Source organism: Zosterops lateralis (assembly GCF_965231275.1).
Source record: "Zosterops lateralis genome assembly, chromosome: 7".
Taxonomy (NCBI): Eukaryota; Metazoa; Chordata; class Aves; order Passeriformes; family Zosteropidae; genus Zosterops; species Zosterops lateralis.
In genome coordinates, this window is record NC_139767.1 from 21931818 (window position 1) to 22003906 (window position 72089).

A 72089-nucleotide genomic window follows, 5' to 3' on the forward strand; every position below is an offset into this window, starting at 1 on the left:
TTGCAGTTGCTGGAATAGCCACAGATTAGCCAGGGTTAGTAAGGTTTTGCAAATATTATTTAGAAATGTTGGTTCTGTCACACCTTAATTACTTTCCTATATAGTTCTTTCTTTCTTTCTTTCTTTCTTTCTTTCTTTCTTTCTTTCTTTCTTTCTTTCTTTCTTTCTTTCTTTCTTTCTTTCTTTCTCTCTCTCTCTCTCTCTTTCTCTCTCTTTCTTTCTCTCTCTCTCTCTTTCTTTCTTTCTTGCTCACTTTCTCTCTTTCTCAAGAAAAATCCAGTTCTGAAGTTTCCTGAAGAGCAACTCTGCCTTTCAAGAAGACAATATTCTAGAGAATGCCTCGTGGCTCTTCTTTTACAGAATTCTTTTTTTGTTTTGGTTTGGTTTGTTTTGGTTTGTTTTTTTTATTTTTTTTTTTAACTTTAATTAGCAATTTGATCTACACTGTTCAAATCACATCCTTCAAGTACAACAATATAGCATCACCTTTTAACATTAGAAGACTATGTTACTAAAATGCTTAAATATTGTAAGAAAAACAATAGGAAGATAACAAAGGCTTTTTCATTGGTCTCTCAAATTGAATGGAAATAGCCAACATAGGAGCCTGCTGGCTTTGTGACTCTTCTTTTACCATCACATTTAATGGACTTATTTTCTTCTTCAATCTTTGCTGTTCACAGCTTCTCTTTAGTAATGTCTGGAGAATGTACTTGTAAAAGTGCATCCAATTTTCTTCTGCCCCAATGAACTGCTGTAAAAGTTGAAGGATTGCTTTCTGCAGCACAAAAATTGATACTGATTTGATGGACAAAGTTCTGAAATTCACTGCAAATTTCTTTCTTATTTGTTGTCTCAGGACCATGAAAAACTGTCCAATAATGAAATATTAGAATACTTAAAGTGAAAAGCTGTTGAATTAACATTAAAACTGATTTGTTATGGTTCTGTTTCCTGTATTGCCCTACCCACTCCCATCTCTTCAGTATCTCAAGTTATCTTTGGGTTAGTTCTATATCTTAAGACCTCCAAGACATGCTCTGTTCCTTTCATGGAACATCCCCAGAATGTTTCTGGCTCTCCCCTTAACCTCTAGTTTTGAATTCTGGCCTGCTAGCTAGGTAAGAGACATCACATGATGACACAGGTCCAGGAGCTTATGTAGGTTTTTTGATCAACCTAATAAGGGTTGGTTTCTTTATACCTTTCACACAGTAGTAACAAAGCTTGCTCTCATTTATAAAAATTAAAAAAAAAATCAGTACATTAATGTGTATTTATAGTCACATTGGTTGAACTTTGCTCACAAACTTAAAAATTATTAGGCAATAGGCCATGAACCCACTTTTTCCTTGTTTATCTGGAGACAAGAATTTAAAAAAACACCACAACATTGTCTCCTAAAGTGAGACAATTAACATTAATGTGTTTTAATGAACACATTAAAAGTGTATGAGCAGAGTACTCAGAATTTTTTTAATTGCTGTTTGCACAGTTGTGTGTGTGTATATATATATCTGTGTCTGTGTATATCTGATGTAAATATTCCCAGATACCAATTGTGTGAAAACCATATCCAAAGTTGAGAGAGAGGTTGTGTTCTGCAAGTCCAGATGTCACCAAACTCTCAAAGCGGTGAATGCAGTTGTACAGCACCACATGTTTTCCAGTGTACAGTTTTAATTAAGTGAACTCAGGATGAAGGTCCAAATCCTCTTCCCCTTAATAATGAAAATAACTGCATTCTTTTTGTTCCGAATTTCCTGGGTACAGTAGATTGACATGACACTGTAAACAGAACTTTTTTGATTAGGTTATGCCTTACATAGTTTAAAAATATATGTTCAATATTATCTATGCCTAGTTCTTTAAGTTTAGCTGATTAATGAGATTTATGTCATCGTTGAAACAGAAGAAGCAAAGTATTTGTGTGAAGGCAAAATATTTTCTTTATATATACACAAACATACATTCATGCAAAAAGTTGAAGGCCATTCTTTGTTCAAACTAAAACTTGAAAAGCAAATTATTTCATGAGAGAAACCATTAAGTCCTATTGTATTCTATATAAACTTTGGGATATTGGTGAGAGTTAATAGTAGGAAGCTTTCAAACAAACTGAAACACTTTTGAAGGATGGCTGTGTTCTATGTGTTTGTGAGACACCGGAGAAAATAAAGGAGTGAATTGGCAAAGGTGTTGCAATCTGGAAAAAGGCATTATAATTATAATCCCAACAAGCAGGGAGATGGTAACCCATCTGAATGCAAATAGTGCTTGATGAATATCCTACAAACATATTTTCCTGTCTGTGTCCGACTGAATTGATATTTTAGTCAAGCTAGTCTTCCTTTTGCTGTAGTCGACTTCAGGTGAGGATTTGCATTTTCTGCCTTGGGAACCCTAGTGTTTCAGGGCAAATTGTCCTTCTCAAAGATCTGACTTTTTAAGGATCTGTGAATATAAATGGGTATATTTTCCAGTTCCTGCTGAAAACCAGAACGTAGAGATCTTTTTATATCCCCGCTTTCCTCTAAGTTGTGTGCGATGTTGATTTGATAATGGAACAAACAGAACGGTGAAGAATTAGCGTCTAATCTAAAAGAACATTCTTTGTCGGAATGCCTGGGCGCTGCTTGGGAAGCCGCGGAGGAGCTGGCGGGGGAAAAAGAGGGATGGAGGGATGGAGGGATGGCGGGATGGATGGATGGAGGGATGGCGGGATGGAGGGCTGGAGGGACGGAGGGAGGAGGCGCGGCCGGGCGCGGGGCTGTGGCGCGCTCTTGTGCCGGGCTCCACGCGCGGCTCGAGCGGCGCCGGTGGCGGGTCCGTCGGCAGCGCCCGCCGAGGCAGCGCCGGGAGCCGGCGGAGCCGAGCGGCGAGTTCCCGCTGCCACGGGAATTACTGAGCCAGGGGATTGAGAGGGATCGGGACGGGAGCGCTCGTGGCCGCGGGAAAAGACGGCAGAAGTGGCGGTGGTCGGAGGCAGGCTGCCGCCGTACGGCCGGCGCCGCACAGACCGCGCCACGCGAATCCCTTTCTGAGGCTCCTGCCTCTAGAGAGGAGCAAACTTTCTGGCCTGCCTTCGTGGAGAATCCTAATCCTAAGGACGCCGAGATATTTAATCGTGAAAATAAGACTATTAAGAATTCGCAGATTATCGAAAACATCAGTTAATCACCCCACGCCTGTCCTAGAAGAGACAGACAGACGTTGGGGAAAGCGCTGGGGACGGGCTGGTGTGAAATGCAGCAGCCTTGCAAAGTCTCCAGCTCCAGCCTGCTAGAACAAGAAAAGGATCATGTGAGGATCCTTTGAGAGGCAATGTTCTGACTTAAGCAAGCAACTGCATTAATTGGGAGTCTTGTATTCATACATGCTGGGCTAAATAAAGCAAGCTGGTTTGCTGCGGCAGCCTGGGGAAAAAATATAAAACTAATCCTTCAATTACTCTGTCGCTGATTAGAGTATCCATAACAAATGCAAGAGTCCCATGTAGCACGGAACATCTTTTCAGGGAACAGGACAAGCGTCCTAAACAAAAAACAAAACGACTTAACTTATTGGGAGGGTTTTTTTGGACATTTGGTGGGGGGCGGAGGGAACCGTGAATCGCCACGATTCCCTGCTTTCGAGAGTTGCAGCTACAAGGTATCCCCCTTTTCTTTTTAAATCCCCTGAAGTTAACTTTCATGATGGAGAAAAACTCGGCAGGACAACAAAGCTTTGATCCCTGTGTGAAAAAAGAAAGTAATAGAGTGAAAGTCTCTCCAGAGGGTAATTATTCTTTAGCCTCTCAGGCAAGAAGTTCCCTGTCACTCTTAAGGTTAATATTAAGGTAGCTCTGCTATACTTTCCCATATTAGAAAAAAAAAAAAAAAAAAAAAAAAAAAAAAAAAAAAAAAAAGAAAACCAAATCAACCCTCCCCAGAATGTTATACTATTAATTGCCAATTTGCATATGTGTGCAGCTGCTGTTTTGGCTCCGATCTTCCATCCGATAAGCTTGCTGGAGGTATCACAGAGCACTTGGCAGCTTTCCTATTTGAAAAGAAAGCCTTCCTAACTACAGAACAGCTGATAGTCTATCAGTGATAGACCCTGATGGCGTGAATTACAATTACACTACTTTTCACACTAAATCTGGGTGATAGCTACTTGGAAAGAAGTTTCATCATTTTTTACCACAAACTGGAAAAAGAATTACATGGTCATGCTGTGCTTTTAAAGGCAGTTTGGTTCACTTTTGTCTATTTAACACCTAATTCCGAGGAGTCCATAGGCATCTGGAGATCTGAACGTCGCGTAATGAATTCACTGTTTAGATGGGAGATTTTATAAATCTACCTCAAATTACATTTATTAACAAGGAGAGCAGGAAGTGTTAGAGTTGTTAGACGCTTCATTTATTAAATAATTTGTGGATATTTTCAGTTGTCATATCCAGAGTCATGGGGGTTTACTTATTTTTTAATTAGCAATTCCAAAACAATGCTACCACAATTTAACAATTCATCACGTAATCTGGGGCTGTTCAGTTCAGCCACTAATGCTAGATAATTCAGATTGTTATTTTGATCTGTTGATAACTCATTTTGTTGTGATAAGAGAACTGCTGCCTTGAAATTAAATGGCATGTTTTCCTATGGACCTTGTTGCGACCTAGAAACTAACTATATAATCTTTGTCTACCTATTTCTTAACATTATGACTGGTATAGCAAAGCAATAGTAATTTTAAAATGTCACTTATTTGTTTTCTCACTTCATGATTGGTCTTTATTTCACATTAATGTGTTTTCATATACAACTGCGGAGGAGGAGGCGGGGAGAAATGCAAGCATCGAAGTAAATTTAATTGTATAAGTAAGTAACTCACATTGATGCCAAGGTCATGATATCTAAACTTTTTCCTTTATATGTCAGAAAGTTAATTTAGTGAGGTGCTACCCTGATAGTTAAATATAGCTGCTTAAATATCTTATAAAGGCATGGTGGAAAGCCTGACTCCTGACGTAGCTAACCTAACAGAAAATAGACTTTGTTTTCCTTTTTTAGTTGCTTGCTTTATTAGATTTCTCACTCTCACAGATTATCCAAAAACTACCCATTGATTGATCGCCCGTAGAGCTGCATTTGGTGTAAAGAAAAACTTCACAGCTTTATTGGCTCCCAGGAGACAAAACAAACATAACAAGATATTCGTATTAATACAAACAATGCAACAAATGAGAAAACCATCACATTTAAATAAGATGGTAAAATCAGTCCAGTGTACATCCCAGCCTCTGATACAGCAGACATGGCAGTTCAACTATTCACCAGTGCTCTCAGGCACGGGTCCCTCTGGGAGTTGTGTTATTGCTCACAGCATCTCATCACTGGGAACAGTTAACCTCAGAAAATGCCACCAAGTAAAACTCAGAACCCAGCTGAATGGAACTTCACTGCAGCTTTGTAACTGTAAATATAAAGGTTGAAATTAGTCTGTTTCTTCAAAAATATTTTGAATGATGGTTGTGTTTGGTTTTATTTTTTTTTTTTTTTTTTTTGTTGTTGTTGTTGTTGGTTTTTTTTGTTTTTGTTTTTTTGATTTTTTTTTTTTTTTTGCTTGGACCTCAAAGTTGTTGTTTATTTTTTTTAGGGCATCACATATCTGATCTTAGTAAGACATTTACTTGGGGAAGAGAAAGCGTAAAGATTCGAACTTTCTGCCATTTCTTCTAAAGACAAAGAAAGGGATGTGTCCCTTTAGCCTAGGTGAAAAAAAAAAAATGAACAGTTTTATTTTTAAAGAAAGAAACTTTCCCTCCCAGCGCAAATACACCCACACATGCCACAAATACTTTTTTAAAATAAAGCTAATGCCCTCTTAGCTTCATCTCGGAAGGAAAAGGTACCAGTTTTGAGGAAAGCAAGCTGGCAAGTCTACTCTGTGTTTTTTCCTCCAAAATCTTCATCAAAAGATGCAACCAGCCTGTTACATTTTCTTCTCCATAATTTCTTATAATAACCATTTTAATAGAAAAGTCACTTAGACCCAGTGGAAAATACAGATATTCTGAAATGCTGTGGGAGTCTTATAATCCTTTTCATCTTGCTTCCCTCACGCAAAGGCTAGGAAATTGCTGTTCTGCCATCTTGGTGATAACCTTTTCTGTTGATCTCTGTGATGGGCCACTAAATCAAAGTGAAGCTGGACTTGGTGGCCATGTGGTTACTTTGAGGCCCACAAGAGATCTGACAGGTCTGAGAATCACATCACTTTCCAGATCTTGCATCCACTTTCCATCAGATGATGAGGTCAAAAAAGGCTGCCTTTTCTTTGTGTTTGTAGCGTTCAATAGGCATTTCTTGGCATTCTTGCTATTCTACTGAAAGAAAAAACAAGACTAACTTAAAATTATTGCTGCAGTTACACCTGTTACATTTCAATGGGCTTGTGAGCTGCATGCATGACTGCAGGCTCTCTGCCAATGACATCTTTGTTGGTCTTCTGCACACTTGCCCATCCATCGCCCCACACGCTCACCACACAGAGCTTTGTGAGGAACATCGTGTGCTCGAGGTACACAGGATCCAGTTGTCTGTGTATCGCTTAGATCGCCTCTTCCATGGGTAGATCAGTGAGACACGTAACGGAGCAACATGCACATGCTTAAATAGTAAAATTTAAAAAGTAGAACTAAACTAAATTTAATAGGATTTGTGAAGCATACAGCATTTTCTTCTCATAGAAGAGGCATTCACAGGTTACTACAAGTCTTCAAAGAGTTGCACTTGCAGTCATGGCATATAATGCCAAGTTATCACTACACAGAGTAAATTTTAAAATGATGACTCTTAATTTCTTGCTAAGGTGTAGGAAGATATTTCATAACCAACTGATGTGACATTTCATATTACTTTCCAGCTGCGTATTCTTCTCAATATTACTTGCCTGAAATGCCTGTGTGTGTACACAGAATTATATGGAATAAAAACTTTGGAAAAATGCAAGCGTGCTGAAAGAGATATCAGAAATGATACATAGGAATGAGAGGAAGTATGTTAGAAATAATGCTAGAAGTACAGAAAAAGTAAATTAAAGGTAGGTGCAAACCTGCTGTTCCTCTTCCCAGGGCAGAAGGAGGTCTAAACCTAGCAGCTTTATTCTGGATGATTTTTATTGTTCTTTGCATACTTAGGAACACTAAACTCCCTGAATAAAGAAATCAGATGAATCCATTCTAATTAGGGATATTCCTGTTGCTGCTGTCTTGTATCACTTGAGACAACTGGGAATCTATAAGTAACAAGCTTATTTGATCTGTATTAACTGCAGTTAAATGGACACATGGATAAGAACTCTATTAAAAAATCAGTGTATGCAATTTTGGCTGCTGAGTCTCTGTGGGCTTTCACATCTCGGATGGCATGGAGCCCGAGGTTTCTCTCCCGTGATCCTATTGAGCTTGGACGTGGCTTTTTCTACGCCCCCACCCTTATGTCCAGAATTATGTACATGTTTCCACATATTAAAAATGCAGTCTATACTGCTTAAATTTATATTGCTAAGCCTCTCCAGACGTATCCATCACCAGGTCTATGTACACTCCGAACAGTACCATTCCAGCCAGCTAATTCCTCTGGGCTGGTTCTGTACTGGCAGAGAACTTGCATAAAGCTACAGTGTTGGTTTTTTATTTCCTGCTCACTTTATGTTCTGTACCTCTTCCTACAATTACTGTAATCTCTTTAACCCCATCGAAACCTCCAACACTCGACCGTTGATAAATTGGTAGGTCAGATGGCCTTTCACCTGGTTGTCACCGCTGGAAAAGTGCTAATGGACATTTGTAGATAGGATTGTCACCTGACCAGAGGCTCAGTTTCTGCTGTGCAGGCATGGGCTTGTCTCACACACCCTGTGTGTCCATATACCCTTCTGCACGCACACTGACCCCAGAAATAATTCCTGTGTTTTTTCAGGGCCACTGTTATAAGCAGATATTCTTATCAGAACATCTTATAGTCCATGAACTCAAGGACTTGTTTCATTCTGTTATCCTGTTTCATATCTGTTATCCACTGTATATGTGGAGTAACCCATGTACAGGAGGCTTGAGAAGGGCAGCTGATCAATTAAAACAAACAAACAAACAAACAAAACCCTCCAACAAACTACACTCCTCCCCAAAAAGAAAAAAAGCCCAAACCAAAAAACAAACTCCAACAGTTATTTGTCACTCCTTTGCTGGCAGTCAATTATAAAGAAGAAACTTTGAAAGACTGCATGTCAGCAAGGATAGGAGGGGCAGCAGTGCAGATGCACTGCCTGGGTTCATCCATCATTACCTAGCAAATGAGCCGACTGGCTTGTGGGCAGGTACAGAAGCCCTGGCAGGCAGGCAAGAGAAGAGATTATTTTTGCATATCTTTTATGAATCTCCAGGGAATTCAGTGGCGTTCCTTATCTCAAAAGCTTGTAATTAAGAGGATGGCATCTTTGGACTGGAGAATTCCGGAGAAAATCATTTTCACAGCACCTAGAGGGCTCGATGTTGTGCTTGATGACAGATGGGAAACCTTTATGAAGGCTCCATAACCTCTTGCCCTCAGAGACTGTACTTTTGACACTGCAGAAATTGGGAGGATATAGATGTTTTTACTTGGGTGATAGTGTGGTGATTTTTTAAAACAACGAGTCATTTATTAAAGTATTTTAATGAACTATACAAACAGCGAAAACCTGACGAAGGTTGTGTCATTGCTGAAAGCGAAAACATAACTATTAACTATAGAGTGTTTTGCTTATGGATACTTTTCTATTGCACGCAAATAAGATATAGGAAAAGACTAACAGATAGAATTTCATGTTTCATCTTTTCAGATCATGACCTCAGGAGTGTCATGCCACTTCCATTAATCCTTTTCTCAACTTAAAGACCCCTGTGAATATGAATAAAGTTGTATTTTAAAAACGAAAGAAAGAGAGAAAGAGAAAACAAGACTCATTCACATTCTGAGTCTGCTTTCTGTCTCACACGTATTACATTTCACAAAACAGATAGAAACAATAGAGCTTATTAAGAAAAACTTGTTTTGAATGGCAAATTAAGCATAATGAAAATACACACGTTTTTACAAGTAGTTATTTTTTACACCAATTGAATTTTTTAAACCTTTTTAAACTATGTACTTGTCTCTGCAAAATGTTTTTCTTTTAGCTCATTTGCACCATATCACCCCGCTATATATTTTTATTTAAAATTTTAATTCAGTCAGTTCAGAAACCTGGATAAGCACAGCACCTCGTCCGCGGCCAGGCCGCAGTGACAGTAACCAATAGGGATGCCCTACCCTGGATATTTATGAGCAATATCAGTGTTGGTTTCTGAGCTGAACAAGCTGATGCATGGATTGCTCCACACTATGGCTTCTTAGGCAGGAAAAAAACTTATTATATTAGAGAAGATATCTTAGCATTTGTCTTTGATCCAAATACCTTTTTAGTGTAAATCATCAAAATAGATATAATAGTCTGTTTCCAGCTTGAAAAAATATATGAAATCAAGAAACAATCCAGGAATCTTTTAATGAATAGTAAATTTGACCTAATGAAAACTTATTTCTGCATTTTATCCTTGTGTACAATTGTATTGGTTTGGCACAGCCTGGTTTTTGATAGCAGGGGGCCACAACCAAACCACAAAAACAGTTAAAAAAAATACACACAATAGCAAAGGCAAGTTTTTATCTTCATCCCCTATATCTCTAAATTCAGAAGCACATAAAAAAGGGTGCAGAGTTTATCTTGAATTTTGCTTTATACTGTAATTTTCTTCCTAATATGCACACACTTGTGTATCTAGTATATAAAATCTCTTAAAACATAAAGGATGCAAATGTAGAGCATTAAGGTGGACTGCATTTTTCTATTTCTTAGGTATTACAGTGATCTGGGAATTTATTTTTGCAGCCTGAGATGTCAGTATGCCACAGAAGCATGAAAATCTCACCATCTGTATGCTCATGGACAATCTCATCAAGTACACTCAACGACAGACTTAGAATAACAAAATTTAAACGCTATTACTACCGCCTAGCTGTACATGCACTCAAATCTATTTTAAATAGCATTCAACCTGAGTTATCATGCTGCTTACCTCAGGCCTAAAACAGTTTATTCCCTTTCAGTGTTTTCTTATCCCCATGAATCCTGCTGCAAACCAGGCACATGCTCTTTGAAATAACATTTGTTTAATTAAATGTGAGGTTACACACAGACTTACATCATTTAATTTGGCCAAGTGCTGATCCATAACCCAGCGAAGGTTCAGGAGTGGAGCAATGGCTTCACCTGGCAGTTTACCTCATGTGCTGGGCAATGTCCTTCTGGATATGTGTTTCTTGTCAGTGCCAGCAAGCAAGGATATGTTTTAGTTGGAACTCTGTTATAACAGACACTACATAGTTTAGATTAACTCCTTTCAGTAGTACAGCATCAATGTGTTATTGCCTTAACATAAAACATACAGATTATGTAAATCTGTAATAAATACTATTTTGAAGTGTATAGTAATCAAAAATCTTTCAGGGCAGGATGGAATGGAAACTGAGAAATATTGGAGAGTAAACATTCCAACGCTCATTCCTCTGCTTCTCCCTGGCAGAGCGGAGCACTGACTGTAGCTGGGCTGCCAATGCTCCAGCCCCGGGGTTTGCCCTGGGAGTCCTGCGGAGCACGGCCTCCCTGGGAAAGCTGGGGCCAAAGAGATCCCTCAGAAAGCACTTCTGCTGTCTCTGCAGACCCTGTTGCACTGTTTGTGAAAGGGAATGGTTGTTCCTGGCCTGAGAGACGGCCAGACCTTTTAGTGCCTCCTCACAAGGCACACACTGTGGACATGCAGAGTCATTCGGGCTCGCAAGGCCAAGCAATCCAGGAGGCAAAAGGCCGTGGTGAGGAGAGGCCGCGCCACTTGCTCACTGCATGTTTTAGCATTCCGGTCTCTAGCTCCTGTGCAGAGCTGAGAGGGCAGCGGAGCCCCTGGAATCCATCAGTAATTGGCACAGCTCTGCATTTCCCTCACCTCGGCGGCCTGGTCTGGGCTGCGGCAGCGATTGTCTCTCGAGGGGCAAACTCGCTGCGCCGCGGGCCGCGGCCTGGGGGGCGCCGGGGGGTCAGCCCGGACAGCCCGCGGGACCCGCACGGAGAGCCCCTCGCCCCTGCCCCGTGCGGGGAGCGCACTGACGGGCTCCTGCCAGCTCGGGGCCAAGGGCGAGCTCTGCAATCTACCACTGACAGCCAGCAGCCTGCCAGGTCCCCCGGGTGCCGCCAGCCCCGCTGCGCGGTCCCGCTGGAGCTCTCTCTGGATTACCACCCATGCCGGGCGCGGTGCCGCCTGCTGCGGAGCGCCGGGTAGCGCCGGGCTTGCCATGCGGCCAGCGAGAAGGAGGGATCGCGGCAGGCAGGCAGGCGGAGGGAAGGAAGGAAGGAGGCCGGGCTGATTAGCATGCAGCAGCGCTCGCAAGCCCGGCTCCATTGTTTTAACACCTCCCCTCTCCTCCGCGCCAATCTGTCACCGTTCAGCAGGCGAACGCTGCTGCCTCGAATGCTGCTCTTCTCAAATGAGACGGATAATTAGCTGCCCCGCACGAATGGCGCACTCTTCTCACCCCTGATTGCTATCACCTTCTTGCTCCTGGCAGTTTTGACACCTCGTAATCAGCCTGCTGCTTTTTCTCTTTTCTTTCCCTATTTCTGATTTTTTTCTCCCCCTTCCTTTTTTTTTTTTTTTTTTTTTTTTTTTTTTTTTTTTTTTTTTTTTTTTTTTTTTTTTTTTTTAATGCAATCCCAGTTGCCATTTGGATTGAGACTCCTCTGTTGAGTTAACCTTGTATGATTGCGGGGGAAAGGGGAATGTACGGTAGGGAGGGGAAGAAATCGCCTTCTCTGAGTCTCATCTGCTGAGTGAACCATGGGTGGGGGTAGAAGCATCTCGGTTTGATCCTCCAGTGCTTTTGTTTGGAAGGGGGAGCAGCCTCTCCTCAGCATCCTCTGAATTAATATTATCTCGGATGGGGAAGGATCGTGTGTTGAGCGACTCCTCCGCTCAGTTCATGGAGAAAAGACTGCATTTCTATTATCTAGTTAGATACGGCCATACGGGGAAGGGGTTTTAAAAGCAAGTTCACAAGGCCAGGAAGCTCCCTCTTCCTCTCGGGTAGGCAGGGGAAGGAAGGTAACTTCCTCAGCCTTAGAGCGAATTCACAGTTTCATGGGAGTCGGAAGAGAGATCTGATTGGAGTGCGAGATGGGAGAGGGAACTTCTTTCCTTCTGATCCTAGAGAAATAAGAAATCTCAGTTAATGCTCTGGTGATTTCTGCGAGATTTTAAAAAACAAGAGGACTCGTGGAATCTGTCATAGGAGCGTTTTCCTCTCCTCTAACAAGCAGTGACAGTCTAATTACTGGAGCTACGAGCAGCTGTCGAGTTAGCCGGAGAGACAGAGGAGCTACATGTGTTCTGCCCGGCCGCCGGCGCTGAGCCCTCGCAGCAGGCTGAGGCAGCCGTACCGCCGCAGTGTCCCTCAGAGAGCTCCCGATAGGAAACGGGAGCAGTTTGTTTCCTTGCGAGCGCTGTCTGTGAGCGCGGGGGGTTCACCGTCAGCGCGGGGCGGGGTGACACTGAAACTGCTCCAGCCCCGGGGCTGCCCCGGCCAGCGCTCCGCTGGCCCTGGCGAAGCTGGGATTCGGTACAACACCTTGGCACGAGTTTGCTGCTCTTCCCGTCCTCTCAAGTTCCTTCCACCGTATTTATTATTTTTAATAACACTCTACTTCCCATTTGGATTCAACCTCCTCTGCCGGGTTGAGCTTGTGTGGAAGAGGGAGGGAAGAGGAGGAATACTGAGCCTCCTCTGGTGAGTGTAATAAAGCAGATGTCCCTGCTGGCAGCAGCAGCCGCCTCCAGGAAAGCTCTATAAGGGGGGCCCATTCAGGGACCGCACTCGCCTCCCACTCCGAGTCGCTCACAACTGCTTAGCGTGAGGTTTGTTTATTTATTTATTTATTATTTAAAAATTAAGCACTGCGAATGCTCCTCGCAGTGGTCTGATCGGCGAGCCTATCTGGATGCCCTCAGGCAGCAACAGTTTTACGCAGGCAGGATTAAACAGCTTCCTCAAACGCCGCACTAGGCAGGAGCCCTCACGGCGGGAGATGGATGGGTTCTGCTGGTCGGCGAGACTTTGGTCAATCGTGTTCCCCCCACCTCCTGCCGTCCTCCCCGCTGTGCCCTGGCTGCGGGGGACCCCGGGCTGCGTCCCCCAGCAAAGAGCCCCGTCCCCGCGGGGACTCGGGCTCGGCGCAGGGCCCCCGGCTCTGCCAGCCCAAGGGCTCCTGGGGAAAACGCATCCACGCGTGGGGGCGGGGGGGAGAAACAGGTGACTTTATTTTCTTCAAAGGTGATTCGCAGTTTGCGCATCTCTTAATAACGCGAGCTTCTGAGCTCGGATTTCACGGTTGAGAGGACGAGCCGGTGCTGCGTGTCGGGCTGGCTGGAGATGTGCGAATCCCCGTCTCCTCCTCCCAAGGCAGGAACTTGTGCCTCTCCCGGGCACCACCCCCAGCCGCGCTCTCCGGGGAAGAGCTTCACACCCCGCACGGCGCGGCCTCGGCAGCGCTGCGGACCGCCAGGGCTTACAGCTCCCAGAGCGACAAACTCTTCCTCCAGGTCATGTAGCAGACGTGCACTGTGCACTGCTCTTTATTACAGTACACTCTGTTGACAGGCCGTCACAAGCGTGACATGTTTAAAATAGAGAAAATAATTGCAGAAAAATCCATTTCTAAAAATTTCGCAGGTGTTAATTCTTCCAGAAATTTGTCACCTGCAAGGAAATCTTTAAAAAGAAAAAGCGTTGTGTTTTGCTGCTATGAAAATATTAATGCTAATTATCCACATCAGGGCCAAACTCTATATTCACTTCAAATGCAAAAAGCAAGCACCCTTTATCATTAATTTAAAATACTTGGCAACACCCCTATTTTTAAATTTGATATCAGTAAATCCAGAAAATGTGCAAACTTTCAGACTTCAATGTTTCAACTAAACACAAATTTTAATTGCATTGAGAAAGCCACTAAGCATATTAAGGTTAAAAATAAGTCACTGACATTTGGGTGATTAGGTTTTCCCCTTTCCTTTCCAGTCTGTACCAGACTTGGGCAATCCATCACAGCAGACCAGAAGGGAAGGCAAATAATCTTTGGTATTATTAGTTTTGGGAAAAGTTTAACCTTTTCTATCCTTCATATTATTATAACATGTTCCCTGAAAGCATTTTTAGTAATTATTAATGCTATAAAGGTACATGAAGAAGACATATATTTTTTTTTTATAACATGTAACAGATATTCATAAAATCATTACTGTTCTATTTTGGCAAAAGGGTCATTTCTGTGTTACTTTTGATTACTCACTTTAGTAAAAAACTCATCTGGGAAAGTCAACCATTCATTTATGTTACTAGTGAACAAGCCTATCCTAATCCCAGCACACCTGGATTCAATGATTATGATAATTATACAACAATCTGAATTAAGAGGTTTGCTATTGTAAGATAAATTTGGAAATTATATAATATAAATGAAAAATGAGGGCCTACTTCTCTTCCTGTTTACTTCAGAGAAAAGATAATCACATCAGTGGATATTGTAAAAAAAAATCCTAGCATTACACCAATTTTTGCCAGCCAGAATAAGGCATTAATCCTGTAAGTCTACATTCATAAATATAGTCACAACTTCAGCCCTATTCAGGCAAAGATTAATTGGAAAAAAAAAAAAAGTGTTTGACATCACTCTCAAAGTTAATAGTGAAGCATAACAAGCAATAATGCGAAATACACTACTGAGTGACTTAGTTTCATTTTGCCTTGTCAAAAGACAACTAAAAATGTGCTTATCTGACAAACAATTTCAGTCATGAGTTCTTGTTACAAGAAGTCTTAATTCTTAAACTCTTATATCTATTGAATAAAAAAAAATGTATAAATGTATGCAAAAACAGTGAACCATTGAATTCTCATACATTAAGACTGTACTTTAAAGTGGGAATTGAGATGCCGAAGAAAATCTTCCTTAGATGTTAGAGATGGTGGGAAAACTTCTCGACAGAATTCACATATTCCACACTGATTCAGTTCAGAGTCTGCATAAGCTTGTGCCAGCAAATCATTGTCTTGAGGCTGCCAAATGGGCTAAAAGAAACAGAAAATTATTATTGCTGAGGTTTACATTATGCTGTAGTTTATATTTATATTAAAAAAAAAACCCTGACTCTTTAAATTAGGGTTTCTTTACACCTGCCTGGCCAGAGACATTAACTAAGAGTTCTCATTTAAGAAAAACAAGATAGAACTTAGTTTTTTTTAAGGTTTTAAAAACACACAATCCTTGCAAATATTAAAAAAACCCTTGCTATCTATTAACAATAAATATTGCTATAAGCAGAAACCTGTAATATCATCTGGTACATAATAAAGCTTTTCCTTAACTTTGCATTTCAGTATTTTACTGTAGAAGTCATAGTACACAATAGCCATTTAGCAGAAGTAAGAAAATACGTTTTTACCTTAGAATAAAATGTTTCTTTTACACAGTTAATATGACTCACATTTTAATTCCATTCTTATTGACATACAACAAGTTTTCAGTTTACTTCCAAAATTACTACATCCCTGTCATGGCTTAAGGTACATATATGCTCTGGATGCCTTTTAGTCTAAATGTGTCATAAATAATCTTGTTTGGGATTCCTCCTGCCATGACAGCATGAAACTCACTGGTACCATCTGAATATCTATCCATGCATTCAGGCAATTCTATAAACTACATTGTATTTGGTTCAGCAGCTGCACTGCTCTTGGTCCCTGAGCTAGTTAGTTTCAAGCCAGCAAGACTCTATTCAACGCTGGAATTGAAGGCACTTAAGCTCAGAGTCTAAGTGTACCAAATTGTACCAAATAGGAATCAAAAAGTCTTCTATCAGTTTTCAAAGTAATGTTAAAACTTAAGTTTCATAACTTCAGTATTAGCAACACAATATCAAATAGTTACGTTACATATAATGTAATACATACATTATGCCAGGACCAATCAGGTTTTGAATAAATTGAAAACCAAATGCATCCTGTTGTGTCTACGAAGTAGAAAGAATTGCAGCAAGCTCTATGTGGTATGGTATGAGCTCTGTGTGGGGATGGAACTTAGAAGAGTGTGCCCTAGAGGGTTTTTTTGGCTCAGTTTTTTCCTCTTGCTTCACTCATGCATGGGAAGGCAAGGAAGAATACAAAGTTGTTTCTTTAGAAGTTGTAAATTTCTTGCTACTGATACCCATGATTCTTAATTTTCAGCTCTTCTTTAAATTTCATCATGCGAAATACTTACAATCTATTATTTGTTTCTCCCACAGCAACCCAGTGTACAACTAAGCTGGCTTTCACAGCAGTTAAACCTTTTTAAACCACCCTGAACTTCTTGGGAGTCAATTTCCTGCCCATTCTGTATTTAAACAGTGTTTAGCTTATCACATAGCAATAGCAGATTTACTGTCTTTCATTATGGTCAGCAATCCATATAATTAAATTGACTAATTAGTAATTAAGTGCAATCACACCACTTTTTTCAGCTCAAAGGGTCTACTTATTGTATGTTGCTGGTGTAAATTGCATACTAAATCTATCTAGACACTGACACACTTAAACAAGTTAACACACTTAAACAAACTACATAAATGTGTTTAGAATTATTTGTTTCTGATATGATGTAAAGCACCATTTGAAAAATAAGATAAAATAGTATTGTAAAAACTATTTGTCATCTTGGAAACATAACAAGGGGAGGTACCCATCCAGCAACCCACACACACAGGCACTTAACTTCCATTTCTTGAGCGCTAAGCTTGTGCTTAATATCCTTGTCAGAACAGGGATCTATTTAAGCAGACATTCAATTTCAAAAACATTAATATTGAGATTAATTGACTACTGATTTGCTTTTAAAATCATGAACATACTTGGAAGCATTTTGGTGGAAACAACTCCCTCAAACTGCAAATACCAATAAACATGTGCATCTATATGAAAATCTCAGCTAAATGTAATCTGTAAAATCCTGGGTTCACTAATATCCATGTTTATTTTAATCTACTGCTCTTTTCAGTCACGTTTTTTTTTTTTTTTAAGTTACATTCTAAGAAAACAGTACTGAGTTTTTAGATTTAGTATCCACATAGAAGGAAAGAGCTAAATTTATTACACCAACTGAGAGTAGTTCCAAGAACTTGCTGTTGCCAAATCTATTGCATTTATGGAGTTTTCCATTTTATAAGTTAACATATGTAGTAAATACTTGAAAGTTTTATCTACACTAGGGAAAAAAAAGAGGCATATAATTCTCTCCTTTTTGGCTTTTCCTTCATTTTTGGAGGGGATGATAGAAGCTGTAAGCAGCATAACCACCCCCTAGAAAGGTGGTAAAAATGCTAAGAATAAGTTTATGCATAAATTTTGCTAAGGTTAACACAGTGAAAAGGGCATGTATACAAGTAACTTCAAAAAATTACTATTTTAATCTACATATATATTAGCTGTGACCAAATCTTTAGCACAATTTACAGTCAGAAAAAAACTCTAGAACTGAGTTCAATTAATTGGGAAAAATACTTAAAAACCTATTTTGAAAGCAGTTAAATAAAGGTGATGGATATTTAAATATACTGATATACACAGATGTACGTTTAATGGATTCTAAAGTAATACTGGCTTGTTTCAAACAAACTTCTGGATAAGAAATAATATTTTAATCAATGCAGTGCTATTGTAGATATGACTTTCAAATACTAACCAGTTCACTCTTAGCTTTCTTTTTCTTTGAGTGCTAGCATTAGTAAATTTCTCTCCACAAAACAGATTATTCACATTTTAAAAGCTGGCTCCAAATTAATTTCCTTATTTTGCAGAAATACCAATGGTCCAAGCCTTACTGCTATTCAACCACTGTTCTGTACTTTTTAAGCTGAATACTCCCCTATCAATTTATGATCACATACCAGCTGTTTCACTTGCTGTAATGTACAATGCAGGGTGCCATCTATTGAAAAATGAGTACACAGACTAACTAGTAAAAGAACAGGCTGGAGAGGGAATACAGAAAAGGAGGATAGTAACAAGCAATGGAGTGAATTCTTTGCAGTTCCATAAGAATTCTACTAGTGTTAATTTGTTTAATTTAGTACAACTTTAACTGAGAACCCCATGAAAAATACAATAAAAACTGTAATTAATAAGTTGGTAAAGAATTGAGATCTCCAACATTACAAATAGATATTTAAAATAGCATTTGAAAAAAAACAAGCTTATAGTAGCAATCTTTCAATGCTTTCACTCAAAAGTGGTTTGCAATAGAAAATTAAACTAGACTGGGTAAATTTTAGGAGAAGAAAATATGAAAGCTATCATATCCTACAACACTTTCCAAATGCTGGTTTTGCAGGTCATGCAGTGACCAAATGGAGAGGTAAAGCTCTTCTGCTGCATGTGCCTTGCCATTGGGAAAGAACATAAAACTTCATCCATGTAAATAGTAAAAATAGGTGAATTCCACCCTCAGAGATTTCCCAATTATCACTATTTGCTTATTCTTGAAAAATCTGTCCTTTCACAAGGTATCAGAAAAGCCACAGAAATAAAAAACAAACACAAAATCAGTCTATAAAGCTCCATAATTTTCCAGCTTTCAGTTGAGACAGGATGTTACACAAAAGAAGCAAAGTACTCAGAGACGTGAGTGTCAGAATATGCCAAAATGTTTTTCTGCATTATAGCTACTGGGCCTTGTTTTCAGAAGCTCCCATGTACTTCAGGCTATAACTGAATTTTAAGCCCAAATTACATACATAAACCTAAAATAAAGTATTTTAGCGAACTTTCCTTCATTCAAAAACATAATTATGTTTTTTCCTACAATGACAAAAATTTAAGTTTCTTAAAGCAGAGGAAAAGGGTGTTGTTGATACCTCAGATTGAGACAAAAAGTAGCTATTTTTTTCATAGTGGAAATATTTATCTGTTTAGCTCTTTAATTGGTTCATTTTTCCTATTCTCTGCTGTACATGAAAAACAATTAAAACAAATGTGTTCCCTATACAACTGAGATCAAGGGTAGAAAGAAAGCAATCTAGGGGGCAATTTAGGATTAATGACAGCTTTGAAATATATATAGAAGCAATTAATATCTAGATGAACTGAAATTTGTAAAAACATCCAGTGCTTATGTCTGCTTATTTTCCTGACATTTCACTGGAAGAGCATCTTGAACATTCTGCAGTATTAGGAAGAAGAAATGACAGGAGATATTGTCTTAAAAAAAGACTGATGAAGTTTCTTAGAGAATATATTAATCCAGTCTCAAAGATCTATGCAAAACGTGTGTCTGAATCATTACAATTTTTTGAAATGTAGAATATTTATAGAAAGATACCTGATGAGGACCTCTGACGGTTGTTCCAGCAGCTTCTAAATCAAAAATTACTTCAGGTACACCCTGGTTTGTGTGCTTAGGTGCAAATGTGAAACCACTGTCTGTTGTTTTTAAACATGGTTTGTCACAGATATTTTCTATGGGCATCTTTGCATGATCTGAGGGGCTTGTTTTGTCAACAGTAGTTAAGCTTTGTAAAGCTGAGGTCATGAGATCAATGCCATGAGCTTCAAATGAGTTGGGTTCCAGTTTACTGAGGTTAACAGCATGGTCTCTGCGCTCCAGGTTAAAATGATGATCTTGAAGCGTGTTTTCAGATATACCAGTACAAGGAACTGTTGGTTTTTCCTGAGTGCTCTGCAAGAAAGCAGAGTCATTGTCTGTAGGTGGAAACTTGACATTAAATTTAGAAAGTGATTCTACAGAGTTGTTGTCCTCATCTTGGCCCACTCCTCTTGGTGTGATAGATGTGATGCATGATGCACCTCTATTTATATCCTTTATAACCCGAGGCTTAAAAAGCTCTTCTGCTTGTTCATCAGTTTTATCAGTGCACTGTATCGGCATGGAAAACTGTATTTCTGTGAAAAAAAATGAAGAAAATATTAAATAGTCCATTGAAATATAGTTATTAAAAATGTGGTGTTGAGGTATTTTTTTTTGTCTTCCTTCCCTGCTTTTTTAACTGTTTATTTTCTCTTTAAAATCAGATTGAGGTGTAGTTTTCTTTCACAATAGTTCTGACACAAAAACGATCAGGACAGAAATAAAAGGAAATACTCTCTTCTAGTAATTATATTTCTCTTTGATTTATGGCTATAAACATTTTCATTTTATTGAAAATTATGTTGTCCCATACTCTAAACACATACTTGCATATTTACTGAAGTGTTCTGGCAGAAATAGAAGCTGGAACTCAAACCATTTCACACAGTGCCAAGAACATGCTAGGCACCATGAGCACGATTTTAGAAGGTATTCAGGTACTCATCTCCCACTGGTTTCCAAATTAGTTAAATATTTAAACTGAATAACTCTTCAGAAATGGGACCATGTTTTTTCCCTTTGATTCGAGAATTCACCCTTCATTTTTGGCACTATATTAATAAAAATGGTAATGGTTACACCTAACCAGGTGAGAGAATAACTTCGGTAAAAACTGATTGTACAGCAGCCTTCTGACAGTGGAACACAGAAGTAACAAATCAAACATTAAATCTATATTGCTTTTGTCATGTATACCTTTACACACAGTTGACTTAAGCACTTCTTTTATCATCTGTATGGCTTACATCATGTGTGGCTTTTCACAGAGTTGAGTTAGGCACTTTGTTGGGAAAACAAAACCTTTCTTGTAAAGTAAGTTGCCAAATACACTTCCTCCAAAATTCCCACCCCCAAATAATGAAGTTATTAGCATACAATCAGACTATCATAATACAGTTCAGACAGAGCAATTTGAAGCAACAAGATACATGTCAGCACTTCATGTAACAAAAGTTCAGAAATGGATGACCTAAATTAAAATCAAGTGCTGAAATCAACTGTGTGCGTTTGGCAGGTGTTTATTGAAATCACTTGAGAGTCTGATCCTACTATTAAGAAAAGTAAGTAAAGAATACCCATAGTGGCTTACATTGTATTAAAGGTAAGTATTAGCAGAACTGGACATTCAGGAACTCTCACAGTTTCAACAAAAATCAAGCCTTCCCTTTGTTTTCAGGAAGTGTTGGATTAAGCTCTTGTCCCATATAAGAAACTGGTATTTAAAAGTCTGCACAAGGAAGTCTAGAAAATAAGTTCTGAGTCTCCTCAGTCCTGCAGTTTTCCTCTAACAGATATGGGGCTAGAGGCATTCATAGCAGACATCTTTTGAACTGACAGCTAAATTAAAAGCAAGCAAGTGCTGTCATTCACACAGTATGATGGGATATCACATGTAGTAAGTGCCTGCCTCTCACTCCAAGGGACAAAACAATTACAAGAGCCATTGATGTGATGACTGTCTTTTATAGCATGTGATTTGGAGCATTCGTCATAGAATGCCAAAACTGGCGGTGCGTTTTCTTGGTGAAATACTGAGCACCATGTGAACAGACTTGAAAAAGGCAGATGGTAAACAGTGGAAGTACTTCTATGTATGTGTAATTTGCAGTATTTTCAAATATAAAGCAAAGCTTTCAAACAGTTGAATCACAATAAGAGCTTAAGTATGATATTACCAGTTTCAGGTTCTGGCTTTATCTTAAATATACTCAGTTGGTCTGTTTGTTCCCTGGCTAGCATACATATTCGATGACACTCTTCTTTCATGTCCTGGAAAATGGTCTCCAGATTCTCTCTGGAAGATCAAAATTGCAAATTAAAGAGTCAACCAAATCAGCTTGTTGTGACCTTTAATCTAGTCACACCCCCAAACCAGAGAAAAACAATACTATAAGCTACTTTTCTTGGATATCTTGTTCCTCAACATATGTATACATATTTCTGCTCTCCTCAGTAAAAGCAAGCAGAAGAAGGAAAAAGAAATGTTGTCAAAGATTTTGTTTAGTTATAACATACACATATATTTGAACATAGGAACTGACCCGGCAAAGACTATCCCGAAAAATACAGACTTTCAGTTCTTTCAGTCTTTCAGGTATTTTGTGGAAGAGTTTATCTTTTCCAAGGGTACTGTTTCCACCTCAATTCTAGGGAAAATAGGATGCTGCCACTATTAGCATTAATTGCTTTCTGTTGTTGCCAGTGCACTTCAGACTGCAGAAGAAGGAACACACAAGCATTTGTTACAGCTCTTTCCTTCTCTCTCTACCTTGCATTTTGGGGAGGAGTTTGTGAATTCATTCCCTCTGGTTTCGTACAATATCATATGACTTCTTTTTATTCTGAGGATTGTATTGTATTATATATTTTTCCAGAGCAAAATATTTTTAATATTTTTAAGCACAATATAATGGATTTTATAAAATGAACTTCAAAGATAAAAAGTGAAGTTTTGCATCTTTACATCAAAAGATGTCAAAAGGGATTTTTCTTTAATCCAGTGAAGTTTTTTTTCTTTTTTTTATTAGTTATTCATATAGCAATCAGATTGTGTTCCTACTTCTGTTGTGTTTTTCTTCTTGAGGACACAAATGTCTATTTGTATCTCATTTGAAAAAAAAATCTACAGAAGTACTTAAAATTGCTATTGTTAACACATTCCGATGATTTTCCAGATGTTTTGATAAATAAGAAATAAAAAATAATAAAGTTTCTAATCAGAACTTTAAAATATAGCTATGATTAAATGAAGCAGTCTTAATTTGCTAGACATTTGTGATACTATAATCTTACTAGTGTAAGATTACCAGAGTGTAAGATTACCAGTAATCTTACCAGTCACATACCTCTTTCCAAGAAAACAGTAAAGTAAGGGAGCTATTTGAAAGCAGGGAGACAGAAGACAGGTAAAGGTTTTTCATTTTTTAGATATAAATCAAAAAGACAAACAAGTCTTTCTCCCATTACAGTCTTATTTCCTCTCTTTCTTATCATAAAAGAGTAGTGAGCCAGACTAAAGATCAATGTGGTTCACCTAGCCTATGTATGGGAGTGGTCAAAAGCAGATGCCTAGGCAAGAGAATAAGAAGACAGCAAGAATTTGATAGTTTCCCTTAATACTCCCCTAATCTCATCTTAGAGAATCTTCTATTTGACCCCAGCAAAGTTGTTAAAAGTGGCATTACTGCCTATCCTATGAAAAATGCAAACCTAAGATTTCGGTCAACATTTTTCCAAAATCACTGGCAGAAGAAGAAATCTACTGCTTTTGACCCCTTGGTCATAGCAGGGGCTTGCTGGCTTCAGCTTACAGATAAACTTGGTTTCAAATTATTTCTTTTAGAATGGATCAGGCCAAGAATTATTTCTTCAGACTGCCTATCAGACCTCTTCCTGGCAGCACAGCAGGCCCCTGTGCTGTGCTGCCATCAGTTAATCCATAATGGCTGTACATTCCTGTCCAGAAGAGTCAATGTAAGGCAGTTAATGCTTATCCAAACCCCAGCACTAACATCCAATGCTGTTTCCCAGAGTTTAACCTCCTGCTGAACCAAGGAGCTATCTGTCTCCCTCCCAGCTAAGCCCTCCATACTTGTAAAGCCCCAGTTATGATTCCACATAGTTGTTGGCTCTATTATGTTCCTGCATTAGCTCTTTGACCTTTGATGCTCCCCCTGGCCCCGACTTCCTGCCCAGCCAGTTTTTAAGGTACTGTGTTGAAAAGAGGGCAATAATTTGCCTTACTTAATTGCAGAAAAGCCAAAAGCAAATTTGAAAAATACTGCAGAAGTTATTACCTTTCAGGTGAAATACCAGAGATCCCTAGAGATAATTCAGGCTTATCTGGAACAACTTTCTTACTTTTCCCCTGGAAGTAAAATATGAAAATATTGAGCATGTTAGCATATTAATTTTGCGCTTCACCTTGATATGAATAAAAATGTCATGGGGTCCTTCACCTAGTTCTGTTGAAAGCTTTGTCAAAAGCTTTGTCAAAGCATTGTCAAAATGAAAAAAGCAGTTTGTATGAAATTCCTAGTTCCTTTTAGATGAACTTATTAACTCAGTGTGGCATTTCTCTGCTCATACTCCCTTGAAAGGGAACTAGTTCTAAGAATATTGCTTGATTGTAATTCATTTTCAGTCATGTATAAGATAAGATTCTGTCTTTTGTATAAGCTTGTTACCCAGCTATTTTACCTCTTAAAAATCAGTTTATTCACCGAAAATTTCAATGAACATATTGGAAGCTAATATGTCAGGAGTTCTAGCAGTTTTTAAAACAAGTTATTAACTTTGACTACCACCGTGTGGTTCACTCCAGTATTACATGGTTTTACATCTGCCAGGCATTACGGGAAGTTTTCATAATAACCAGTCACCAAGCTGCAGTTCTACTGCAGCTACATTACCAGATGGCCTGGGTAGTTCATATGTGCTCCAAGTCAGACACGAACTTGAGCACGCCTGCCAAATCAGCTGATTTCAAAGATGTGTAAGCTAAGAAATCTGCATAAGCTGATGCACTGCCTATAACCACAGCTGTGTCTTACCTGTAAGGCTGAAGTGCAGCTGCAGCTCCTGTAGATGCATTTGAGCTGCCTTACACAGAATACTCCTTGTCACAGTAAGCCAAGCAGTGCTTAGGAGGTCTAATAGCAACAAGTTCCATGTTGCTGTGCTCCTCTCTATACCTCTGTTCACTTTAAATTCAGTAGCTAATAAGTGTATACATGGTTAGAGTCACATCAATGACTGCACTCTAGCTATCTCACAAGGACAGAATAGCACCCTGGATGCTATTCTGTAACAAAAATGGGGTGGCATAAAAATTAACTCAGTTTTGGTGAAAACTTCCAACTGAAAATTATAAACCAGAAATGCTAATCTAGAGTTTCACAAACATGAAAATTTTCAAGATATACCCTAAAATACATACCATACCAAGTAACCAGTAAATATTTAATGGTGTTCCCTATGTGCTTTGTACAATTTGACAATTTCCTAGTATTTATAGAATGATGAAATTTAAAATAAGTTTATTAGAATAATTAGTATAAATTCAAAATATTTCATGTTTGAAAGAAGTAACAATTTACAAATGTTTGTCTTTTTTATTTTATCTTTACTTGGTTTCTTATCTTACCTCCCTTTTATATGTTGACATCTGTATACCCTTTTGTGCTTCATTTAATTCTTGCAATCTGCTTTCCAGATTCCTTATTTTATCATCTTGATTGGAAATAATAGATAAAAGTTTCCTTTCCTTTTGATTGCTTTTGTCCTCAAGTTGCTTCAATTTCATGCTCTCATTGTCTAACTGTTCCTAAAAAATAATTTTATAAACACCAGTACAATTAATAAATTTGAGGCTTGTGGAATATCACTATTCAGCAGTCTATAATAAGCTTAATGTAGGTTTTGCATCATAAGTAAGGGTCAGTCTTGTTTATTACATTAATAATTTTCAATTGATAAGAAAGACCTTCTACCACTACACATAGCTGTAACTCATCATAGGTGATTACTCAAAGCAACTCTATCTTCTGAATTTCTGTAAGTTATATTAGTGTTTATATAAAATAAAGACACTTTCTCAGTTCACTTACTGTATCATTTACATTAATATTTTATGTAATATTTTGCATATATGATACATAAAATAGCATTTAATTAATTTCAATCTTATACCATTTTGAATATGGTGATAATTCTGCAAATTGAGCAAACCCAAGAATACAATCACAGACTCCTAGAATATCTCCCTGGTCTTCACAGAACTACTTAAACCTAAACCACAGAACTAAGAGCATTGTACAGAACTCTTCAAATTCCAAGAGGCTCAGTGCCATGACGGCTTCCCTGGAGAGCCCGTTCCAGTGACCACAACTGTCCCAGTGAGGGACCCTTTCCTAATGTCCAACCTGAACTCCCCCTGATGTGACTTCATTCCATTGCTCGTGTCCTGTCACTGCTCAGCAGAGAGAGGAGAGCAGCTCCTCCCATCCCCTGAGCCCTTGAGGGAGCTGTCAACTGCAGTGATGTCACCCTGAGCCTTCTCTTTTCCACGCTCAATGAACAAGTGACCTCAGCTACTCCTCCTAATTCTCACCCTCAAAACTTTTCACCATCTTGGTCACCCTCCCCTGGACATGCTGTAATGGTGTGATGTCCTTTTTATGTCACCCAAAACTGCACACAGTGCTCGAGGTGGGGCTACAGCACTGCAGAGCAGATCAGGACAATCCCACCCCTTGCCCAGCTGGTGATGCTGTGCCTGATGCCCCCCAGGACACAGCTGGCCCTTTTGGCTGCCAAGGCACACTGTTAACTCCTATCAACTTGCCATCAACCCAAACTGCAAGTCTCCTTCTGCAGGGCTGCTCCCAGCCTCTCATCCTCCAATCTTTATGTATAACCAGGATTGTACTGCAAAGATTTCAGTCCTATAAAGATTTGTGGAACAAAAAAGCCCTGGCTGCTTTCACTTTGATGATTCATCTAGTAATTCATGGAACTTTTAACTATTTGGGATTTTTGTGGAATAAAGAAAATAAACAATTTAAAAAATGTGCTCAGAGATAATAGTTGCAAAAATTTTCAAGAAACAGTTAAAAACTGCTGCTATGAAAACATTATAGTTGTTAGTTTATGAAATCTAGGGAACTGCATCAAGTGTCACAAAAAATGTCCCCAAGCCCCATGATTGTCCCTGCAAGAGAAGTAAGCCCAAAGGGTTAACTCTTAAAGAAGAATGTAAGTGAAATGCAGTTAAATAGTCTGTAGACAGGTCGGGTAAGATGAAGAGGAAAGAAGCAACTAAGTGCTTTTCCAAGACCTTTTGTTTTATTTTCAAATAGAACTTACATAGGGTGAGGTTGTGCGTTTGGAGATTAGGTAGGTAGGGGCTACCCTACAAGACGAAAACAGCCATGCAGGGATAGGTCCAGAGCTGGTTTACCAAGACACCAGCTGGCTAAGCATGCATGTGTGTACATGCAGCTGACACAACTGTTTAGCCTCATAAAGTTATACTAGCTGGATAAAAAAGAAAAACCTGCAGAAAAATAGCTTTGAATGCATTGGTTTATAGACAATTGCAACTTTGAATAGCAAATCTACAGTAAGAGCTTCAATGTAACTCCAGACTTGGGTGGTATTTTAAGGATCCAGATTAAGCCTTATTCTGATTCTGCTCAGCGACTTCAAAACATTGTCTAAAAATGGCATGTTTCAATCTCAGCAAAACTCCTTAATCCTAACTCTTCTATGCTTTGTATTTCTGACAAGTCAAATTCAATTTCCCATTTAAATAAGGTAAGGGGATACAGCTTCTCCTGTGTTTTCCTTCATCATTATTTGCTGGAAATCCAAACACATATATTTGCTGGAAATCCAAACACATAGGAAAAAGTTTTCATCAAAGATAACACTTGCCCTTGAGAAACTATTGTATCTTAAGGACAGTAAAATAACTCACTGAGCCTGTGATACAGTATAATTTATCTTTTTGACACTATTACATCTTCAATTCACATGTGAGCTTTCAAAGGCCTTCAGATAACTGGAGACACCGCAGTAATGGTCAGTAGCTCTCCTCCATTTCTCTACATCTGCAGGAAGTGAGGACAAGATTTAAGCAAGCAGGGAAAAAAGCCACATGAGAAGAGCCATGCAACATGTTACAGTGAAGACATATCAGTTCATACTGATGGAAATCATCATTGCTGTGCACCATCAGGATACCAGGAGAAACACTGGAGAAACAATTATACCTTTTAGGATCTTTCAGTAAAACAATCCTTCATAGCTTGATGATCTTAATACTGCGCCTGGTGGTTTGCAATGATGTGCTAAGATTACAAAGCTAATGCTTGACAAACTTCATAAGCTCTATAAACTTTATAAATATGCCACACAATTCATACCTGCTCAGTTAAGTACTTGGCAACACAATGGATCTTTTAAGCATGCTGGTATTAGCTGCCAGCAAAGTGGTTACATATGTATTATGAACAGATCAGTATCTTTTCTTTTGCAGAGGCTTTATTGCATCAGAGAATAAGTGAAATTGGAAGGGACTTCCAGGTTTCTTTAGCTTCCAATCAAATCAGGGTCAGTTACAATGTCTGAGCAGGTTAGTCAGTTTGGTCTGGAATTTCCCAAGCATGGAAACTGCATAACCTCTCTGGGCAACCTTTTCCTGTGCTTGGCTGTCCTCATGGTGAAATGTTTTCCCCTATATTCAATCTGAACCTTTCCTGTTTCATCTGCCCATTGTCTCATCCTTCTGCCATGCAGCACCATTAAGAGCCTGGCTCCATCTGCCTGATAACCTGCATGTAGGTATTGGTGGCTTTCCCCAAAGCCACCTCTTCTCTGGACAAGAGCAGTTTCTGCATCTTCTCATGAGATATGTACTCCAGCCCCCAGTTACCTCAGTGGGGCTTCTGCTGAGCTCAGTGTAGTTTGTCAATGTTTTTCCTGTACTGGAGGTCCCCAAACCCGATGCAATATTCTAGATGCAGTCCAGTGAACACTGAATAGTGGGAGATACTCACTTCCCTGGGTGTGCTAGCTGTGCTCCTGTTAATACAACACAGGGAGCTGTTGCCCTTCTTTTCTGTCAGGACACGCTGCTGGCTCATTCTCAAGATCTAACAAAATCCTAGCTCTTTTCCAGCAGAGCTACTCCACAGCCAGTCAGCCCCCAGACTGTACTGCAGCAAAGGCAAGTCCTGTTATTTTTCCCTAAAGTGTGCTCTAATGGCCAGGTTCAGTGGCTTCCTGAAACAAATAAATAGTCAGGTAGTTTCAAGGAAGAACACAATTCAACTGATGACCTGTAAGTGGTTTCAAGGAATATTAACTGTGACTTTTAACAGTTTCCCCACAAATTCTTCTCTATTATTGGGTAGAGATAGATTAAATAGATGAAGCAATAGGAGAAAAGGCTGTCAATACCAGAATTTCTTATATCTTATATTAGGGCCTAATCCTACTGCATACATTGTACCAGCAACAAAGAACAGCTAAATGCACAATATTATCAGCCAGCAAAAAATTCCAGTACAGCTTTCTTTGCATTAAAGATAGGAAACAAAGTGACACTAGTGAAGCTGGTATGGACTGGAACATAGACTACTACCACAAGACTACTGTAGTAGCTGCTCTTAGTTATGTAAGTAATTTTAGCCCCATAATTTAAAATATAAAGATGGCTACTATATGTCTGCCATTCCTCTGCTTATGTCCTGCACAAAAAAGAAGAGCTAAACATTTATTGCAGGATGAAGAGTTTTGTATAACATTTGCATCATTCATTCCTGACACAGAGTTTCCTCCTCCTTTTCATGGCACAAGACACTCTTGATGAACAAATTCCAGGCAGTGTTTAATACTGAGATTCTTGAAAAATGGGACCATTAGCATGTTTTCTTGTCACAGGAGTTGACTTTAGCTTCATGTCTTACTGAGTTCACAAGGATTCTGATATCTGACTGTACTAAACTGGAAGCTTGACACCGTCTCATCTCCAAGGTTTTTGGTTTGCTGCACAGCTTTGGCTCTGAGGCAGTAGCAGGATCCCAATTCTTCCCACTTCACAAAATCTACCCAGGGTCTCAAAACTAGGCAGCAATATAGGCCCCTTTGGTATTCTTGAGCAGAGGGCTGAAAAATTCTGGTAATCTTGTATATAGTTTGGTACTGACCACCAAGCCAATCTGGTACACTCACCTCTTTCAGTGAAGACAAATGTGAAAAAAAAAAAAATTCCTAAAGCGTTTTATGACACACAGGCAGAGACATTGGCAACAGCATATAAAATACACATGTATGGCCACCTACTAGAAAACAAAGAAAAGATAGCTCCTCCCTCATTTTAAACCTCTGAAATTTCACCTCTAATCATGCACCTATTATAATCAATTTCAGGATTTCTATTAACTTTACTGCAGGACAGAATACAGGCCACTGAAAAATCTCACTGGACTTAGCAAATGACAGTTTCAAAAGGTATCAATAAACCCAAGCATCTTCTGCCATGGGACAGACTCTGAATTTCAAGGACAATGTAGAGGACAAAGGCTGTAGGAATAATTTATTTGGTTTAGAGCAGAATGTGGGTAGAAAATGATTAGGAAAAATATAGGCTTTCAAATAAAATATTCAAACTTCCAAATTTCAATACCTGAAAAAGCCAATACTTTATTGAATAATGTACAAGAAAACTATACAGGTCAGTGACAGGATGGTGGATTTTGAGTTTAAGAGATGTCAAAATATGACATCTGGGGGAAAAAAAGGACAAGAAAACAGGAGACACTCATGGTATATCTGTTAATAAATTCCCAGATCTTTTTAGTAATAGTTTCTATATATTTATTAACTCTCAACAGATGTCTCTTCCATGGAGTTGTCCAATTTTTCCTTGAAGCATGAATTCCACTGGCTTACTGTGGGTTTTTTAAAAATTCAATAACATGATAACTTGTGTAGATACACTGCTGCATATCTTCACTCGTAGCCATGAATTTCATGGCCAAGACACAGCCAGAGCCACTACAAATGTGTGCTCCTCTGCTGTGCTGTCTGGACAGTTTTGTATCACTCTTGCCAGATCAGTGCAAGTTTACTAAACACAATACCAAACATTAAGGTCCTCCTTGCATTGGAAGGAGGGTTCAAATACAACCATGTGCCTCTGCAGAAGGCAGACCTTGTCCAGTCAAACATACTTTCCTCAAGCTCCATGCTTTTTCCCAGCAACAGGAACTAAGAATAGGCAGGGTCAACCCAACTTTGTGCAAGTTTAAATCTCTACACATCCCCTCTAAAGAGACCTTATTTGAATAGCAATGTGCCCGGGTTTAAATGCACCACCATGCAGACAGACTTACATAATTTGTTCTGCATGGAGGTATTTCAGAAATATTTCTGTTCATGGAATACAAGAAGCAAAATCCAGATGATATACCTGTTGCTGAGAGGTAACTGCAGTAACTGGCTACACAAAACAAATATGCAGATAAAGAAAAAACCCTGCATTCCATTAGGAAAATAGCTGCAGAAATAATGATTCCAGTTTCTCATGCATTGCCTATAATCACCTGTAGAGATCACATTATTTTAGTGTTTCCCCATAAGAAGAGCAGATAACACAGCTTCCTTTCATTCCTAACTCATTACATGACTAGGTTGCTTAAAGCTATTGTTCTTTAGTAAGCATTCAGAAAGAACAGTATAAAATACTAGAGCTGGTCAGATCTTCATGTGTAAGATACCATTTTTATCTAGCTCAAGACAGCAAACTGCAAAAATATGCGAAGATGTTCTATCAAAGAATTAACTCTTCAGTTGTGTTTTAATCCAAGTAAGTGCAAAGATTAGGAAAGAAATGATATTTTATAATTACAGATTCTGGTGTAGAAAAATATATAAAGACTTTCTTTTAAATAGAAAAGGAGTGTATATAAATATTTGCTGACAGTACGTTTAAAATATTTGTAAAGGCTTAGTTTCATATAAGATTTCTTCAGGATATCTAAGCAAGCACCAGTAATCCAATTAAATTACTTTTGGGATCTAATAGAATTACATTTCTGATAAAAAATGTGAATTTAGCACAATTAATTTGTTTGTAGCTTAGGAAATAAGTCCTGAAACTGATTATTTTTAATTCTAATGCCTAATTTCTCACAAGGGTCTTTTTACAACCCTTACAAAGTCTCTGCTATGGAGCTATGGAGCTTCACATTCAAAAATAAGAGACTTTATGTTACAAGACAGTTCTCAAAAACCACAGTGAGATGATTTACAATACAAAAATGTGCATCTCTGTCACTGTCTTTTCTTAATGTGTAAAATCCATTCAAGGCATTTCCCAGCTGTTTTGGGCTATTACTTACTCTTACTCCTGTTACACTCAATAGGATGTAGTGAAAATGTTAACGTTACTTCATTGAGAAGAGGCAGAAGGGACATCATCTTAACACTGGCTATTTAAAAAACTCAAACAAATCAGCATCTCTGGAGCAATGGATCGTTCACTTCCCACTCCACCACTTTTTGAGTGCAAATTCTCCATTTCTTGTAAAAAAACAGAGACCGTTTGCCATGTGAAATGCTCTTAACAAGAAAGAAAAAGCCCTTTTTTGAATTTTGGCAAGTTAAGAAATAAATAAACAACAAAGTTTGTGCTTTATGATCCAAACTTTTCTAGAGACCTTGATGGCCAAACAGAGATTTCACTGGGAACAACCAAAGATAATGCTTAGTTCACCTAAACAGGCTGCAGTGGCACAACACTCATGCACTTCATGTGCAGGACAAAGGTACCAGTAAAAATCTCACTTATCTTTTAGGTTCTCATAGTATAATCACAGCATAAGAGTGAACTTACTGCAGGAGACATACCTTTAGGAGTTTTTCCTTTTGCTTTGCCATGTTCAGTTTTTCAGAGAGCTGGCTGAGAGGTAAGTTGGATGTTTCAATGTCTTCACGCATCAGAATGTAAGGATGCGCATTGCCTGAAATGAAAAAAAAAAAGCAACTGGCTATCGCTGCATTTTTCACAGTCAGCTTCCAAGTACAAGCAAAATTAAAAGAAGCTAGACTTATATAAACTTCTTTATGTTCTTTGAGCCTTCAAATTAAACAAGCAAGAGATGCTAAATTCTGTGCTTAGAGACAATGCAAGACTAAGTCAGCAATAAAGAAACACACATGTACTCTTAAAAATAAAAGTCAGCCACTTTGCTAGTATTTATGAAAACCAGGAGTGTTAGGCTAGTGTGAATAAATATTTAATGAGCATAGCAGATCAACACATGGTTACTTTGACTCTTTTCTCTTATTTGTGTAATACAGTCAAACAGTGAAAAATTATCCATCAATGACTATTTGATTTGAAAGAGAATTACCTGCTTATAAAGTTTGGGTGACGCAATAAGATTAGCATCACAAGACTCATCTAACATAAAAGACATATAATCATGGCACTCACACGTAGAACAACCTGAGACAAACTTATTAACAGGTAAGTGTAAAAATAATTATGTAACAGTTTAAAAAATTTGTAGTGAATGATTTGAACCCATATTTTCATAACTTTTATTGGCTTCAGTGTAAGCAGATTCTACCTCTATAGAAAATCTCACCATTTCTTGAAGAGGATAAAGAGAGACCCCAGAAGTGTTGAATTTTATAAATAGATCTTGAAACGGCACATTTGTGTTAACTCTCACATTCACAGGAAAGTATGATACTCATTTGAAATATGTATATTGTAAAAACTGAAGTAACAAAGTCAGAACTATTCATCAGTGCAACACAGCATAAAAAGCAATAATGTGCAAACTGGAGTACATACCTCTATTAGCATTCAGAGCAGCCAACTGTGATTTCAGTTTTGCAATAATGCTGTTTTGAAGCTCTATCTTTTCCTGCTGTTCACGTATTTGCTGCATGTAGTTTTCTGTCTGCAAATATAATTTAATTAGCATTAATCTTATTCTGTTTTGACTAGGGGTCTCCTGTTTGGCATATAAAAAGCAGCTCTGATTTTTAAAGATAACTGTAGTTGTGGTCCTCTGTGTAAAAACTTTTGGCAAGTCCATCTTTTGGGGACTGTACTGATTAGAAAAGGTATTATAGGAAATAACCCTGAATTTTAATAACTCTTTCAGCTGTAGCAGTTGTAACTTTTAAGTTAGGATTCTTCACTTACAGATGTAGAATACATCAGGCTTAAATTAAAATTTTAGTATTCTTCAGAATGCTTGTCAGTTAGTTTATCTATAGAAAAATGTAATTTTCTCCCCATATTTTTTAACAAATTATATAAAAATAGGCTTTTAAAAATATATTTTAAATGGAAAACAACAGCATTGTTTATTCCATACAACAGATACTCTATAAACCATTTTGACTGCCTATAAACAGTTTTGTATATTTCTTTGAATGTAGTGGACTAGTTTTTCTAACCTACATAATGAGGCTGGGAGGAAGGTAAGCAAAAAGCCCCATCCTTTGTCTCCAACACTATAACTCATGCTATAAATAGGCCACACAGACTCCTCTAATAATACTGCTTGTATTTCAGCAAACTATAAATTTTGCTAGATAATTGTATGAATGGCCAGGTGACAGGAAGATGCTAATATTCAAAACTATTTTTTCATTAGCACATGCCTAATGCTGCAGTTACAGCAGTGCTGAAAACAAGCAAGAAAACTTGTGAAATCCCAATAAGAAAACTTTCAGGAATGGACTGATTTTTCTGAAATTAGGAATATGCCTATTACTGAACAGGTAACAGGTAACCTGTCACCTGACTCCTGTCACAAGACTCAGCATTGTTTTCATTTCTATTCATAGTTTATCCATAGTGCTACATCTAATTCTCAAATCTCAGCCACATTAAAATTCTCTACCCTCCTACTGTCCACTGTGTTTGTCTGTAAAGCACACAGGGAAAAAATCTACAAGCAAAATTGATTTTAAAGGGCCAGGTAGTAGTTGGTAGTAGTTGTACTATGAGAGGATTTTTTTGTTGTGTTTTGTTTTTTGGTTGGTTTTTGTGTTGTTTTATTTTTTTTAATTAAAAAAAAAAAAAAAGTGATCAAAGAGCAGTACACTCCAGCAACTATAAGAGACCTCATGAAGCAGAAAAATCACTGAGAACCAAATTGAAAATGTACAACAGCAATGTCTTGTCAACACTTCTGTACAGAGCACAGACATGACAGCTAAAACAGACAGAAGAGAAGATGCTTTTGACAGCCAGTGTGCACAAATTATTCCTTGAGTCAGATGGCAGCAACAAGTTACCAACTAGAAGATCTGCATGACAACCAACCATCCATCTGTATCAAACACCATCTGGCCGAGATGACTCTGGCTTCTGTGTGCTTGACATGGCTCCCAGCTCTAGAGACTGGCAAAACAAGTGGCCTACCGGTAACTTAAGTAGTAAACTGTTAACAACAGCATGGTGGACAATCCAACAGTGTGTGGAGGCCACACAATGAACAGAGGAAGCTACTAGAGTAAAGCACTGTACAAAGGTCATTCAAAAAACAGGAGTTTGGTTAAAAAAAACCCAACACAAATAATTAAAAAAAAAAGTAATTTTACTATCAACTCTTTTTGAAAAATATTTTTGTTCTCTTTTGAAATCATAAAATTCAACTACTGAAAGTTTGATTAGGACAAAGATTTAAACTGGTAGTAATCCTTTATCAAAGGCTTTAAATTTTTAATTTCCAAACCAGTGAAACTGCAAAGAGCAATCTTGCAAGCATTTAGTTCACTTAGCAGTGATGATCTCACACTTTTCTGGCTTTCTTGCATAGACCTTAGAAGGACTATCTGATCTTGTACTTGATGCCTTGTTTCTTGGTCAGAAGATTCTTTCATGAACTTTTAGATGATTCAGGAGTATTAACTTAACTGCCTTTCCTTCAAATAGTTAATAGTTCATCCTAAGAGACAGAATTTAAAAGATCTCTAAACATTCTAAAATGTCTTGCCTTTTGTTAATTAGTTGCAATTTCAGCATAAAAAAATCACACTACTTATGCTTGTTATGTATAGAAACCTCTACAGATTTACACCAGCACTGCTACAAGACTATTCATAGAGACAGACTGCACAGTGGATGATTGCACACATGACTGACTTGGAATGTGTTCTGTGATGCCTTGGCTAGTTCATTTTGCCACACAAGGAGACGGCAAGATTGGGCCCAGATATGAGTATTTTCTATTAGTTCCTTCCCTGCTTCCAATTCTACTACTGCTCCATAACTTGACGAAGAATATGGTTCATCGGCCCCTGAACAAAGTCCCAGACTACCAGTTCTACTGAGTATCAGAAAGTCCTGTGGGAATGAAAACATTCAAGCCTTCCTGGAACAGAGGTTACATAGCTGGGCAGAAGATGCATAGTAAAATGACTATGACAAAGCCCAAACCTGATAGCTTTGAAATATGCTGTCCTACTTGAGAAGTTCTAGAGGAGTTTTGACTGAACTAATGTTTTCTTCAACAGACTAACTAAAACTTCAAAGGTGCTTCTTACTGGTAAGAATGCCTCCAGAAACTTTTTGCTACTTCGTTAAAGAATAAATATACAGGTTATTATTTTTAAAAGAGGAATACTTATTCTAGCAACTTTCAGGTACATTTGTCACAAAAATTGTTGAAGCTATTTATATGAACAATATAAAAAGTTTCTTTTTAAGAATGCAAATTAAATTCCAAAAAGTACTTCGTTAAAGTTAGGTAAATTTTATATACATTTTTGCTGTGTTTACATTAGAAGACTTCATTAATCCTCCAATATAGACAACACTTTTCCAACCTTTGAAACTAATAAGAAATTTTTAAAAAATCCAAGGTCAAACCCCCACCTACTAAATTCAAAGCTGAATGAGTTACTTTGCAGTGTACTGGCATGGTTTCATAATGGCAATTTCCAACTTTAACAGATGCACTAAAGTGTGCATAGCTAAAGTGAAACTGGTATCTACATGTACTACCATCCTCCATGGGAATGATGGCTTCAAAGATAGAATTCAGATTCCAACACCTACTTTTTGCTGTAGTTCTTTCACAGCATGGTCCCTATCCATGCACGCTTGTCGATAGGCTTCGTAAGCTCTGTTAAGCTGCTCTCCAATGTTTTTGTCCATAATTCCCAAGTTTGTTTCATCACTGGAAAGATGGTCAAGTTAACAGACCTGAAAAGTAATCAGAAGGAAAAAGAGAGAACACTAAGAAACAGCAGTATATAGCAGTATATAACTAAACTCATATATAGGTGACTTGTACCACTGTTGTATTCAACTGATACATGCAGTATGTTTGACCATTAACAGCATACCTTGAACTATAACACTGTTCAACTCAACATTTAATTTTATGTCCAGGGATAGGTTTAAACAAAAGACAAACAAAAGCAGCTTAACTCTGAATCAAATTCTGGATGTATAGAACGTGTAAATATATCTGTAGTTACAGTGTTTAAGACTGAGACTTAAAATTGGTGCAGATTACCAGTTACCTGATTTTATGTGATTTCCAAGAGTTTAATGTTTGCATAATTGTGAAATAAAAACAACATTAATAACCAAAGCTAAACTCAGCTTTTGGCATTGTGTGGAAAAATCATGCTATGAAAAGCCAGTGTCCAGAGACAGAGGAGAGCTGCAACTTTATTTGAATGAAGGGAGGAAGAGAGTCCACTGGGACACACACCTGTGGAGTTTTCTCTCTCGAGGTTTCGGAAGGCACAGCCTCCTTTTATCCTGAACTCCCGGCCGCACATTGCCCTCTTCCTTTCCCCATTGGCTGAGGTACTAAGAAGGTACAGCCTTCCTGATCTGCCTACCACATTATACCCCAAAGTTCAGAAACTCAGGCTTGTAAGAACCCAATTATCTGCATCAGGAGTCAAACTGTCTAGGCTCTGCAACAAACTTGCTGCTTGAAGTTGGTAAAGACATTAAGACCCATTTCAAAGATCTTAACACCCATACTCTCACCCTTGGGATTGTTTGTAAAGACATTACCACACGTTTCCCATCAGCATTAAGAAATAAATAGATAAAAATTCAATTAGATCACACAAACCTATCCTATTCTGTGCTAAATTTGAAAATGTCAACACAAGCTACCCTAAGGTAGAGTTAAAACATCTTTTATCTAAAAATCAGTGATACCAACCAGTATGAATTATCAAGACTTGGACCTTTTCACACAATATTATGAACTTTTTACACTTTGTGTACAATTTCAGTAACAACTCCCAAAACTACAGCTTGGACACATAAGACTAGAACACTATTAAATGTCAGACTCCAATTTCAAGAACTTTGCAAACACAGGTAACTTGCTTCTATAGCAATGTATGATACTAATTTTAAGATCAAAATGTAGCATAATACAAGTACAGTAGAGAACAAATTAGTGAAGTCTCAACCCCCACCCCACGGTCCCCTGTAAAAAAGATAGCAGCATTAAGAAAAAAAAAATAAATAGCAATTTCATCTTTCCTGGTATTTAAAGCAGTGTGGACTACCACTATCTTCTCTCACTATCTCTTGGGGTTATGCATAAACCACAAATATTACCAAAGAAAGTCACAGGAGGATAAGCCCAGCGAGAAGAGTATGAGGGTAACTTGCCTTGGACACTGCTCAAAATTCTGAAGATTGCAGCTTGAAGATTTTGTTCATGTTTCCTTGCTTTTGAATATCTTCCCTATTGTAGGGCTTGAATACAGAAATGTGGTCTGACTTTTCTAGAAGGTTCAGCAGAGTACTGAATGGACATCACACTTTTTGGTCCTGCAAATTTTATTTTACTGATTTGTTCCTACAGAAAAAGACATTGTATCTCACCTCTGGCATGGCTGTACTTTAATAGCAGCAAAGTGAATTCTTTAACAACTTGGAATTTTTTAGGGATCCTTTGATGTAACAAATGTTACTGAAATCCAAGTTTAGAAGTTTTGCACAAAAGGCCTACATTGCTTCACATGAAAGGCTTTGTTTGTTTTGACTTGTTTTGTTTTCAGTAGTTTATAATCTCCAACTGTGCATACTGTCTCAAAGCATTGTTAGTAACACAGGCTACTTCATCCACCTCTTTCCTCCCCCAGAGGGTATCCCTTCACTAAATGGAATATTCATGTTCGTATATGGGACACACCTTTAAAAAATGGCTAGGCTTTCTTTCCTTTTCAAATGAAGGACTGTTCTATGTAGTTCAATGAATAAAATCATTATGAATAAAATCATAAAATTATATCTGCCTTCAGGGACAGGTGTTAAACTGCAGAGGGCATTGTTATAGCTGAAAGTGACTGTGAAAGTGTGTTCTTACAATCTTTAAAAGCTTGTAAAGTTTGCATCAGTATTGATTTTGTACTTTTCTGAAATCCTCCCCTGTTAACAACTTACCTAGTAAATGACATGTCCTTTACATACAACAGATAACTACAAAAAATGAGTGCAGTGGGATTTAAGAAATTATGTTCCGCTTCTAATGGAGAGAATAGGGCTCAGCTCCATGTGACTCACAGTTCACAGAAAATGAAGGTGTTAATTTCATGCAAACTCAAATCTCCATTTGAACAGCAGCATTTAAAACTTATATCTAATCTCCAGCCTTTTAGTCATTCATTGTGACTGGGAACATTAACAAAGAGTGCTGCTGTAATCTGGACTGATGGTATCAAAAGTAATTGATCCAACAGGCAGAAATGTAGCACAGTGTCTGATTTTCTATTTAGTATGGAAAAATTACTTACTAGTACTTCCCGAAACTTCAGACTCTATGAAGTAAGAAAAGATCAGTGAAAGCCATTACTAGTGACACTTTAAGATGGCACTGTAACTAGAAGAATTGGTCCTATCTTCGCCCCATACCCTAGACATTCTTCTTCGACCTTACCCTTGCCTTTCTTGAAGCACAGGCAACCTTGCTGTAAACTGTATCAGCAAACCAATCCAGTTTAAAACTAAATACTAAATATATTTTTGCTGCATTAGTTTTAATGCAGGTCAGATCTACAGACCACTTCAAATGGCACAATAACACAAGGAAGCCTGCACAGGGACAGAAATCTGCAACAGGCAGACAGAACTCCTGTGTTCAACAGCAGCGCTGGCTTTGAGTTGTAACATTAAGTCACAGTTATGTAACAGTGTCACAAGTCTGCACTGCCACTGAGAAGGACAGGCCAGCCTTCCCCCATCTCTGGCCCTGCATTTTTGCTGCTTGCTGGTACCGCTATCAGTACTTCCATGCTGCACAGCTGAGTATGCCAAAGTAGCTCCCTACTTCCTCAAAAAAGCAACAACAAACCCCCTAAAAAAACCAACCTCAAAATTAAAACTGGAGCTAGCTCACTGCAAGGCTGCTGGAGCACTACTACCAGCACAGGGAGGCAGTGGGAACATGCGACTAGCCGTGGGCAGGACTGCCGCAGTCTAGATTTAGATTGGATTAAACTACTCTGTAGTCACACCCCGGGTTGCCTGCTGCTGGAATAAATAACTGCTTCTTATGTTATCTGTCTCATATCCAGAACTCCTTGCAGTTAGAAAAACTGGCTCATTTTCCTGCTTCTCCTCCATAGGCATCAATATTTATCAGGGAATTTGCCAACTGTTCCTTGTCATTTACCCTTCTCCCTGCATCCAATGAGGAGAAAAAACTCCCTCCCAACAGGCCTAAAAAAACCCCCCAAAAAACCAACAAACCAAAAAACCCCAACCCAAATATCCCTGCTATTTTAATCAGTTATGATTAGTTATGCTGTATCCAAATGGCAGCTGGAACATAATTCAGCTCAAAACTGACAATCCTGATCTTTAGTAATTTACATTCTGGATATTCATTAGATCCTAAAGACTTTCGCAGTCATTAACAGCAGTATGTAGTCAGCATAGATGCAGCACTACAAAATGCTGCATTTATTCTAACAGGGACAGAATTAGAGGAAGAGATTAGTTAAAGAGGTTGTCCTGCAAGTGTGAATACCTGAGTGCTATGCTGCTGGAGCTATGGCAATGACAACTGGAATTTCATATTTGAGTAAAGACTTGTACACTGGATAACCACTGGGTACAGCTAATGTTGTAAGACAAAGTTCTAAGTAAACACACCAAATGAAACCTCCAGATTATCTTTAAAAACTTGCTTCAAATCAGAAGCACTTTGTTGATGTAAGTGGCGGGAAAAAAAGAGATAGTAATATGCATTTTTTTAGTCAAATGCCAAAAAAGCTCCAACAGAAAGATTAGCAACATATTTCTGCTGCAATCCCAGCTCCACGGCTCGCTAGAGTTTTCATACTGGTTTTCATATTGCCTCAAAAACCACCTTAAATTCTGAAAGAGAGATTTTAGCTAATCATGTGTATATGCACATTCATTCATAATACACTTTCCTACCTCTCATAGTTTCATGAGAGAACACAGGTGCCATCCAACTGCAAGTACTTCTCTACATACTCCTGCTTTCAAAACAGATTTTTCGATTGCTATATTTTGTAAGTTACACTGCCATCATCTTGAGAACTGGAAGCCTGTTGAGGTAATCAATTTGAGAGACACTGAGAGGTCATTAAACTTTTTTGTGTTTTGGTTTTTTCCCTTATTTTTTTTCTGAGTAGACACAATTCCTGCTTTGCCCGACGGCGGGATGGTCGTTAACAGAGCAGGAGCCCCTCACAAGGTAAAAGCTGGGCAGCCCCGGTGCGCTCGGGGCTCGGGTGGCGATTCCCGGAGGGCTGGGTTCGCTCTCCCCGCCGCCCGCGGGGGCAGCCGCCTCTTCCTGCTCCTGCTCCTGGCCCGGGCCATGGCCCCGGCAGCGAGCCCGCGGACCCCGACCCCGACTCCCCGCTCCCGGAGCGCCTCCGCACGCAAACCACGCGCCCCGGCCCCGCTCCCGAGCCGGGCCGAGGGGGAAGCGGCACCGCCGGGAGCAGGGGGCGGAAGCGCGGCCCGGGAGCCCCGGCTCGGGATGGCCCGGTCCGCGCTCCGGCCCCGGGCCGAGCCCCGCCGCTCCCGGAGCGCGAGGGGAGCGTGGTTTCCCCAGCGACTCGGACTTACGAGCGCCTCACGGAGCCCGCGGCCGCTCCCGGCACAGGGCGCTCGCTCCTGCCTGGGCGCCTTAACCCAGGAACCAGAAGCGACTTCCTGCCCTGCCTCTCCCCGCCCTGTGACGGGGCGCTGCCCGCGCCGGGCCCGGGTCGGGGCAGGGCAGGGCAGGGCAGGGCAGGGCAGGGCAGGGCAGGGCAGGGCAGGGCAGCGCCCGCCGGAGCCGCCGCGTTCGCTCAAGGGTGGGATGGGACCGTGTCCGCTCGCCTCCGGCTGTCGGGCAGTGCCTCCTCTGTCTGGCTGCAGAACACCCCTCAAGCAGCCTCTGTGCTCCTCCCGATGTCCACAGCCCCTTCCTATTTCTGTCTTTCCATGACTTAGAGTGATATAATAGTAGTTACATTTGTAATATACTTTTCACGCTCAGGGTAGTTTCTCTCTGAATGGTCTGTTGTAGGTTACTACAAGGGCATTTCCCCGCCTGCTTTTATTGCATGCAGGCAACGAATATAACCTAGGTAAGAATAATGGAAACACAGTTTTAATTTTGCTACTGCTACAAGCCCTTCTCTCTCTAGGTCACATGTATAAATACAACTTTTTTTCCTCGAGGTGCGTAGGAGGATGGGCGCTGATGGGAGGGAGAACATGAGGCGTTTGTTACATACTTGCCCAGGATACCATCACAGTAATCTCGGCTGTCTGGGAACCCCAGTGAACATGTCCATGCAGCCGAGCTGTGGTGTTTCTTCTAGGGCAGAGCTTTTTGCTTTGCCCACTCACAGTTCAGAACTTCCATTCCAGCTATCACAAGCCACCTCCCCTGGGCGCCTGCCCTTGGAAGCCTGAGGACTGAGCTCAAACTTAGCCGCAGAAAAAGTAGCCACATGTTGCTCTTTGTGCTCTTTTGAAGATTATTTCTATTACAATTTATCTTTCCCGCAAAGACTTCAGCAAGTCTTTTGGTCTGTTTTGGCCTGTACTAAGGCTAAAGAAACTTACAGGCAAACAGCTTAACAGGCCTGTAAATATACTTCCTGTTTGGCCGTTTTTAAGAACTTCAGGTGAGATCTGAATGAACTATGAAGATTCAGAGAGAGTTTGCTCTTTTAGCACGTTTCCAAGAAAGGGGGATTCAATTTTCTTTTTCAGAGACAGTGTTTGAGACATCCATGTTAAGGTTTCATTCAATGAGGTCTTAATAAAATAGAGTATGGGCAAAAAAGTCTATTGTTTCTCTTTTAATTCTACATATTACATTTTTAGTCAGTTTTGGCAAGTAGTGAACCACTTAAAATTACAATGGATATATCAGCTGAAATATAACCTGCATTTCTTAAATTCAGTTCAATAGATGCAATATAATTTAACTGATGCTATATTTAAAAAGGGATAATGTGCAGAAAAGTACAAGTGGGTGTTGTCTGATGATAAGCATGCCTCAACTAATGTTATGGCTACCGAAGTTCAAATAGAGCTATAACATGTATGCCACCTCTGAAACACTACCATTGCATGTTAGTTGTTTTAGGGGGGAAAATTGTTTATTAAATTCTAGGAATGTACTTAATGTAAATTTGCTTTGAAGGTCTCAAACTCAGCAACTCAAAACTGACAGCCATCTACAAGCATGACTTTTCAAATCACATGCATTAATCTCTTAGTGCTTTATCAGTAATATTCTTTCACACTAAAACACAGAAGAAGCTGGTTTTTTCCTCTATCATCATTATTTAATGCCTTCTTTCTTCACATTTCCTCCCCCCAATACAATAGGGTGTATTTTACAAGATTTACAGTAACCCATCTTGAAAATCTTAGGGACATCCAACCTTTGAATAAATTAAATAGAAAAGAAGAAAAATACACATCTCTATTTCATAGCTAAGTTGATCTCTAATTTTTTGAGCATTTTCTGCTTTACAGTCAATTACTACATTACTTTTTATCCTTTCTTCCTCATCTTGCTTTCTTTGTTTTTCTGCTTCCTTCTCTTCTGTCTCTGTATTCCCTTCCCTACAGCTATTCCAGGAACAACTTTCTGTATTGCTGGCCCACATCAATATTTCACACTTTTATGTCATTGTCAAGGCAGGATTGCTTTCCTATATGTAGTCCTCACAAGATAGCTGGAAAGAAGAAGCACATATCAGTGTATTTAAAAATTATTTATGATTTTAGGAATCTACTGATCTTAAAAACACTTGCAAAACACTTATTTGGGGTTTGGAAGTGGTGGTGCAGGGCTTCTTGTTCTTACTTTTTTATTTCACTTTGTGTTGAGAGTCAGAGAAAGTCTTACTTTAACTACTTATGCTTAGAATCTTCGAGTGGAGGTTTTTTGTTGTGGGTAGGGGGGTTTGTTTGGGTTTTTCTGTTTGTTTGGGTTTTTTTCTTGGTGATCGGGAATTAGCAAGTTGATACTTTTTTCATAGTGAAAATTCAAGTTTGCGCTCAATGGGTCAAACAGCCTATTTAAATACTTCCATCATCTATGTGAAGTTTGCTGTTTCACATTACTTCACGGGATTTTTCTTTAGTCAGTGCGGATGTGTTAACACTGTGCTCATTGGTTACACTGCACTGAGGTCTGGGGAGGAACTCTGCTTTCAGGAGAGGCTGCTGCTGGAGCAGCTGCCAAAAGGCTGTAGCTCGTCAGGCGTTTCAGCCGATTCCTTTTTTATGAATCTCAAAGTTTATAAATGCAAATTGGCTTCTACTAAAAAGAGGTTAAAATGTTTCTTGCAAGTTGTTAATGTAGCCATTCGTTCCGACGCTAGGTGGCTCACGTCAGATGTTAAACCTTTTCCAGAACTTAGAGACTGTGGTCGCAAAGGAGTGCGTTGGGTGCTGAAAGAGTCTCTGCTGCTCCGGGGTGTTTCGCTGTTCTTTTAATCTGATGCTGCTTTAACAAAACAAAAAGCGTGTTTTGATCTTGAAATACCTTTCCTGGTCAGAAAATGAGATCTGTGGATTAATTTAGAGCAAATGTTGTCATTCCTTAGTGTGCAGGAAGGTGAGGCTGATTTTTTTTTTTTTTCCCAACATCAAGAGTAGTGGTTGATGAGCCTGTGTAAACCTTAGTATGTAATTTGCCAATAGGTTGTAACAGACGAAGGTAATTTCTGGGTTCCAGAAACTAGAGGATATTTAATCAAAAAGCAGACATACACGTTTGGATCAGTATAAGCAACATAAAAGTAATGTCTTATACTTTTTTATGTATCTGAATGCTGAAGCTGATAAGTGTAATTTACTCCTTGTCTTTACAAAGTGTAGGAACAAAAAGTTTGGATTTTCTTTTCTCATCTCTTTGGTAACAGTATAGGAAATCTTTATGTTGCCTGGAGGAGTATCAACAGGATTATGAAATGTGGTTTTGTGCTTCTTATGACTAATATTAGCTGGGAACTTCCACTGAAAAATACCCAACTGAAGAACTTCCTTAAATGCAACAGCGTGCAGTCATTCTCTGAAACAGAGACTTTAGCAGAAACATCCTTCAGACCAGTTTTGGACCCTCTGCAATGTTCTTTTATTGCTGAAAGTGATGTCAGTGATTTCTGGAGGCTCCCTACCCCAGAGAAAGGTTACCCTGCACAAAAAGGGAGCAGTGCATGAACAGGCAACCCTGCACGTGTGGGAACAATTAACATACAGAGCAACTGTTGTACCAAATATAATACATACTTTCTAATATGTTGTGAAGAAAAAGCCCATGATGATAATGACACCAAAAGAAAGTAGCAACAGCTTTGGAAAACAAGTATTATTCCTCTATATAGAATATAACCTGTGTTACATATAGAGGGAGTAAAAGATGGGGAGTGTAATACTTCTTTGAGAAGAATAGCCAATCCACTGATTCTTAGCTTAACTCCAAAGAAACTTTATTAAACAGACCTTTGAGCTCTGTTTTATTATAATTGTGTCTCTCCCCACTTCCCCTCAAACTACTGAAACTGAGTTCTGTAGAACAATGTAGGGAAAACACCTTGAAAAATTCATGTTCTAGCATAAGTACCTTTTTGCCATAGAGGCCAGTATTCAGGAAATTTAACATATAATCATTAATTCCTTAGATCTGTCAAGGTGAAAAAGTGATATATTTTGATATCATCTACATTACATAGGCCTTTTCCCTTTGTTCCATGTGAAAATTCATCAAATCTTGATAGCTCACTTGTATAGAACTACATTATATACGGTATCAAATTTAAGAAAACCTGATTGATAAACAGAGCCTTTGCAGTATTTATTGAGTGTTTTTTCATCTCAAGCCTCTATTTAGGTTTTCAGCATGGAGTAAGAGTGGAAGAAGTCAGGGATGATGTATTTGAAATGAAACATTTAATTTCTGGAATCTTATGACCTCTTTTCCTCTTCTACAAAAAGGAGAGCTGTGTCATGCAGCAAGATCACAGATTCCACAGTATTATTTCTGTTAATGTAGTGTCAGAGAATTCCAAAGTTTGGGGAAAAGTAGGAGACAGCTTTTGTTGATGCAAAGTCATTATGTTAATGGACCTGTGTTAGTCTACCTATGGAATTTCTTGTCAGAACTATTCAGGATGTGAAAATTTTGGTGTTCAGGGGGAGATTGGATAAGTAAATACTTGAGAGATTCACTGAGGGAAACTAAAGAGACAGACAGCATCAATCTCAGGAAGTTCTCTGACCTGAAAATAGCTGGCAGCTGGGAGAAGACTCTGAGGAAGTATTACATATGCTTGCCCTGTTCTCATTCTTCCCAGGGCATTGATTTCTAGCCACTGCTGAAGAGAAGATGGGTCTGAACCAATGCGGCATATGTTCTTACGTTAATGACTTCATGCTGATACAAATGTGTAGGAATTTCTCTACATTAAACAACCTCCTGTAAAAGACTGGATTCTGTAGAATTATAGGGAACATTACTATTGCAGAAGCTCCAAAGATCTTGGAAAATCCATTCAGAATTTTTTCTTAATATTTTGAGAATATCCATTTGAAACATAGAACCTTTGGACAAGTTCATTAAAGATAATCAGCTTTATCTGGTTTCTCAATGATGCTGTGTATAATTTGACTGTATTTCTAGTTAAATTATGATAACCAACAGATTGGCTGCTTAATATCATTCTAACTGCTTACAAGGCTTAACAGCAGGTATGTCTGTGTAAATACACAGCAAGGCGACCTTCTTCTCCTGTGTAACCTTTTAACAAAACCACTCGTCCTCCTTAGGTATTTTTACAAGATGATAGAGCAACTGAAACTATATCCATAATTTCCCTAACACATAGACTTGATATACATTCTTTCAACATTTTTTTGATTGCATATTATAGTAGAATTTGAAAATAAGTAGTTCTGTTTATCTGCATAGTGAAAAGTGTATGAGGGGTGGGATATTCATCTCCGTCATTTTGTTTTGTGATATAGTTGTTCTAACTCCTTGTTTTAATTTTTAAATCATTTTATAAATGAAAAGGTGGTTTTGTGACTTCAACACAGCACTTTTCTTGATTCTTGCTCACAATCTTTCTGTGAGAGTTTGGTGGGTCTAAGCTTGACTGATTAGAGTGGCAAGACAAAATAAGATGCTCAGAAGAGTTTTTCTGTAAGTGTTAAAATGTACCATTGCGGTGGAGTTCTATAACTGAGTAAAGAACAACAACAACAAAACAAATGAAAACCAAAACCAGACCAAAATAAAAATAAATAAAATTGAGCAGTCAGGCTGTTCAAGCTTTAACTAAAATTTCTTGATATCTGCAGCACCAAAGAGAAATCAGCAGCTGTGCCTGCTGAATTTTGTGGTAAATCTTTCCCAGCTTTAAGCAAAGAAAGCTTGAAGCCATGTGCTGTGTAACTCATCGTGTGCTCACACTGTGCTGAGTTGAATAAAGTCTCATCGTCTGTGAAGCTAAGAGGAGCTAATGATAATAAAAGTTCAGACCAGCTTCTTGCAAATGATATTTGTTCTTATCCTGTAGTAAATGGGAATATAGATATAAAACATAAAGAAAAAAAGGTATTATTCATTGTGTGTTGTCAGTTCTAATACAGAAATTACATCACTGATAGTAACTCTGACTTTCTGGAAGGGCTGTCACACTTCAAGATTTATTCCTGGTGAAGTAGGGAGAGAAACACATGATCAATGGGTTTGGGCCTTTTTGCATAATTAGTGGCAAAACACGTGTGCACACACACACATGCACACATTCACTTCGTCTGGCACAGCTTCAGTCTTCTGATACATCAGCTGCTAAGACATTTTCTTATCTGTAGCTGCTTCCTCTGAGTGAAAACACACCTGTTCTTCTAGCGTTGTATCCACTTATTGTTGGCTTTCTGGAAGGAAAAGATGTAAGAGAGTTTTGGCTTGTAGCAGAGATCTGAATTAGAATGGGATAGTTCAAAACAATCTAATAAAAGCAGTTATGCATTAATTTGTATTAATTAATTACCAGTTTACTTCTTAAATACACACCAAGGGTGTGTATACACCAACATGAGTGACATGTTCAAAGTTACATTTTGCTCATATTATTTTCTGTCTTTTTATCATTTGAAAATACTCTTATTTGAACAGGTTTTGGCCACTGCCATAGTGTCATCACATACCTGCCAGTGCTCTTAAATTGCACTGCAATCAGTTTATTGTGTATTAAATCAAATGGGAGAATTCTACACAGAACTGAAAAATCAGTCCCTGTAGCAGTGAGTAACAACTGCATTTAAGATTGCAAAAGGATATCGGGCAAAAAGAACATTAAAGAAAGACAACTCTTAATATGAGGGATAAGACCAGGAAAGATAAAATCATACATGTCAGGTTAGTTGGGAGTAAGAAAATGAAGTATCAGAGAATCTCCTTCCCTGGTGCTTGGCCTTACCTTTCTGTCCATAATCTGAAGTACAGCCAAACTAAACGTCTCTTGTAAAAGATGTGACCTACATTATGGCCTGGAACTTAAAGAAGGGTTCTCAAGTTTTTTCTCCAAATTCTTCAAAGGGAATGGACAGATAAGGTATTGTTCTATCAGTCCCACCCCTCATACACTTTTATCTTCCAACATATCCCTTCCTACTTTGTTGACAGATGGTAGAATAGCTAAAGACAGGAATCAGAAAAGGAATTTAGGGTTATGGTACTAGTGGCTTCACAGAGGCTGCTACATCCTCTGGTACATAACTTTGGAGCTTGCTGAAAAGCAGTGTTTAAGTATAGCTGCTATCTCTGGGTAATACTTTGTAGTTCTGGATCCTTTCTAGTCACATCCTCTGGAGATGAGAATTAGATTTGCATGGACTAATTGGGACAGATCACAGAGACTATATTTCTCTCTTGGCTACAACAATCTTTGTGTTCCAATCTCCTTTTAATAATGTTTACATGTTTTTTGGCACAGTAGGCAGTAGGTCATTCCCACTTTTCTGCTTTTGACAATCAGTTTTACTGACTGATTTTCTACTTCACTGGTGCCTAGAACAGCCCTCTGAAGATACCATCCTTGCCAAAGGCAGCATCAGCTTTACCTAAACCATTTCTAACATATGTTTGCCTGTTTTGAAGATCTATATTGGTGATAAAGATTTCACAGCCTCCTAAGGGACCTTCTGTTCTTTCTTACAGATTTTTTTTCTAAATCTCTAATTATTCTTCAGTTGAACCACATTTTCCACAAGGTACAATGAACAAACTGGACAACATGATCCAGCTGACTTTCCACCATAGTTTTCAACAAATACATATTGACTGTTTTATATCCTTAAAATGGGACAAAAAACCACTTAGGCTTTAAAGCAAACTTGTTCAATTATTTGCTCCAGTATTTTTCTCAGGAAGAAAGAACAGTATGTAATTTCCTGATTTCTTCTGTTCTCTGCTCTTAAAGATAAACATGACATCTGTCCTTTTTCATTCTTTTAGAAGCTCATCTGTTCTCCACAAATTCTCAAAGATTGTTGCTATTGACTCCAAAATGTCTTTATTCTGTTCTCTAAGTATCCTGAAAGGAATTTGTTCGAGCTCAGCTAATTCAAAAGTATTTATCTAAGTTATTGTCCTGTCCTGTATTTTCTCTCCTTGTCTCTGAGACTAATTATTTTAGCCAGCTGATTGAGGCTGACCCTTCTAGTGAAGAAAAATAAATAAGGCATCAACTTTTTTGACATCATCTCTAATATTTTTTCTCCACTGAGTAGCAGATCTCTCTTTCCTTTTTCTTTGTCTTGCTACGAACTTATTACAGGAATACATCTTTTTTCTGCATTGCTATTTATCCCATTTTGACTTTTCCGATTTTGCCATTTTTTAATGTTCTTTTACACTCATCGGAAACTTTATTGAGCTTAATTTACCTAGAAAAACCTTCCTACCATTATTTAGCATGTTGGGATTTTTTGAAGTGCATTTCTTACTTTGTCCCTAGCATTGGGGTGGTTTGTATTATCTCCTCCTTCTCTAAAGGAGATGGAAAATCTCTTAAACTCCTTTATTTATTTTTTCCAAGGATCATGATGATATCTAAGTATTAGATTTAGGAGCTAAAATGTCTGTGTAGATGTAGTCCTGACTGATTTGCCAGAAATCACACTGTGCATTTATGTTAGAGATGGATCTGAAGCATAGAAATGTCTTGCTCACATCAGTGGCTTCTGCTTAATTTTTGATCTTATTAAAGTAGGATTATTTGGTTACTATCTGATTTCTGTAGGTTTATTTTATGCTAACAAATTTCCTTACTTACCAGTTCTTCTTTGTGTGCCCTTCATTGTCCTTGATTATTTCTACTTTGTATTGTGGGGGAAAAAAAAAGAACTAAGGAAAGAAAAAAAGTTTCAGTATGTATTTTTCCCATCTGGTTAGTCCAGCACTCTTCTTAATTAGTAAAATGCCATCCTGTCAGATTCTCTCCTGCCAGGAAGTCATTCAGCTCCGAAATCACTTCTTCACCTCCATCATATATTTTAACATTTGAAAAAAACAAAAGTCTGAGATACTGTATTCTTCCTTACAGCAGAAAAAGCAAAATCAGCTATGGCAATGCTAATTAAGTGTAGTTTAGGATTAATTTGTATTTAAACAAGGACTCATGGGATTTCAGAACGTGTACTCAGAATGTCATAAAATATGTAACAGCACTTCTCAATTAATATTCATTCATTTGGGAACAATGAAAAACATCAAAATAGGTACAACCTCTTCCTTACTCCTTCCCCAGAGATTATGCAATGCCCATTCTGCTTTCCCAAGTCCAAAGGTTAGCTCCTTCTTAGTTTTGGGGAATGCCAGACTGGATCAAAAATAATTTTATTCTCTTTCTTGAGTATTAAATCTATTTTTCCACTATAAAGCCACTTACAGACAATGTGTTGTGTATTAATTCATAACCCAAATGTTTGACTACAGCAATTGTGTTGCAAAGACATAATTATTCTGTTTCTTTTCCATTGTGTCAAGAGAAAAGCCAGCCATTTACAAACTAATGTATGGTTTAATAATTTTATTTTAAAAATGATTTTCATATCCATAAAATATTTAAATCAATCAATACAATCATACTGATTATAGATAACAATGTAAGTAAATGTTAAAACTCAGCATTATTTTTTTTTAGAAAAAAGGACAGTTTCAAGGAGAGAGACACATCTGTATTCAAAACAACTAAAAATATGACTAAACATATTTGAATAGTTTGTAAGCAATTAGGAAACAGGAAAAAACCACAAAGTTACAAACCTTCAAGTACAATATTAAGTGGAATTTGCTGTAGAGGAATTAAATAGGAGAAAAATATGCAGATTAATACAATTTAAAAGTAGATTATAGCATTTTTCTATCTTTGTTGGGTTTTTTTGGTAACTGCTATAGAATATATAATCTATTTATTTTAATTTCTATAGGAATTTTTCCTTTTACATGGAAGTAATCTGAAAATAACTATTATCAGTAATTACACCCACTGGGTATTTCTTCCAAAATATTTCTCCTGTATTCTGACTCCTCTGTGGTGGGGGCTTTACTATGTTTTCTGGACAGCTGGCAGGTGTTTAGTTGCACTTTAAATAAAGCAAAGCAGAAATAGGAATGGCGAAGTAAACTACACAGAGAATCTTCTGTGCCTAGTACTCACTTCCTAGATGTTGTGGTTTGAAAGCAAAACGAGTGAGAGGGTCCAAGTCAGAGATACAATTTAATAAGAAGAAAGGTAAAAAGGTAAAAATAAAATAAAATAAAATAAAATAAAATAAAATAAAATAAAATAAAATAAATGCAATAACACAAAGGATCACTGACAGAGTCAGAATACAACCTGAGCAGGATGGTGGAAGCAGTCCAGGTGAGGTGCTCTTCCTGAAGCAGTGATCCTGTAGAAAGGTCTGGTAGCTCTGCTCCTCTGGGAATCCAGTAGGTAAGGGCTGATTGCACTGTCCCAAATCCCAGATTATATCCAGGTGAGAATGCTTGGCTCCTCCCCCTGGGTGGAGCATCTCACAATGGGATGATGAGTGTGAAGTGGGTCCTTGATGGCCCATTAAACAGAGAGAACTCCTGGAGGGAGTTACCTGTGAGTCATGAGCAAGGCATTGATGGGCCGTTAGCAGAAGACAGCCCTACACTAGAGCTCTGCCCCTCTTGGTTTCAACAGTTCATGAAGATGGTGATAGAATAAATACTTTGTGTACATCCTACACTACAACCCAGGACACTAGACATCCATTCCTAGTTCCTGTTGGGATCTCTGAATCAATTAGGAATTTCTGCTATGCAGGAACTTCTACTTTAGTGGAAGAAAGCAAGGGAAAATGAGATGGTTGTCACAAAACCACTAAAGGTAATCAGTTCTGTAGATGTAACTGTTCCAAGGTGTGACAAAGCTGGGTAAGACCATTGTATATACCAGATTTTAGGTTCTACCACTAGTATCCTAGCAGAGAATTAAAACAATTATGGTTTTTCTTTCATAGTGTAGCTTGGTGTTAAATTGAATGTTAAATTGGTTTTAATTGAATGATACAAATCTACTTTGAGTAAAGGCCATATCCATAGTATGAAGCCAGGCTAAAATGTTACACAAATGAAATGCAAAATGTAATGCTAGTTCAACATAATTCTTATTTATGTTTCTACCCCAGCTAAAGAAACTGAGGACACCCAGGCATCACTTTGGTAGCTAAGCAAAGCTTTCTTCTTGTTTCCAGCAGCATACCATGTAAGATGTCAGCATTTCACCCAGTAGGCAGAGACTCAGTGAATATTCCTTGGTTCTCTGAAGCTCTCTCTAGCATGCTTACACTGTTTTCTCATACTGGAGTCACTCCAAAAAATAAGTATATCAAAGCCAGTATTTTAGAACATGGAAACAACACCCCCCCCAACTGGTCTTTATTAATCACTGTCTCTTTGGACAGCATTTTGCTTCCCTAAGTGTTTGTCAGATTTGTGCCCCAGGCATGCATACTTGAGAAATAGAGTTTTATTTGGATATTAAATAACATAATACATCTCATTAGTAATAAGCTGCTTTTTCTGACAGAACATAAGACTTATTAAACATGACTGTTGGGTTCATTCAGTGTCTAAACAGGACCTCGCTGCAAATCCCAATCTACTTGAGCAAACATGCAGTAAAATGCCATGGGTAGTACCTCATCATATCATTAGGAATAATGATAATAAACAGTGATAATGAATCTCTTGGCCACTTTTATGTTAAAAGAAATGAGGGGATAATATCTCACTGCAGGAAAAAACAGCAATTGATGAGATGTTAATATGCATATATAGAATAATGAAAAAGGTTAATTATGGAGAGATGTCAGACAGCAGTTATTCCATCTATAATAGTAATATTTTGTTACATTAAAAATACAACTTTCACTTTTATTTCTGCCTTTGGTGACTAATCAATATGCAAAGCATCTTAGGAAGGGTACTGGGATTTTTTTGCCAAGAAAGCTGGGCAAAGCTAGGTAAAGCTTTCTTTCAGCATGCATTGATATTTCTGTTGGTTCTTTCTTTCTCCCTTCCATGTCTTCATCCTCTGCTGCTTCTGCATGTCTTATACGGGTTTCTCAGTCTTTACTATCTTTGCCCAGACTCCACCAACTCTCTCTCAGCCACTCCTTCCTATTCTGCTTCTTGTACCTCAGAAGCCCCTTAACCTTTGAATGGAACAGCCACTGCAACATCTCTGATTTTTCAACCCGAAGGAGCTGTGATTGTTGTTAGCTTTAAGTTCTTTCTAAACAGTGGCTGCAGTTGAAACAAGACAAATTTTATTTGCCAAGATGCTTCCTTGCTCTTGACTATTAAAATAACAAAAGACACTGGATTGTGGAGAATAAAAGAAAATATGTTGAAGCAGATTGTAGAAGTGATAGAAAGTAAAGAGAGGACTTTTTGGGTTCTAGCCTGCATAGCACTTGATACTTCTCTGGCCATCTTTGCCTTTTCTCCCTAGAAAAATTTTTCACTGTCCGATCTCGCTGCCTTCACAACATCCAGTGTAATGTTCAGACTGAACCTTTAAATCCAGTCACCATTTAGAATATACTAGATGGGGGTTTGAACCAAATTGTTCTCATTGTTTAAACTGGTAAGTTTTCATAATGAATTTATTTGAAAGCAAATATTTATTTACCTTTTTTGATGTTTGAGAGCCCTACAAATGTTGGCCTGCAGCAAGGGTAATGAGTATACAATTATTATATTACCAAATATATATATTTTACCAAATTTACTTATTTTAGCAGATTTCTTTATCTTCCTTATCTCTACCCTATTTTATTTTGACATCTGACTGTGTTTAGCAGTAGGGTGATATTAAAAATAACCCAAACAAACAGCTTGGCTAAGGCTGAGTAAAGAGCTTCTAGAAAACAAAAACTGACTTGAACTTTGGGGGTGAGGATTAATTTAGAAAAATTACATTTACCTTAAGCTTATCCATTTCTTCTTGGATTTTTCCTCTATGCTTCCACTCTCATTTCTGCATTATTTTAAACTTTTTTCTTGTTAATCCTTGAAGAAGAGCATGCATACCTTGCTAGGTATACCTTGTAAGCATGTCTCAGCTAATGTCTACAAAATAATACAAAGGATATAATAAGTGTCCTGGAAAATACAAAAGCACTAAAAGATTTGAAATAGAAAAGGTGTTTTTGGAAATTATTAGAAGTGCTGTCCTCTTATGACCTTAATTTTCATATTTTTTGTGTGTATATCATAAAACAACATGATTCATTAAATACCTAGTTTGGCATTTGGGTTCGTCATATGTTTTTGAATATCAAAACAACAGACATACTACCTCCACATTTTTTTCTTATAATATACATTTAGCAGAATATTACAGATGGTGCTTCTTGATTGCTCACAAAATTTCAAGTTTGTCATTTTCCCAATAATTGTCTTACATAATGGATTTCAAGACTTTGTGTTAGGCCATTGAGGCAGTGGTGAATTTCTAGATGAAACCCAGAGTTATTAAAGTGTAAGGAATAATACAGAGTACCTAAGTTTTATCTGTGGAATAAATATTCTCAGATCAGATTTTGCATCAATAGTCTTGAAACTTGGATTGTCTCTTGGTCATTCGTAATGTCACGTAATTACCATTCACATTCTCATCATTTCCTCTTGGCAACTCAAGTACTAAAAGACAGTGTACAGTAGGCATGAAAATGGACAGGCTATCAAGACGGAATATGGAGGTATTTCTTGGGCGCGCAAGGATGGAATTAGGAAGACAAGAGCTAGAACTGAAACTGAAAGGAATGTGGGTAGCAAAAAAAAGCTGAACAAACCTCTGTGGGTACGCTGGCAACAGATGGAAAACCTCAGAAAATGGTTCCCTTTGATGAGTGGGGCAGGCAATCTAATACTGAGGATGAAGGCTGATACCAAGGATGTCTTTGTTTCTGTCTTCATTGGCAAGGCTCTCAGGCCTCACAGATCTCTGTTCCCTGCAGCAAAATTCATGGGAGACAGTTACTGTCCACAATAGACAACTGAATCAGAATCAGCTCGAGGAACTGGGCATATGTTAAGACCATAAGATTTACCTATAATACCTATGGTATTGCTAAGGGAGTTGGTTGGTTTTCCTCAGTGTAAGGCGTCTCTAAAAAATATTTTGAAAAGCCATGATTATTAGGGAAAATTCCTGCTGACTAGCAAAAAGACAAATATGCCCATCTTCTGAAAAGGCAAGGAGGAGAATTTGGTGTACTACAGATCTGTATTCCTATCCAAAGTACAGGAACAGGGTATTTACAAACACATAATTTCTAAAAAGATAGGATGTTGTGGTCTAGACCATAAATTTTCATAAGTCTTTCTTATTGCATTTTCATAAATAGATTTGGACCCTTGATTTTCTTCTTGTCATACTTCTTCCTGCAAAAATTTTTTTGAAAATATTTCCACATGACAGCTGGCTTCCACACTCTTTTCCATGGAATATTGATGGCAAGGGCTACAAACTAAATACTATGTGGTGGGCATCAACTTGGATATAACTTGCCCTTTGAACTATGCATTCAAGTCCTGACATTGTTCAGTCAATCACTTGCCTGGTGTAGAAGCCAGTTGATTTAATTTTGGAGTTTGGCCTAGTATTAACAAAGCAGAGCTAGCAAGGAGAAAGAGTAGGTTTTATTTGGGTTTTAGATGAGTTACATTTTACCTTCTGCTTAAGAGATGACCAACCCTGGTCTACATTGTCTCCTTTTCTGCATTCCACTTTTTCACCAGCCACAGATGGATAGAGTAGTACCTGCAAGCTCAGTTTATCTTTCTTTCCTTTTGGCAACAACCTGTGTGATTTTTCATCAGAGCTAAAATATCCTTGGACTTGCTAAGGTGTTTTGTAGTGAGTTTTATGTTACCAAGCTTTATAGTGTCCTTAATTAAAATTTTCTTTTAAAAACTTTGAACTGGTATTCTAAATTTCTCAAAGTTTTTACCAAAAGGCTTTATTATTGCTCCCTGACCCAAGCAGGCAGCCACTGTTTTGAGACCTTGTATGATTGGTTGTTATATGAAGAAGTTAATTAATGGTTGAGAATGTTTTGGGGTTCTTTGTTTTGTTTTCTGGTCAGGTAATACAAAGTATTTTTCTTTTTTTTTTTTTTTTTTTTTTTTTTTACATACTTTATGAATAAACAACAACCGACAGTTTGCTAATAGTTTAATGACTTTCCAGTTATTCCTGCTCCCTGAGGGAGCTGTTTTGACTCCCTTCTAAGGTCTAGCACATGACTGTCTCATGTTTTGCTGACCCTTTTCTTTGCCCTTTTTAAAATTTGCAGCTACTCCTAAGAGGAACCTTGGCTTAGAGCATCATTGTTTATCAGATCTGTGTACAATCTAGTGCCATTTGTTTCCATGATAGTTTCTAGCTGTCTCATTAAAGTATTTCTTCCAATTAGGAGAACTAAGAATTACCTGACTCTAATTAGGCTTCTGTTTGCTTGCAGATCAAACACAGACTTGATGGCTTTATGGTTTCCAGTATAAATATATCCTAAACATTTCTAGTGCACAGAAATGTGCATGGATTCCACTTCCTCACAACAAAAACAGAAGTTCTCTATTCCTTTTTGCTTCTTTTGATTTCTTTTTTTTTCAACTCTTTAACTTAATATACAACAGCAGATATGTAATCCCTCTTCTGTACCATACTCTGACTTGATGCTTACTACATTTTCTGCTCTCTATGCCTATACCCAGTGTACCAGTATCAATGATGGTAACTTCCTGGGCAGACTTTGAAAAGAAGCTCTGTGGTTTTTTCACAAGCGAATAAAAACATTCTGAACATTCTGTTCATTATTTGCCATTAACTTTTTGACCTGCTCAAATATTGGTATTCTTTACCAAGTTCCTCCATCATTGCCATCATCTGACCTGTACTTTTGGTACTGGCAGGGAAACCTTCAGGCAGATCAGCAAATCAGACTTTGTGATTTTCTCAGGTCTTTTTGCCCTGCACCAGCAAAGACTACTCAAAAGACTCCATCAAAACAGTGCTGTAAATCAGTGTCCAAGTGAGAATGATTGACTTCACAAATATCTGATGAAGGTTTAAATTTATTGTGTGGTAAAATTGCCTGCTATGTGCAATCTCTTGGTGACTAAGTTGCTTTTGAAAACATTTCCTTTACATTAATCTAGCCTCAGTTTCATCTATTAAATATTAATTATTCTATAGAGAGAAATTTACATATAAATTTATAATTTCTCTTCACTACAGCAATTTGTCTTATCATTTTATATGCCAACATGTAGAGAACTTTTTTGTTATTTGCAGATACCTTTCTATGCACTTTATAATACAGGCTGGTGACTTCAGTGGGAAGTCAGGTTTGTGGGTATATGCTGAAAGGAACTTCTGCAGGAAGAGGTGCAATAGCAAGAAAACATTTACTCCAAACATATTTGCACAAAGATAATCATTAGTACACAAAAGTTTTACTATAAACCATGGATTTTTTTTTTAGAAGCTAACCTATTATTCACAAGTGCCATGGCTTTAAGTACCTTTGTTTCTGTACTTCAAATGGGAAACAGAAGCTAACATCTTGAATGCAAAAACCACCAACAAACAAGCAAACAACAAAAAAAAATCCCAAACCCAGAAAGAGCAAAAAGAACTGAAGTCCTGTAACATATGATGAAGAAAAAATCTGTCTGACAAAAGGAGTGAAGAGAAAAAATCATACATGGTTTGGTGAAAATCAAGTTTCATATGGTCAGGGTCCCTTTTTTCCCAGTGATGTGTTCAGGTCAGGCCGAAATAGCTACATTTCTTGGCATTTCACTTGGTATAATAAAATGCTACAGGATCTCCCCCCATTTCTCCCATAGCACACTTACTAGATTAGTCCAAATTCCTTTACTCAAATCTGGTAGTTCTGGCATATGGGCTACCAGCTGCCCATAAAACCGTGGTTATCTTCATTTTACGACAGGAAGAAAGCCTTTTTAGTGAAACACTATACATATATTTTATCAGCATGCCTATTTTTATTTGAGTTTCTTTCCTCTCTTATCTCTCAACACATTTAGATTTCAGATCATGAGTTTTGAATTGTTTTGAACTAAACAAAACAGAAATGTCTTTGCAGCAATATGCTGCAGCTTTAAGTGTCATGTTCTGACCTATGGGAAAGAGAGGAGGAGAGCACCATACCTATCCCATAGCTTTCATCTCAGGCAACCAGGGATGCCTCTCAAACACTGATGAGGAGGGGTAAATTCAGAAAAAGTTGTCTTCTTCAGTGATGACCATCTACATAATCACTTAGAAGCCTATTACCATTTCTGGGGTATACTAAACACAATGAATAATTCTAATACTTTTTCAGTCTTCCAGGACTGCAGAAATCAGTCACTACAGATATGAAACTGTAAAGCTCTGTGTTCTTTGGTAGTGTGATGCTCTCATTTGTGTTACAGATATAAAACTTTTAGTTACATTTCCTGTTTAGAGACTGTTTAAAGTTTCAGAATGGCAGACAGGTGGTTTTTACCCTTACAATAGGAAGTAAAAAACAGCACTACAACACTCACTAGCAGGTTTCTGTATTTTTACTGAACTAGCAACAATTGAAATGTCCATTGGATTTCTTTTGGATTTCTTTTACTCTTCATCTCCACAGATGTCCCTTGCCTCTTTTTTTTTTTTTTTTTTTTTTTTTTTTTTTTTTTTTTTTAAGATTAGATGGCAGTCACAACTGCTTTTTCACATGTTCTGTATTTATAAATTTTAAATAGATTTTAAATTGATCTCATGCACAGTGTGATCATTTATAATAATTTTTATCAACACCCCCCTATTTTTTAGGGGAAATATGTTAGTAAATATATATATTCCTCCCTCCTCCCCACCCCCCCCCACCCAGTTTTAGACAAATAGAAATAAAACAGCTGTCCTTAGCTAATATATCCTTATACATTTTTTTTACTCTGTAATGCAGTGAGATAGATTTTGCAGGAAATTATTATCTAGTTGTCAGATCTTTAGAGATACATGGGCTGGAATTTGGGAACAGAACTGATAGAGTCAACTCTCAGGTTCCTATTTTCTCCTCTAGGGGCAGGAATATTGATGAAGCAGACCTAGCCAAAAATATGAGATATGATGATGAGAAAAGATGCACCTCTGTAGCATTATACTTACAATCAGTTGTTTAGGTTAGAAGAAGCCTCCAGAGGTTATTTAGCCCAACCTCATGCTCAAAAAAGAGTCAACTTCAAAGTTAAATGCAGTTCATGTGGAACTCACCCATCTAACTTCCAAAAGTCTCAAAAATGTGTCAATTCCACAACTTTAGCTAAGCAGCAATGCTACATTGGTTTTCTAAATGTCCTTGTGACTGCCTTTGTCACCACAAATGCACAACTACTGACTCACATTCCACTTGCTCACAGGATCCCAGATCCTTTTCTGCAGAGGTGCTGTTGGTCTCATGTTCTTTCTCCTCTCCACTCCCAACTTCTCCCTTCCTTTCCCAATAATGTTTCAGGCATTTTTTTTGTTTGTTGTTGTTTTGTTTTGGTAAGGTCCTTGGGTTCTGTAAATATAAATTTATCCTGTATGCCCTTTCTTTGCTATAAAACTTCCTGTTCCTATAAACCCCAAGTCTGTGGGGTTTTGAAGGAGTACAAGGCCTATGCATTTAGTTTTCCCTTGGTGAACCCTCCAAAAGCTGCTGATCTGATGGAGCTCAGCCACTTTCCTGAAGATTTAATGAAAGCCCTCATGTCCTCATGAAGAATTCCAGAAAAGTTCTGCAGGTGTAAAATTTATTTTTGAGTTGAGATGTAAGAACTATTTAATTAGATTCCAGAAATAGTCCTTGGTTTCATCTCTCACAGTTCACCATATAAGTATTTTGTATATGTAGTTTCTAGAGGTGTTTAGGAGATTAACCTCAGAAACTACACAGGAAATACATGCAGGATAGCAATAAAACCTTGGAAACAGATTTACTTTGCAGTGGTTCGGCTTCTCCAATGGGTGCAGCTCCGGCCAGCCCTGCCGCCACTACAACCCGGGGGCCACTTTGCCAGAGGCGTGGGCAAACCCGACTACGGTGCGGATAGTGCGCAGAATAGAAAGGCGGGACTCTCAGGGTGTGCAACCAAGGGGTGCGTGGTCCCCAAGGCAGCGCTCCGAGGAGAGACGCTGACCTCGGAATGCCACGGCTCTTTATTGAGTGGGTTACAGGGGTGGGATTGCGTGGGACCAATCACAACCTTTTGCCAACGTATAATGAGGGAATGCACAACTTTTGAACCAATAATAAGTAACTTGGGGAGGAGGAATACATGATGAGGGGGTGGGGAAGTTATATAACTTAAAGATTGACACTTAACAGAAAAGTGGTAAACAACTATTATGGGATAGGGTTACCAGGACAACCAAGGTTTTGGCGGGAAAGTCTGGGGGAAGGAGAGAAGGAGAGGGAAGGAGAGAAGGGGAGAAGGAGAGGGAAGGAGAGGCCATCTTAAACAATAGTAATAATTACAAAATTATAAAACACAAATTATAAAACCAAACTGGAGCAGTGAAAACCCAACTGGAATTGAATTTAAGCACCACCACATCACTTATGGATTGTATAATGTGGACAGTGAAAACATTATAGGAATAAGAGAGTTTCATGTTGCAGTGGTAGCAAAGGAGCAGAAAGGCTATTGAACTAATTGTATAATAAGTTATTAAAAGAACTGCTATGGTGACAGATGGAAATAAACACTGCTGCATGAATAATAATCATGTTTTTCTCTACCCAGAGATCAACTCTAGACATTCTGCCTGAATTAATTTTCCTTTAAATTAAGAGAAAAAATAAACAGAAAACAAAAGAATTAAATCCCTGCATATGTCTTCTCTGTAATGTACTTTCTGTGCACTCTAATAGAATTTTCCCTCAAAAATGGAGGCTATCCTTGAGTACAAAACATTTAGAAATGTATGTGTATAAGGCATGAAAAGAAGTGAGCAAGAACATACCTCTTTACATCAATAAGAATTCAAACAGTCATTGCAGCTAAAAAACCCTACAAAAGCAGCCCAAACAAAAAACAACCACAAAAGTTGTTAAAAAAAAAAGCATTGTCCATCACAAAAAATTAATTACAAGAAACAGACATACATTCTGCATAGAAATTATGGTCATATGAAAATAGAAGCCACATACTGATACCTTTATGTGTACTAATTCTCCCCCTCTCTCTGCATAAATAAATTACTCTTTGTTACTGTTTTCCTGTCTTCACCTTTTCTTCAAATCAAAGTAAAATTTTCAGGACAGTCAGTAATGTTTTCAGTGTATTTGTACAGTATGTGAACTCTCAAAGTCTGAGACCTCTGGTGTACTGTCATAACAGAGATAAGAGCTGAAGTAGTAATCATGTAACAAAGCAGGGGGGTAATTTTGTAATTTTTATGTAAGTGTAATTCACATTGGTTTTGAGATAAGTTTTGCCAAATGTTATGAATACAGGATTAGAGAGATGCTACTTCAAATCTCTCTGTCAGCTCTATTTTCCAGCAGCCAAGTTTGTTGCTTATTTCAAAGTAGGACGTCTTTTATTTTCCATTTTGTAAAACACTAAGCATATTCTTTGGCCTAAATAAATGAGTTTTAAAATAGAAATATCCCTCAGACCTTGGCTTTCAGATACATGTGCTGATCTTGTTTGTATTGCTAGATGGTTCAACTCTGATTTGTTGTTTTGTTTTTAGGCATGTTGAGTTAACTACTTGGAAGTATTTTAGTTTCTGAATCTCACAAAGCTAGTCCTATTGCAAAACCCAGTATTTTGTGTACCCAGGGCTCTGAAATGATTCTATGTCTTTGCTAAGCAATTAGCACAATTGTCCTGAAGTGTAGTATATGGCAGGCATACTTGTAAACATACCTTAAGATGCCCTTTTTATTGCTAAATTCTGAACTGAGCTGCAATTCCATGTACATTTATTATCTGCATATGGTAGTCATTACTATGGCATTCATATTTTAATATTACTGGTGACAATACCAGCTATTTGAATTTGCTATGAAAATTTTGTCACAAGTCTACCTTGCTTTCAGCTGTGTGTACTCAGACAAGTTCAAGTTAGGCAAAAGAGTTTTCTAAAAGTACAACACAGAATGTCCCCTGATCTGTCTGCCACAGGGTACAGATTCCCATGGGCTCCACTTTCACAGTGAGGGTAGCAAGGACCAAGTGTCATTTTAGAGATATGATGGAACAATAGTTATGTATTAGAAATCAGAATGAGGAGACCTCTGGGGACAGATTAAAGGAGAGCTGAATCCATTATGTGTAGGTGACTGTCAGGTGAGATTTAGCTCTGTGTTGAGTGCCAGCTGGGATCTGGGCACTAAACTGTAAGAATTAGGTACTGAATAAAATGTAAGTTGTGTAGTCCTCTCATACAAGTCTTGCTCTTTATGTAAGTTTTGTTCAGAAAGCAGCAGGGAAGTGTGACGCTGCTTTTGTTCATTGCAAGGTTCAAATGCTGTATTTTTTACTTGATAGCTCTTACTTCAGAGAGGCTTTCAGAAGAAAAAAGCAGTCTGTCTTTAAGAAGATTCAGTTAGGTGGTCCAACAGAATTTTGTGGGTACTTTTTATAGATATTTAGACATGCTAGAGATGTAATGTTGAGAAACCAAGAGCTTAGATAGTCACACTGTCACCACAGGCTATAAATAATCTCTCTCTCTCTTTTTTTTTTTTTTTTTTTTTTTTTTTTTTTTTTTTTTTTTAATAGGAAAATTTTTCATTGCCATCTAGCACCAGGATAAAATTTTCATGTGACCCTGTAAAAAACTACTTTTTTCTCCTGATCTTACTTTTCTTTTGCTTGTCCTTTGGTTAATGTTCCATGCTTGAGCTCTTGATTTAATTTAGATAGAAAATTCTTCAGTAGCAAATAATTGACTCTGAACCATGTTCTATTTACAACACACACAAATGATGAATAATAGCATCATCTCTCAATGAACAACAGTTTGTAGTTTGTATATACAGTGCAAATCAGTTTTTAACTAGATTTTATATTCATATCAAAGGGAAGAAATAGACTTTAGATCTACTTTACAAAGTAAAGAGAAATCTCCTGCACCTGCAATAGCTCTAGAACTGAAAGTACTTTGGTTTGTCTTCAACTACTGTGAGCAAGCCCTTGACTATAGCTTTGAGTGGTGGGACATCCATAGACTTCAGAAGAACTTGTGTACCTTGTCTCCTCCTTTGGAAAATTCCAAATGACGTGGGATTACGTTTTGATCCTTTCAAAATGTAGTATAAGAAACATATATATTAAAGGTAGTTCTGATGATCTTCAGACACATAGAAGCCCGAGAGAAGGTTGAACTGTAAGCAATTGATCAATTTGTTGAGGGTGTCTTTTTTGTTTTATTTTATGTGTCTGTGAGTATAAACTCCAGGGAGGAAGAAACCAGCAGAGAAGAACAACTTGATGACCACCATGATTTCTGTTAAAAAATTGTAATCCCTTGACATGCTGTTGACACATTTGACACCCACCCATTTTAGGATTATCCCACATTTAGCACTGCTACTTTTTGCAGTTCCTTAAGCCTCCCATTGCTATTTTCTGCACAATACAAAATCGTGTATCTGTAAAGGCACTGTGACTTGAATGATCCATTTGCAATTAAAGTAGAACTATAATGCATTTTCCCCACCTCCCACATGCCTATTTTTACTACTTTTCTTGTTCTGACTCACAGAAGATGTGAAGGGAAGTGCTGAGGCCTTGCCTAACATTCAGTGTCCCAGGAAACCACTGCCCTCCCACTCAGTTTGCCTCTGCACAGGCAGCACTGTGTGAGCAACCTGCTGCCATTGCGTGCTGAGCACCCAGGTGTGTCTGCATCCAGGATCCAGCTCCAGAGAGCAAGACTGAGTCCTCAGGACTCAGGATATTACTGCTGATTCAGATGTTTTTGCTAACATATGGCATCTATTAGGTAGCTCAGTTCTCAGAGAGTTCCAAGAACTGCAAACTGGGGCAAATGTTCTTACTGTATACAGATGTCCCAATGGCAATCACAATAGCTGGGACACTGGGGCACATTTGGAAAGTAAAACAATGAAGAATGGGACAATACCCTTACATAAGTGCCAAAGGAGAAAGGTTGTCTAAAAATCTGTGTATCCTTACATTTGAGGTGTTTCTGTCCCCCACCATGTTAGAAGTTTAGATATTCAAAATGCCCAAATTTTAAAGTATCTCAAAGGAACCTTTTTTTCCTCCCACTCCTTAACCATCCCAAGAACTGACACTCTACTTCTCTTTTTATCTCTACAAACACTGAAAAAAAGAAGTAGTCCTTCTTAGGGACTTATGTGCAGGTCTTCAACAAAAGAAATGCTTTTTCCCCCTAGTTTTAAGTCAGGTTCTTGCTCACAAGTGTTTTTCTGGCTCCTAGAAGCTTGTAGTCAGCAGGATCATGTCTGTGCTCAAACCTCACACTGAGTCAGCAGAAATGAAATTGGTCTAAAGCAAAGCTCCCAGAGAGAAAGACTCACTATTGGTTCATTTTTGATTTCCCTTCAGTCTTGATCCTGGAATCTGAGCTCTGACTTTCTAATCTTTCAGCCTTGATTCTGACTGGAATCATCCTGCCTAGATCTGTTTCATTTCTGCCCACTCCTCACCTTGGGGTCTTCTTGGTTGATTGAACAACTTCTGCATGTCTTTTTGTTTTTTCCATTTGGATCAATGAATGTGGACACTCTAGTGCTCAAACTGGCCTTAATATTTGTCTTCAACATTTCCTGGCTTTGAGCTATAGTGTGTGGTTTGCATTTGCCCATCAAATCCAGTCCGGCCTGGCCATGTGTGTGTTCTGAGAGTCCACAGCCCGTAACAGCTGAGCACACAGGCTTTGAAGTGCTTTAGTCGTTTTGTGGACATGGGCAAAAAGCCTTTTTTATCCACATACCAAGACAACAAAAGTGCATGTTCAGGCAAATATTTTTATAAAAATTTTATTGAGTCTTACAAATCATTAAGTCACTCTTATCAAGCCAACATATAGTCATGTAACAATCATTTCAGGCAACTTGTAAAGTGTATGAAAAAATATTAAGCACTTCAAACTACTAACACTTTTAAAGACCAGCTTCATGAAAATGGGGTGAACTATATCAAAAAATTGCCATTTCTTTAAGGTATTCAAATAAATGCAAAATACAAAAACCAGCTACCTAAGAGTGCCCTGTACTAGGGGATGTTTTTGATCAGCTAAGCTATATTATATTGTGAAAATTTTTAATTAAAAAAAATCAATATGATTTGCAATGTATGCTGTATAAATACTGAACTTCAATGTATTTCTTCTAATATTTTCTTAATTTTACAATTAATTTTCATTGATGTAATGTCCAGTTTCTGTACTTACAGAACACAAAGTGTACCAAGTGTACAATGTTTTTTTCTCACTGAATGACAAATATTAACACTCGCATTAAGTTGCAAATCTATTCTGCTACTTGACAAAGTAAACCAGGATCGGTGTGTCCTAATAGTCCCCGCTGAAAACTGGAGAAGTCCAGCTTTTTGAAAGTGAAGCTTGGAAATTATGGTTACTTTTTGGAAGAAGAGAATAATATCCTGGAAATAGCTGGCACAGGAGAGGACTATGTCAAGTCATATGGGCAGATTTTGAAATACAGGGTCTGGTGTTTGGCACTGACTGTTCTAGCAGGTTTAAAGATGTTGTAGCAGGTTTAAATATTTGAATACATCTCAATCTAGGTATCAATTTGTTTAATTTAGAAATAATCTATACTGTGCTTATTATGGCATCATGGCTTTTTATGGTGACCAGGCTACCATCCCCACAAAATGACTATTTATGTTGTAAGCCAGTACAACTGGCCTGAGATAAGCACATTTCCTTTGTGTTTAGTGTGGTCATATTTCTCTTATGAAATTTTTGGCTCAGAAAAAACACCTACTATAATTGTGAACATTTAAGGAGAAAATACTGGATGAAAAATTGAATAAAAAAGGAAGCAACAGCTGGAATAAATGGGACAATTGAGAACAGGAGAAGAAAATCTAATGAGATTAGCAGAAAGGGAAACCTGAGAGTAGGAGGTGGGGTGGGAAGCAATCCACAGAAAAATGGCATGCCCAATACTGTATTTCTTAATGGATAAAATATTCTGTCAACATTTTTAGTCACAAATTATGGGATTTTCTTCTTTGAGTTTACATGAGGGGTGAAGGTAACACTGATTCCTTTCCTGATTTGTTTTTCATGTGTATTGCTCAAACTCAGCATAAAGTGTTAAAGAGAAGTTCAGAGCTTACTTACAGTAAATACAAGTCACAGTTTTATGGTTTTTGGTATCAATGGTTCCTTGAAATTTTTGAGATTGATGAGGCTCAAGTAAACTTTTCATCTCTGAATTTCAAAGAAGCTGGACTGAAATGCTGTTCCAACTCATGGGATTTAAATCCTAATTATTAGTGGACATGTAATCTGCTTAAATTGCCATATGCACACTAAAATTTAAATATTTAAATAATATTATTTGCTCATCTCTGTCAGGACTTCATGTCCTATGTTCTACCCTTTTGAATAAATTATATTTTTCCTGTATGTTTTGTCTTTGATGTACACAAATACAAATACAAATACAAAAAAAAAAAAAAAAAAAAAAAAAAAAAAAGGAACAAACAATTTAAAATGGAGATTATGGTTGCAGAATACAGCTTTTTGTTCTTGTTTTGTATATTAACAACATTCTAAGCTTTGGCAAGAGTCACCTCGAGCTCTGGAGTCAGGGTTTAGACAAAAAATAAATAAACCCAAAATATCCCCAAACATCTAACCTTTCAAAATAGTAAGAAGGATATAACTGTAGTATTTCAATATTTCAAAATTACTTCAGTCTGAAATGACTCAAATGCCTGATTTCCAAATCAATAAAGTACAGAGTAGGTTTCTTTTATTTCCCTTCAATTTTAAAGTCTGTCTTGCTTTTTCAGTGTAGATATACTAAAAGAACTACCAGCATAGAGCCCACCTTCTCATTTGCCAACAGAGTGACCTGAATTTTGCAGAGCTAGCTGTCCTACTTGCCTCTGGAATTCAACAGAAATTACTGCAATTAGTATTTCTTCTGCCATATGTCATTGTACAGTAGCAGACTATTCTATCATTACCTTATTTAAAATTAGTTTTTTTAGTTGGGGATCCTTTGTAAAATAAAAACATTTTTCATGGCTGGCAGGAGGTATATAAACAAATGTATGAAGACCAGTTGCATTCAATTTTAAGGCTTGATAACTCGGATAATTATGCAGAACTAATTAATTCAAAATCTGTTTATCAACAGTATCTGTAGCTGCAGCATTTCATCCCAGAGGCATTAACAAAGGCTTATCACCTGCTTTCTTGTATTTTATCTCAAAGGCAAATCAATAGGCAGAATATGGAAAAAAATGCCATTTCCACAACTAACAGTTAACAAAACTTGCAAGAACTTTTAATGTCTGTTACCAATTAGTTTTCCTGGCTTAAATCAAGATAAATTCTAAATGGAAAAGGGATGTGCAAACCAAAAATATTTATACTTCTAATACATAGAAAAGCTATGTGAAAATGAGTTTTGAACAAAGAAATATTTTAAGAATTAAAATAATTATTTAAGTTATTGTTGATTATTCTTGGTAAAATATTCATTATGCAATTTTTAATGTGTTGTGGGTGAATGAAATCTACCTGTTGAAGAACTGTGCTGATGAGATTTGGTTTATTCCTCTGTCATTTTACTTCATTTCTGTTCTTTTATGTGTTTGTTTATGTTATGCTTTGAGGACCAGATTTTCATTGACTATTACTTGTATTCATATAGAAATGTTAAAAAACAAAAGTAGAGGTATACAAAGTGCTTTGAAAGAGTGTTGTTTCACATTTTTGTCCAAGTTTCTTGCATATTCTAAAATGGGAATAGCTTGATATCTACTACTTAGTGTGTAAGGCCTCGAATATTCATCAAAGAAAATGTAGTTCTGAACCTGAGAGGTTTGTATTTCTGTTCACCAGTGTATCTGAAACATTATTATATGAAAACATATTTAAAGATTTAAAGATTTAAATTTAAGATTTTTATAGCAAAGAATAGCGAAGTATGCTGACTTCAGGATGTGCTCATGGAGTCTCTTCATTCCCAATTTCTTTCTAAATACTAAAGTCTGATTGAACCAGTAGCTATGGCTACCTAAGTACAACAGCTTCTTGTAGAATCCATAGATGAGATCCTGTTCCAAGTGCAATCAGTTACATAAAGTGATTCCAGCATGACTCAGATACCTACTAAAGGTAACTGTCATGATCCTGCAGATATTCATATACTCTATTTACATACATGTAAAATTAGTCGTATACATAAATATTGACAGGGTTTGAGTCACTGTCACAAAGTTATTGTCATGATTTTTTTAAAAAAATAAAATCTTTCTCTACTTTTTACACCTGTTGGTAACTGCTTGTTAATAACTTGCCCTTTTTTGGGGATTTCCAAAAATTCTTCCACTCTTGAGAGATCAGGGCTTATACATGTTTATTAACAAAATTGTGTGCTGAGGTACATTGCTATTAATATTGCCAAATCATATTTAAACAAAGTTTTGAAGTAAAATGTAATTGTTTAATTAGTGTATTTTAGTTTTGATCAGTAGTGGAGAAGAAAGTCTGGTTCAAGGAGGCACAAAGATTGACTCACTGGATTTTACTGCAGATGTGAAGGACATTCCCTTTTCAGATAAGCTACATTTACTTATATACTAGCCACACCTTTAAAATGTATGGAGGAATGCAAAGCAGGAATTATACACTGTGCTCAGTGTAGCATAACATACAATACATTCAGCAACAAAGAAATGAGATAGTTCCAACAGCACATTGTATTGCCTGCTCACAGGAAATTATAGGTAAAGAGAAGTGACAGTCAAGGGTTAAATTACGAAATTTTGCAATTTATTTCTCATCATTTATGAGATTGTTAAATGTCAGAAAGTGGACTTTTTTTTCACTATCAGTATAAAACTGAACATACTGTGAGACATAAGGTAGCAGGTGTCTTGGCTCTAAACTATCAAGTCTGTGGGCATTCTGTTATAACAGGTGCTCCAAAAATTTGAACAGATTTTAACAAGAGCTGTATGGGCTTTTTAATTAGCCTGGTTACTCAGCATGTGGAGAAAGCACTAGGTATGTGCTTAAAACACCATTGTATCTTGCAAACAAATGTTTCACATACCCATAGTCATTCTTTTGGTTGTTATCTTAAAATTCCTTTCTATCTGATGCTAGGATTTGATTCTGGTTTCATTTTTTTATAATCCTTTCCTACCTGAAAAGAATCATCATTCTAAAAAAAGTGTTGAATAACATATATCCTCCCGTTTGGAAGGAAGCATTTAGAAACTTGGATTTACCTGATACTTAGCTGTGATTTTACTTGGCATTACAGAACTATGAGAAGGCACACAGAAAAGAAATTCTGTGTTCTGAATCTCTTGGTTTTAACTACAGAGTCTCTTCACACTGAGTTATGCTTTTCCCATTATTATTAAGTACATCACAAGATTTTTTTAGAAGAGACAATGCAATGAACCAGAAAATAAAACCAAAATTTAAAAAAAGCTTTGATTTTGCAATCAGTATGACTGATTAGATATTATTTGATAGGTACAATTTTAGAAATTCTTATAAATGCATGACTATAGCCTGTAACATAAAAATGGTGTCATATAATTTCATTTGTGTTATAGTGTTGGTTTCAAAAGAATAAGCCAAAGAATGTCATGTTAGAGGGGGAAGAAAAAAGAAACAAAGTGGTGGCTTACATAAGATTTTTGTATAAACTGTCATGTGGTGAAACCCAAGATTTTAATTTATAAATAGCTTTATTTTCATATAAAATTATTTTACTAGTTGTGCTTGTAATACTGACATTAGTATCTGTGGCTGGTGTTTATCTAGGGATCTTTGCATCTATAATGACTTCATTGTCATAAAGTTTAGAATTGCACATCTCAAATTATAGAAATAAGGGGTTTATTTTTTTAAACGCAGAAGAAATTGTTGAGAAATTATGTGGAGGATTTCACACTTTAAACGTTTGTGTCAAAATATCTTTAACCACTTGGCCTAAGATTAAAAATATCAAGACACATTTTGATCCATATAAAATGCACACTTTAAAAAGGGTGCTTAATTTAAAAAACGCTTATATCTGCATTTTTAAAGGAACATCTCTTTTACATAAATTAATGTAAGAAATATACATTTTATGATTTCACTATGAATTCATCCTCTTTCTTTATGCTATTATTTATTTTCTCAGCAGTTATGTACACAATTATAGCCAATGATCACTTATTGCCTGAAGTAAGAATTACTAACACTCTCACCATACTTTTTAAAATTTAGAAATTCCAACCAATTTACAAGTTTGATGGAACAGAAAGATGGATGTGTATTTGTGCTATAAGTGAAAGGAGTACTTATTCCTGTAGATGCTGTTTTGCAGACCTAATAATCATTGTAAAAACACATCAGAAAAGTGATGGTATTTATTAGCCACCCAACATCCCTATAGATTTTGTCATTTGTTTGCTGCTGAAGGATAGGACCCTTGCCATTACATTTCTGTAAGGTAACATGGATAAGAAATGCAGATTACAGTAGTGCATATTACCATTGCAGCTGAGACTGTGGCTTGAGCATTGGCTGCCTTGGGCACTTAGACCACTTTGATTTCTGACCACACCAGTTCCCATCACCAGCTCCTGCTCCATAACCATCTCTTGGTTGTGCCAATGCAGTTGATTGTGGACTATAAGGCAAATTTCCCTCGTTTTATTTTTTGGAAGTGGATGAATTAAGCCAATAACACTGCTAAATTTAATGTATTATCAAACTATGGTCTTATTTGCTGTGAAAATATAGCCTACATACAAATTAACTCTGCTGGGGCACTAGCAATTCTGAAAATAATTAAATTCTGTAATATCAGATCTAAAGAAGATTACTCTATCAGGGGGACTTTGAAGGGGTAATAACTTGGAAAATGTAGTTTTCCTCCTTGTTACTCTATTTTTTCCCTCCAGTAAGCACTCTGCTTTCGGTCTTTCAAGGCCTAGAGAGGAGTGACTGCTTTAGTCTGATTTTCTAGACTCACCATCATGCTACCTGAATAATCTTGCCAATTGAGATTAGAATTGTCCCTACTGGAGGGTGATTTGCATTACTGAAGTGCCATGTAGGAAAGTACATAGGGAGATTCAGGTAGTTGTGGATGAAAAATACAACAAGTGAAATTGTAGTAGGAT

General features: G+C 37.7%; 1 protein-coding gene across 3 annotated transcripts; it reads right to left on the reverse strand.

The window, feature by feature from the left end:
- Positions 1-13718: 13718 nt before the first annotated feature.
- TANK (TRAF family member associated NFKB activator) lies at positions 13719-41803 on the reverse strand. 3 transcript variants are annotated; one of them, XM_083865338.1, is made up of 11 exons: positions 41699-41801; positions 41039-41172; positions 36671-36817; positions 33446-33554; positions 32491-32603; positions 25220-25399; positions 23871-23941; positions 21750-21868; positions 19528-20108; positions 15077-15245; positions 13719-13886 (listed from the first exon to the last, which is right to left on the reverse strand). In XM_083865338.1, the coding sequence occupies exons 3-10, from the start codon at positions 36767-36769 to the stop codon at positions 15078-15080; spliced, it is 1440 nt and encodes a 479-aa protein (XP_083721464.1). In that variant the 5' UTR covers positions 36770-36817; positions 41039-41172; positions 41699-41801; the 3' UTR covers positions 13719-13886; position 15077. The 3 variants fall into 3 exon arrangements, with proteins under 3 accessions (XP_083721464.1, XP_083721463.1, XP_083721465.1); XM_083865337.1 differs by having other exon boundaries at positions 13719-15245; XM_083865339.1 differs by lacking the exon at positions 41039-41172 and having other exon boundaries at positions 13719-15245; positions 41699-41803.
- Positions 41804-72089: the final 30286 nt, after the last annotated feature.

Excerpts from the sequence above, each read along its gene's own strand:
- TANK (XM_083865339.1), bottom strand. The coding sequence starts at position 36,769 with ATGGACAAAAACATTGGAGAGCAGCTTAACAGAGCTTACGAAGCCTAT. Across the intron at positions 23,942-25,219 it reads TGTCAACATATAAAAGGGAG|GGGAAAAGTAAGAAAGTTGT; the intron begins GTAAGATAAGAA and ends TTTTACTTCCAG. Across the intron at positions 20,109-21,749 it reads AAAGCCAGAACCTGAAACTG|AAATACAGTTTTCCATGCCG; the intron begins GTAATATCATAC and ends TTTTTTTCACAG.